This window comes from Amaranthus tricolor, chromosome 6 (assembly GCF_026212465.1).
Source record: "Amaranthus tricolor cultivar Red isolate AtriRed21 chromosome 6, ASM2621246v1, whole genome shotgun sequence".
NCBI lineage: Eukaryota > Viridiplantae > Streptophyta > Magnoliopsida > Caryophyllales > Amaranthaceae > Amaranthus > Amaranthus tricolor.
The window spans coordinates 22582430-22654518 of NC_080052.1; the positions used below are offsets into that span (position 1 = coordinate 22582430).

At 32.3% G+C, this 72089-nt stretch overlaps 6 protein-coding genes and 1 pseudogene across 6 annotated transcripts in view; 3 read left to right on the plus strand and 4 right to left on the minus strand.

Annotated features, from left to right (window-relative positions):
* Window positions 1-2428: 2428 nt before the first annotated feature.
* On the minus strand, window positions 2429-11063 carry LOC130815329 (heptahelical transmembrane protein 3-like). Its single transcript, XM_057681764.1, has 4 exons — window positions 10570-11063; window positions 10410-10502; window positions 4790-4865; window positions 2429-3268 (listed from the first exon to the last, which is right to left on the minus strand). The coding sequence occupies exons 1-4, from the start codon at window positions 10806-10808 to the stop codon at window positions 2594-2596; spliced, it is 1083 nt and encodes a 360-aa protein (XP_057537747.1). The 5' UTR covers window positions 10809-11063; the 3' UTR covers window positions 2429-2593.
* Window positions 11064-15221: 4158 nt separating this feature from the next.
* LOC130816166 (autophagy-related protein 18b) lies at window positions 15222-24951 on the plus strand. Its single transcript, XM_057682826.1, has 11 exons — window positions 15222-15503; window positions 15610-15683; window positions 17250-17323; window positions 17429-17538; window positions 17794-17885; window positions 18851-18963; window positions 20187-20306; window positions 21349-21494; window positions 22092-22196; window positions 23724-23789; window positions 24290-24951. The coding sequence occupies exons 1-11, from the start codon at window positions 15445-15447 to the stop codon at window positions 24429-24431; spliced, it is 1101 nt and encodes a 366-aa protein (XP_057538809.1). The 5' UTR covers window positions 15222-15444; the 3' UTR covers window positions 24432-24951.
* A 151-nt stretch (window positions 24952-25102) lies between these two features.
* LOC130816167 (uncharacterized) lies at window positions 25103-30375 on the minus strand. Its single transcript, XM_057682827.1, has 4 exons — window positions 28906-30375; window positions 28108-28234; window positions 27755-27868; window positions 25103-25919 (listed from the first exon to the last, which is right to left on the minus strand). The coding sequence occupies exons 1-4, from the start codon at window positions 28969-28971 to the stop codon at window positions 25804-25806; spliced, it is 423 nt and encodes a 140-aa protein (XP_057538810.1). The 5' UTR covers window positions 28972-30375; the 3' UTR covers window positions 25103-25803.
* A 1896-nt stretch (window positions 30376-32271) lies between these two features.
* On the minus strand, window positions 32272-45520 carry LOC130816165 (uncharacterized). Its single transcript, XM_057682825.1, has 13 exons — window positions 45255-45520; window positions 45005-45172; window positions 44214-44350; window positions 43970-44119; window positions 43176-43277; window positions 42143-42307; window positions 41338-41448; window positions 39423-39520; window positions 37192-37315; window positions 36899-36988; window positions 35098-35142; window positions 33863-34183; window positions 32272-32560 (listed from the first exon to the last, which is right to left on the minus strand). The coding sequence occupies exons 1-13, from the start codon at window positions 45340-45342 to the stop codon at window positions 32534-32536; spliced, it is 1626 nt and encodes a 541-aa protein (XP_057538808.1). The 5' UTR covers window positions 45343-45520; the 3' UTR covers window positions 32272-32533.
* A 1448-nt stretch (window positions 45521-46968) lies between these two features.
* On the minus strand, window positions 46969-51349 carry LOC130815684 (probable peroxygenase 4). The gene is made up of 6 exons (XM_057682171.1): window positions 51122-51349; window positions 50906-50998; window positions 49592-49677; window positions 47932-48026; window positions 47334-47459; window positions 46969-47122 (listed from the first exon to the last, which is right to left on the minus strand). Exons 1-6 carry the CDS (start codon window positions 51321-51323, stop codon window positions 46969-46971), a joined length of 756 nt encoding a protein of 251 aa, XP_057538154.1. The 5' UTR covers window positions 51324-51349.
* A 16518-nt stretch (window positions 51350-67867) lies between these two features.
* On the plus strand, window positions 67868-69329 carry LOC130815129 (S-adenosylmethionine decarboxylase proenzyme-like; annotated as a pseudogene).
* Window positions 69330-70878: 1549 nt separating this feature from the next.
* The window catches only part of LOC130815130 (isocitrate lyase), a 6403-nt gene continuing 5192 nt past the window's right edge, over window positions 70879-72089 (plus strand). Inside the window, exon 1 of the mRNA XM_057681490.1 lies at window positions 70879-71038. Coding sequence (XP_057537473.1) covers window positions 71003-71038 — 36 coding nt within the window. The 5' untranslated portion in view covers window positions 70879-71002. The remainder of the gene's footprint in view (window positions 71039-72089) is intronic.

Genomic DNA, 72089 nt, shown 5'->3' on the forward strand with positions numbered 1-72089 from the left:
ATAAGTCGTTGTTACTAACAGCGACTTAGGGAGTTGACTGCTCAACTCCTTAAGTCCCTGTTAGTAACAGCGACTTTAAGGTTAACTGGTCAACTCCTTAATATCGTAGGTTGGAATGAAGAAGTAACTGAGAACTAAAAACTTAAAACGCATTAAGTCCCTAATACTAACAGCAACTTAAAACAAAAAAAAAATTTCTTTTTTAAGTCGCTGTTAGTAACAGCGACTTACTCCAAGACTAGGTTTGATGTACGGACGCTTATTTTGGGAATTAAGTTTTCACGAAACTTATTTTTGGAATTAAGTTGTTAAAACATCTTATTTTATTCAAATTTTCCATAATCCGCCTGATAGATATGGTCTCATTTGCTTTTACACGTTATTTAATAAATTAATGTAATTTTAAATATTTTAATTATATTATAAAAAGTTTATATTAATAAAATTATATTGAAACAAATCTAACAATATATCACTTGACTATGATTGAAAAATAACTCACATGTGATCTCATATAAAAGAATTAGAGAGATGTTGACTAATATATATGTTTATTCTACTAATTCTATTACCAATGATTTTAGGTGCAATCAATTTTAGTGATTCATAAATTCGGTTAAAGTGTAAATTTGTCTTTGGTATTTTAATTTAGCAACATGAGTATTATCATTTAGTGTTTTGTATTTCTTTGACATTCTTAGATGTGGCGTTGTAACGGATGCAATAAAGGGAAGGCTCGTGGTTGCTAAAAGTTAAGTGGGAGTTTTGATTATACAAGATTGGATAAGTCTTTTATTTTTAGGAAGAATGTGTTTGGCCTTTTAAAGAATAAGAACCAAAAATGCATAAAGTTCAAATAAGTGTTAATAATTTGTTTCAACGGTTTAAGCACAAATTTCAAGAAATAAATTTAAATATCAATGTGAATAACACGAGATGTCATTATGCTGTCAAATTTGACATTAAGTGACATAAGGATTTGTGGTTATACACTTTTCTAGGACAAGTGGGAGATTGAAGCAATTGATATCCTTTGATCAAGCATAAACACAAAGTATAAATAGGATAATTATGGAGATAAAAAAAAATTTGATTATTTTAACCATTTTACAAGAAATCAACTTTGATATGTATACTAATAAGATTAGTAACTACTAATTTAATTGGGTCAAATAACAGAAGATATTTATTAGAGTTATTGTAGTACTATACTGCAAAGTAAAATATATGGACAAATAAAATAACAAGAACTAACGTATATTATTTACGATCATATAATCATTTGAAGTAATGTATGGTACATTGTTTCATTGCAAAACTGTATTCTCTACGAACATCTTTTTACACCCTAATAGCCCGTTTGGTTAATAGTACTAAATTGTGATAATGGGAATGATTTATAGTGTAAAATTTCATCAAAAGTTTCATATCATTCTCATGGTAATGAAACTTTGATCACAAAAAATTTTTTTGTTTACAAATTTTCATTTCCACCTAATACCACATTTTCCAATGGTAATGCGTTGGAATGAATTTTATGAAGAAAATGAGATGATTGGAGTTGGACAAGCAAATCAAGGTAGCCAAGAGATTTTTCAACTAAAATTACATTAGTTTTTCATTCCTATTACCACCGTTTATTACTACCTACCAAACGAGCCGTAAAAGTAAAAAGAAAGTGATTTCTCATTTTGTTCTAGTATACCTATTATCTGGTGATCCGATCAATACTTGTGGACCAACAATAGAGGAGCTATATTTAACGTTCTAATAACTCTGTTTTGGTGTAATTCGTACTCGATTATGAAATTCATGCATTAAAAGTATGATATACTATGAAATTCAAGCAATATAATTATCGCCCTTGAAAATCACGTGAGTGATAAGATTTCCGGGTTGATCGCCGGCACCGAGGTAGTAAGGAGATGAAGGATCAATCTTTGTTTCATCACCCATGAGTAATAGAATGAATTGTAAGTAATAGAAGAGTAGAAGGCGAGCACAAAAATGGTAGAAAAGCAAAGCAGTAGAACAAGAATGGAAGAAGCAGTGCAGTACAGCAATGGAAGAAGGAGAAAAGAAAAAAAATCAGTTTTTAGGATTTGAAGGCTCTGATACCATGTTAGGGATTAATTTTTCTCACTTGTGTTTCTTTTATTCAATAGCATAAGTTTATATACCACTTATTATAACCTATACAAAAGCCCAAACATAAACATTCAATAATATACAAGGCCTAACAATATTGTACATGAATCTTATTTAAATGTCAAGAAATAGTATTTACAAACAATTCCACTTTACCCATCTAAATTCGTACACTATTTGCATTAAACTTTGTACGATACATCATGCATACACCGACACCACAAAAGGAAGTACGACTACTCTGGAAACTTAATAGACTAGTGATGTTATTGGTACAATATACAACAATGTATTGGTATGACATGCAATCAGTCATCCCAAATTTCATATATGTCACTCTTAATACATGAGATTCATATCTTTACAAAATAAATATGAATTGGGATATAATTTATGAATTTTGGGGTAAATAATAAATAATGTATATCTCTATGCTGTTTAGCAACTAAAAACAAGAAGGCGTGCTCCGTCGCCAATGCAAAACAATCTGAATAGCTGCACTATGAATGAGAGCTCCAACCACTACAAACACATGAAAAATCTGATGACTGTGGCCTGCAAGATCAAAGGCGCCGGGTTTCCAACGTTCGGGAACCCTACTAACATAAAACCAAACTCCGATAGCGTATGAGATGCCCATGAGTACCTCGTATCCAAGGGCTATTAACACCTCTGGGTGACCCCAATTGAGGACTGCTGCATGAACAGCCGGGATCAAACCAGATAAGCCCATGCTTAGAAAGAGGAAGGCCCTGAATGTGCGGAAGCGAGGGGAGGACAGGGCGGGAGCAAGTAGGGTAATGATGGCTAGAACACCGAGAATGGTGATGGATGTGAGGTAGAGGAGGCTAACGATAGGTCGACAATAGAAGGCGTAGTAAATTGGGGCAAAGAAAGAAGAGACTATCATAACAGAGATGCCTGCGTAGTCTAAACGCCAAAAGAAGAGGTTTAGATGCTTTGAATGACAGGCTAGGAGGTGCGAAACCGAACTGAAAACCAAGCAACACATTGCACCTGCTAGGAAGACAAACCATGGCCACATTGGTATGAGTTGTGTAGCTTCTAATTTGCTGATATCCAACAGTGAGGACTCTTTAAAGTGTCTAAGATGTGGACCCTGCACGAGAAAATAAGCATTGACATGAATTCAATTCAGTACTTACCAAATATGGATGCTGATCAGGGGTGGTTTTACACCCATTCAAGATCCCGACCACCAAGGGCCTTAGAACAGGGACCATATATTAACAAACTCCTTATTTTGCATTAGTCAAGCATAGCTAAGATTTAGGGGTCAAAACCTACCAAAGCTAAATTTTTACAGAAATTTTAATCTATTTTACCATATAAGGACCTCAATTTACTAGACTTCAAAAAGTAAATAGGGTCCTATATTCTTTAGTCCTCCTCTGGTATGCTTCCATCAACGTTTTCGGTTGACATATGCTTACTTAGGTTTAACATAAACTTATTATGCTCATGACTTACATTCCTTGATTGACTCAAGGGTAATCAGACTCTTTAAATTACAAAATTTTTGAAGTCCAAGGAATGAAAACATAGGTGTGCGTTAACACTTAACAGTCTAAAATTGAATCGAAACCGGTATAACTCGACACGATTCAATATAAACCGTATAAAAAATTAAATCAAATTGTCGAGATATTTAAATACACATACGAACCGAAACTTATCCAACCTAAGATATTATACCCGAAACCAACTCAAACACCCGAATATACCATATGTCAACATCATCATTTTAGTCTAGATTACCAAAAAGATAACTATCATTTGTCAAATGTTAAATTAAGCATTTGATTTCAAATTCAACAGAAAAGTTCTCCCGTCACAATCTTGAAAGTTGAAAGAAGGATCAGTTATCTTTTTCGTTTCTATGTTGAGTCATCATCTTCCAACCTAATTATATATGACTGAGTAATATTTAAATTCTCCTTTCCATAGTATAACCAACGGTTATGATTCAAAAGTATGTTAAAATAATGTGTCTAATTTCTACACTATAATGCCATCCCATGAAATGAAAATAGATCTAGCTTGTAATAAAAACAAAGTTACAAACAGGTTGTCCAAAAAAGTCATCTAAATTCTAAACAATTTAAAATCTTTGTTATCTTACTGACATATATAATTCAGTTTATTATTACCTGCTATTCAAGCTATTAATCTCATTTGACTTTTGACACTATTTATCAATCACAGTTAATTTGTATTTTATTCTTAAAGTGAAATTTTGTTTAATTCGTTTCAATGCAATGATCATTAATATCAACTTTTTACAATTTTTATCTATATGATAAAATTATTACATTATCAAATCTGACCAGTTATTAGGGTGATCACAAAACATTACAAAAGATGCCAAAATTGTTAGACTATTTTGTATTACCTGTTGATTCATCTGTAGGTCAAGACACCAGCTCACATGGTGAGTGAGACAGACTACAATCTATACTACATAGGGATAGGATGATAGGAGAGCCTCTCTCTCTATATATATATATATAAGGGTGGTAAGAGTATTGACTTTTTTTGATGTATAAGGAAGCATAGTATCAATCTCATTTGTAAACCTAATTATTTATACCATCTGTTAAAACTCAAAAGAGAAACTTACTGGACTAGCATTCCGTGAGCCATTGTTGGAATCCATGGCTAACATTGTCATCCATGGTGCCGAGACAATTGTGGTCCTGTGCAATACAAAAAAACGAGTACAATCGTGTGTAATTAGTGACTTCAATTTTTCAGGGTAGACATTAATCTTCTCTGTTTTATTTATTGTTCTTATAAGAGATTTTTTTATTTATATCACAAATTAATATGAATTATAATAAGTGTATAATAATGATAAAATTACTTCTCTAAGTCACACCTTAGTTAGTTAGATAGGTGTCACTTATTGATATTGAGACAATGCAATGTTGGTGAACAAAATATATACTAAATAAATAAAGTAATTGAAATAAAATTAAGGAAAATTTAATTAAAAAAATCTCACCTTTTTCTGGTTGTCTTTTAAAAATCCCACATTTTGATTATTTTTTAAAAATTCGACTTTTATACTGCGTTTTCATTTTAAAATCCGACCTTTTGGTCCTTAATTTGTAACTGCTGAATTTAACAAGTAACTTAATGAGGTAAGTACTTTAAAAAAAACGCAATATAAACGTCGAATTTTTAAAAAATAATCGAAAGGTGGGATTTTTAAAAAACAACGAGCAAAAGGTGGGATTTTTTAAATTAAATTTTTCTTAATTTTATTTTAATTACTTTATTTATTTAGTATATAATTTATTGACCAACATTTCATTGTCTCAATATCAATAAGTGACACCCATCTAGCTAACTAAGGTGTAACTTAGAGACGTAATTTTATCATTATTATACACTTATTATAATTCATTTTAATTATAAAATAATATTGTTATTATTTCAATCTTATGGTCTTAATGGACATATTATTAAATATTTTCTCCATTTTTTTAGTTGCTCTAAATTGCCTTTTAGAATGGCATTCAACTTGGTTTTCACAAATTGATAAGTTGTACTCTTCAATTAATTTTGACATGGTAGCTATTCATTTAGCTTTTTGTTGTTAGATTTTAGAACTTTTATATTCCCTCCTATTCACTTTAGGTGTCCCATTTACTTTTAAGACACTATTCATTTATCACTTTTAAATTGCATTTTATTATTAATCTATAAGTTAAAATATAGTCATTTAGGATCTTATTTGATTCATTTTGATGTAAAGATTATTAATATCAACTTTTTATAATTTTTAATTATACATAATTAGATATATAAAGAATTTGATAAGTATATTGGATAGAGTGTATAAAGTAAATGGAACACTTAAGATAAATAAGAGGGAGTATTATTTAGTCAAAAATTAAGAGAATATGATATGAACTAATTTTATTCTTTTATTGACCTTACTTTTTCGAAGTTCCAACTAGTGAAAACTAACTGATTAACAATGACACCCAAATCGGACGACTCATAACCGTCCATGTGCACTATAGAAGAGTCCCAAATTATTTTCATTTCCAATGATTTTTAGCATTATCTCAAACTTAACTCTCTGTTTGTCAGAGAACTGTCCCCAAAATATGCCTTACAAGTTATCTACAACTGAAGATGCCGTTGATTTCAATTTTTAGCCTAATTTTTTTCATTCCGTCTTTACAATCAATCTACGTCACTTCTTAAACTTTACACTTACTAAATGTTCAATGAAGTATTTTACACAAAATTAATGGTTGTTTATAATGACTTTTTTGACCGGTTAATTTTATGATCTGATTTGAGCAACTTGTAGGAATGTAATATATTTTCAGAATATTAGTTATTTCTTTTCCTTAATTTTTATATAGGATTATAATATTACTCTTTTTTCCTTTTTTAGCTTCCTAGAATTCTTGTATAAATTAAGAGTTGTATTATTCATAATAATTAATACAAACAATATTTCAAAACCTAAATTCCGCTTGTTCAATTCTTTATGGTATCAGAGCCGAACGGTTCAGATCCGAGAAAGTTCTGATGAACCGTTTTAACTCACCATTTACCTCTTACCTACACTGGCTGAATCAGCTAATGAAACAATACCAACTGTTCTCTATTGAGCAAATGGAATAGATGTTTCAAATGTTTCAGAAATTTAATAAACCAACCAATCCAACTGAAAACCTATCCACAATCCAACTTTCAGAAAAATTAAACTACCACAATTACACCAAATGGTGTAGATTAATGCACATAGCCATCAACAGTCGAGAAAGGCTCAAACACATCACTGTCGAACCTCCCTCATCCACAGATTCTGAATACCCAAAATGGGCTCAACGGGATTCCATGGTAATTTCATGGATTATTGACAATATTGATGCAGACATCGTAAACCAGTTTATAGACTACACTACTGCCGGAGATTTATGGCAAGGGATCAAAAATCTCTTGAGCAGTGGTCAAGACGAACTCCAGATCTATGATCTAAGTTTTAAAGCTGCCACTTGGAAACAAGGGAATGACACTATAGAGAGTAGGGGTGTTCAAAATATCCGGTTTGAAAAATCCGATCCGGAAAACCCGGTATTCGATTTTTTAAACCGGGTAAATTACCCGGTTTACCAAATTCGGATAATTCGGGTCGGGTACCTGGTTTTAAAACCGGGTATTCGGGTCGAATACGGATCGCGAATTTTGGAAAACCGGGTACCCGGTATCCGGTTTGTAATTTTTTTTATTTTTTATTTTTTTTTTTTTAAAAATTGTTCTAAAAAGTAAAAACGCTAAATCTACCTTGTGCCTATCTCGTCATTCTTGCTGGCTGCTGCTTCAGTTCTTGTTCTTCATTTTTCTTCACGCCGTCATCTTCTTCAATTTCAGTTCTTCACGCCATCATCTTGCTTCTTCTTCACCATTCACGTTGAGACGTCATCTTTTTCTTCTTCAGTTCTTTAATTGGGTAAGTTTATTTGCCATTTTCGCATTTTCTGATATTTGTCGCAGATTTAATTTTTTAAAAGGGTAAAATACAAATTAGAAAACTTGAAGAAATAATGTTAATTTTTTCTTCTGGGTTTCAAAGCAAAGTTCTTAGGAATAACGGACAATTTTTAAATCTTGCAAAACCCATTTAGTTTTCCGGATTTTATTGCTGCAAAACAAGGATTTCCAAGTCTTAAAGGTGAGATTTTTGTTTGTACTTCTAAATCCTCGAAAACCCATCATAATTTTGGTTGATTTTTTGCAGTTGGGTTGTTGAATTTTTCATGTTTATCTTTTTTATGAGGGTTTTGTTGAAAGTTTGGTTTGTACTTTTGGGAATTCGGAATATAGTTGGTCCGATCTAAGACAATGCAGATTTTGGGTGTGAAATTTGTGAAGAATAGTAGGAACTTTTGTGGAAGATCCGTCGTTTTACAAAACTGGTTATCCGGTACCGGAACAGAATTTTTAGTATCCGGAAAACCGGGTATCCGGTTTTTCGGAACCGGGTCGACCGATATCCGATTTTAAACATCCCTAATAGAGACATACTATGGTAAAATGAGTATGGAAGGAAATCGACAGACGTATGCCCAATCCCATGACATGCTCAAATGATATCACAGCTTTCAATACCTTCATACAGAGAGAATGTTTGTACCAATTCCTCACTGGAATAAATGATAACTTAGACAAGGAGAGAATAGACCTACTGAACATGGAACCCTTGCCGACAGTGGAGGTGGCCTACGCCACTATCCTCACCGGGAAATATCACGCCGAAAAATTATGACCAGCATTTCATCATCGGGATCGAATCCCTCAGAGATTGGATCGGGTCAAGCAATGCAAAACAAACTTCCCCCTTGTAATTGTGAGGATGATGACCGGCGCAAACTCCGGTGTAGCCACTGCGGTGGCTCACGACATACCAAGGAGGGCTACTTTAAGCTAGTTGGGTACCCAATTGGTGGGATGACCTACAGAAGAGGAAGGTCGCCACAAGGCACCGGCACACCGAACCGGCGGCAAGGCCAACCTGGCCACTACAGATCACCCCGGTGAGATCCCATCATCTTATGAACAATCAGGTATGGCACTGGGAAAAGGGGAGACCACCATTGATGAACTAGGAAAAAGAGAAAGAGAAGAGGAGAGAGAAGCCGCCGTATGCAAAGGGGAAAGGGAAAATGAAAACTATGCTTATTATCCCTTTTATACTACCCCACCCTTAAACCTAAACCTAAATAAACCAAAAACCCACCCTCACCCGTGTCCTAACCCGGATACCCCAACCTTAAGCCCAACACAAATAACTCTCAAACCCATTTCAAAATTTAGCCTCTTAAGCCACACCACATTTTTAATGGATATTTGACTGTAGGGCCACTGATATTATAACCTTTGACCCACACGATTTATCCACTATACATCCCACAACTCGCACCCATGTCCAAATAGACAATGGAGAATACATATCAGTTAATCAAGCCGAGCCTGTTGATATTCCTCATCTCTTCACATTAAAAATTGCTTGTTAATTCTCATTCTTTCTCATAAATTGTTGTCTGTTAGTCAGTTAACCAAAGAGCTTAATTGTATGGTTCTTTTGACTTCTAATGGTTGTATTGTGCAGGATGCTGGGACAGAGACAATTCTTGGGCGTGGTACTGAACGGGGTGGACTGTACTATGTGAATGCAATGCTTGCTCGAGGATCTCCCGCACATCAAGAAATCAACATCTTGATCTTGTAGCTTATACCGATGCAGATTGGGCCGATGATCGAGATGATAGAAAGTCGATATCAAGGTACTTTACTCTAGTAGGTGGTAACTTGGTCACTTGGAAGAGAAAGAAACAGAAAGTGGTCGCCTTGTCTAGTGTTGAAGCAAAGTTCAGAGGAATAGCAAAAGGGATCACAGAACTCCTCTGGATTAGGAAATTGTTGGATGAATTGAACTATCAGCAGGAAGAGGCATGTAAATTATACTGTGATAATAAAGTAGCTATCAGCAAATCTGAAAATCCAGTCCAACATGATCGGACGAAGCATGTCGAGATAGATAAACACTTCATCAAAGAGAAACTAGAGAAGAAGATCATCAGCCTACCATTCATCAAATCAAAAGATCAACTAGCAGACATTCTCACAAAAGTTGTGTCATCAGAAGCCTTCAACATCGTTTTAAGCAAGTTAGGTGTCTGTGACCCTACAACCTAATTTGAGGGGGAGTGTAGGAATGTAATATATTTTCAAAATATTAGTTATTTTCCTTCCTTAATTTTTGTATAGAATTACAATATTATTCTTTTTTCCTTTTTAGCTTCCTAGAATTCTTGTATAAATTAAGGGTTGTATTATTCATAATAATTAATACAAACAATTTTCCTAAACCTAAATTCTGCATTGTTCAATTCTTCACAACTGATTTAAAATTTGTTGCTATAAGCAACTTGTTTAAAAAATAATTTATTACTAATTTATCACTCAAGTCTCTATTTGTATTTAATTGACCATTAAACTATGTAACCAAACATCTCAAATATTTTTTAAAATATCATTCTATACTAAAACAAATTCATTTCCAAATTAATTTTAGCTAAAAAATAAAATAAAAACGAAGATAATTAATGAATGAAATAAGAGACTTTGGAAGTTTCTTTATTTTATAGTCACACTTCTTCATTCATAACTTAAAATAGAAAAAAGCAAAACAAAATGGAAAATGAAAAAGAAACCTGAAAAAACTGGAAACAGGTCCATCACCCTTTGTATTCTCCGTCAAACTCCCCACCGCCATTGCTGCAAATATCAAAAATCCTCCTAAATGCCTGCATTTTAAAATCAATTCAAATCAATTATTCAAAAAATTCATTGAAATGAAAAATTATTACTTACGTCCAAATGTTAAGCGTTTCATTATGCCAACAAAAAATGCTAAGAAACGTATCTTTCAACGACCATTCACAACGGTAATAATCTAAAATGAACTCATTATCTTTCAAATATTCCGGCAACTCTTCGTACTTCACCAATCTTTTCTCCATCTTATATCCTTTATTCTCGATCACCGCAGCTTCATCTTCATTTAATTTAACTTTCGCTCTAGTCTTGTAACTTATACCTTTTCGATTCATTTTAAAATATGATCGGATTTTTATAAATTATCGCCGGAAAAGTACTGATTTCCGGCAATAATTCAACAAATCTTCTCTGGGCGACTTTAGTGTGCTGGAGAATGTTAGAGAGACTAAATTTTGGGGTTGGGGTTTATTTATAGCAAGTAGAAGTGAGAGAGATTAGAGAAGGGGAGGAATCTCGGAGAATTAATGAGTGGTGATGACTGGTATATTATTCAAATAGACACCTGTTAATACGTGATTGAGTTTGAGAGAATACGTTTAGACTCTAGAGAATAGAGAATGCGTAGAGTATTATTTTATTGAATAATAAATTTAGTGATGGAGAAGTGAAAATTATAAATAATATTAAAATATTAAAAAAGATAAGTGGAAAAAATATAGGAACAATAACTAATAAAAAAATACTTTTATAAAATTCTTGAGAAACATGTGAAAACCATAAAGAATATAAAAATATTAAATGAAGTTAGTGGAACATTTATGGAGACCACAAGTATTTTTAAAATATTAAAATGAGGTTGAATAAAGTTATTTTTGTCCAAAAAATTGTGATAAAACTAGTTAAATTGTTTGTGTGAACAACAGATGAAATACTTAAAAATGGCAAATGAGAGCTTTTTTAAGGAAGGGAGGGAGTTTCTCATCCACTTTACTCGTTACATTTAATTTTTTAAGCAATTTAATGTACTAGTATGATCACTTATATATTGAATTATGTACATCTAAAATTTATAAAAAATTAATATTATAAAATTATGTGATTTAAGTTAATATTTTTTTTCTTATACATTAGCCGTAATATATAAAATGACCTTGAACGATTAATATTGCTAATAATCGTAATATAACAATTATTTCAGAATGGAGGAAGTATTTAATTAAATTTACATATTATTTAAACGGAGAAAAAAGGAAGTAGGCCCCGATAATATACCTAATGAGGTGTGGAGTTGTTTGAGAGACGACGGGATCCTTTAGTTGACTGATCTCTTTGATGTTATTCTTAAGACATCAAAGATGTCGAACGAATGGAGGAGTAGGACATTTTTCCCAATTTTTAAAAATAAAGGTGATGTCCAAATATCCGGGAACTATAGAGGAATCATACTACTCCGCTACACAATAAAATTGTAGGAGAGAGTAATCGAGAGTAGAATTAGACAAGTGTTGACAATAAGAGAGAACCAATTCGGGTTAATGCCAAGGAGATCTACTATCGAAGCAATTCATGTCTTGTGGAGGTCAATTGAGAAGTACATGGATAAAAAGACAAATATGCATATGGTGTTTATTGATTTAAAAAAAAAGCTTATGATATCGTCCCACACGACATTATTTGGGATATGCTTGGAGCAAAAGGAATCCAATTGATGTATATTAAGGGGATCCAAGATATGTATGAGGGAGCCATGATTAACATCTGGACACCGATGGGGCTAACCAAACCTTTTTCTGTTCAAGTGGGTCTACACCAGGGTTCTGCTCTAAGCCTTTTCTTATTTGTTGCTATCCTTGATAAACTTTCTAAGGACATAAGGGATACCGTACCTTGATACATGTTGTTTGCTGACAACATTGTACTCATAGTAAAATCTAGAGAAGAAATCAATGCGAAATTAGAGGAGTGGAAAGTAGCCCTTTGAAAAGGGTTGCGCATAAGTCATCAAAACATGATACCTAAGATGTTAGTGGGGAGGAATAAGTGAGTGACACACGGGTGATCGTGGGAGGAAATGAGGTTGTTGGTTTGACCAAGTTCAAATATTTAGGCTTTATTATCCAAAGGGATTGGGAGATTGATGAAGATGTCACGTATTGAGCACAAGCCGATTGGCTCAAATAGAGAGCAACTATTAGGGTGTTGTGCAATAAGAAGTTTCCGCCTAAATTAAAAGGTAAATTCTACTGGGTAGTAGTAAGGCATACCTTGCTATATTGGAAGCAATATTGGCCCATTAAGAAAACCCGAGAGAGAAAAGTGGAAGTTGTAGAGATGCATATGCTGAGATGGATGTGCGACTTCACCAGGATGGAACGATTATGAATGAGGTTATTAGAGCAAGGCTAAGGATTGCTCTGATTTCTGGAAAGTTGCATGAAGGTAGATTGAGTTGGTTTTATCATGTGCGAAGAAAACCTAGAGATGCACCAGTGAGAAGATTAGAAAACATCATAATCGATAGTAAAAGAGGTTGAGGAAGGCCTAAGAAAACGTAGGAGAAACAAATTAGGAATGATTTGGTTGAGTTGCACCTTTCGGAGGACTTGACTTAAGATAGGAGGAGTTAGAGACAATGGATATGTGTAAGGGAGTCTAAATAGTTTTTAAGAGAGAGGGCGATCAACACTGTCAAGCCCCTAGCAAGTGGTCGTGCCCAACACTATCGGACCCATCAAAATAAAGTGGTAGTCAACACTACCAGGATCTCAAGCACCAGGATTCAACGGAGAGGATGATAGAAACACTATTACAACCAATGGCTTTGATACATGTGTAGTTTGTAAAAAATGGTTGTTTTGGTGTATATATGTTGTGTTATTTGAATGGACCAAATTTGTACAAGAATATGGATGTTAATTATGTGGGTGGAAAGCAATTACGTGTGAAATTATTTATTATAGTTTTGAAATGGTTAGACTTAAAAAATGAAAATAAGTGTAAAATTAAGTGTTTAGTTATAAATGGCTTTTTAAACCACTAACTTGCAATTGGATTGTCGCATTACAAGCGTAAAGAAGCTCGAGATGTTAAAGGGCCCCGTCTAAGGTTTTGTTGTATATCTCATAATGATACTTATATTTAGACGCTTGTTTTCTATAAACAAAGATGCATCAAATTTGAGATGACACTCAAATATGATGAATAAAGGTCATTTGCTCATGTCTAGTTGATTCTCACGAATAGAAGACTATTTATAGGCTGCACAAGACATTTGGGAGGAGTGAAGATTATAATTTGATTTGAGGTTCTAAAGAAACCACATCATAAAGACCATCCTTGTTTTTGAATTTTTTTAAAAATACTACTACTGATGATGATGATAATAATAATAATAATAATAATAATAATAATTATTATTATTATTATTATTATTATATACTTTCATAATAATTACGACAGTGCATCATATTTATCGATATCAACCAATCACAACAGCCCCATCGTCACTGAATAATAATTATGGAGCGAACAACTATCAACATATATTATATTTAATAATAAACAAGTATTCAATGTAATTTACATACTTTAATTGAATTCTATTGATGGTGAGTTCTATTTCATCGCGAATGGTTTATGATCATGCTCGATTATCTAAATTTCGGATTTTAATCGATTTTATTTTTATAGTTTGATTGGCTTGATTCACATTTGGTTTGAGCCAACTTCGAATACATTTTACCTTCAACGAAAACACATGGGTCCATTTATATAAAATTTTGTTCGAACCTGAGTGATTCAAAACTTTTGATTTATTTTCTCAAATCATATTCAAGTAAAAATGAGTTTGACTTTCATAAACTTATGTTCCATTTAAGTATCATTCGAAATCAATTCAATTTGGACAAATTTGTCTAATAGGTCATGTTTGAACACATCTATTCTCTTGGTGCACAAAAAGAGAACATTTTTTCGAGTCTTAGTTAGAGTATGTATTGCATTTTTCAATTAAGGTTATAAATTCAATTCTCACTTAACCCCTCTCCTCCTCTCTGCTTACACTGTAATTATAAAAAATCATTTTTCCATAATTGGAATTTCTACTTAGAAGTTAGATCTCCTGTGTGACGGTGGTATGTATGCGACCTCCTCCAGCCCAACCCACTAATAAAAAAAAAATTTAACTAAAAAAATTAATTGTTTGAAAAATAAGTTTTTAGAGTTGCCATTACAAAACTTAATATGTGTATATTAGATTTCTAAATAAGTTTTAGAATTCAAAACTTCATAGCTTTAAAGTAAACATTTTAAGCGTTGAAGTACTGAATTTTACCCTTAGTGAAAGAAGATGACTTCGGGTAAAGACTTTCCTTTTGAGTATGGATTTATGGACATTTTAATAATAATAATAATAATAATAATAATAATAATACCCCTATTCATCTTAAGAATCCCATTTGACTTTTCACGAATTTTAAGGAAAGTTAAAAGTAGAACCCTAAGGGTAAGAAAGAGAATGGTATTATGAGTTTTTAATATAAGGGAGGCAAATTAGTATGGGTAATGGAGGGCATAATTGAAAATATGATAAAGCTACTAAAGGCAAAAAAGTCAAAATTCATACTAAAAATAGAAATGGAATAACGGTGATTTAACCATAAAAGAAAATAAAACATAAAGTGTGAAAGTACATTGTTTTATTAATGTTTTTTGTACTAATAAACTGCTTCTGCGTATATCAGTCCTGAGCCCGTGTCGTAGCAAGACGTTTCGGTAAACCGAGTGTTTTAAAACTCCATAGGGTGTCGTTGTTTGACGGCAACATGATTCCAACGAAAAGCAGGCAACTAACTATCTCCAAAGCTCTTCCCTTTTGTTTCCTCTAATTCAATCTTCCATCTCTTAGAATTCACCTGTAAACATTCATATCCATTAATTTGTTTTTATGAGTGTTGACAATTTCTAACCATGGCCAACCAACTCTCATCATACCCAATATTTTGTGCTTCTTTCAATCAAGACTACAGGTTCATTCATCATCTATTTTCAGTTATGTATTTCAAATTGTAATTTATAAATTATAGAAATAAATTGATGGGTTTTCTTGTTTTCACTCCTTTGGTGTTTATGAAGTTACTTTGCAGTAGGGACGAAACTTGGGTTCAAAATATTTGATGCAAATACTCTCAGATTGTGTTATGAAAAAGGCAAGATATTTTTTCAAAAGTTCTAATTTTTTTTTATTGTTTCAAAAATTATTGACAACATTATTTGGGTTTTGTGTGTTATAATTGATACAAAATTGAGCAATTTTGTTTGTTCACATTATAGAAATTGGAATTTGCATGATCAAGTTTCTATTTTTAGGGTAATTTTGTTGTTAACAGTACAAATATTATATCAAAAGTCGTTGGAATTTTAATTTTAATTCATTAATAAATAGCAAACAAATTGATTGAATACGTACTGTAGTATGTGAATATGATAGTTTAACGCTTTGTTTGGATAAGAATTTAAGAGGGAAGGAAAGGAGAGGAATCAAAAGGGATGAGAGGGGAGTGAAAGGAAGGGGAGGGAGTAATTGGGAAATCTGCATTGTTTGTTTAGGAGGGAAAGGAAAGGAGAGTAAGATAAATATTATTTTCCTTCTAAATCTTTCCATGTTTACACTATGTTTGGATAATATTTTGGATGTAAAGGAAGGGAAGGGAAGGGAAGGGAAGGGAAGGGTAAGAGAGATTTGTGTATTTTCCTTCTAAGTCTCCAATGCCAAAATTATTTTTTTTGTTTAAAATGTGAAGGCGTTCTTCCTTTCAATTCCCTTTCCTAATTGGTATCCTAATGAGAAAAATGCAATCCCTTCTAAATCTCTCCATTATTGATTGATTTGTTTTGTTTAAAATGTGAATGAGTTCTTCCTTTCAATTCCTTTCCCTTATTGGCATCCAAATGAGGGAAATGCAATCCTTCCATTTTCCTATATTTCCTCATATCCAAACACAGTGTTAAAAGATTTGGTTTTTGTTTAGAATAAAAGATTTAATCCCTTCCTTCAAAGTGGTATCATACAGAGAAAATTATAATCCTCCAAAATCACTTCCTTTCCTTTCCCTCCAATTTACTCAATTCAAACAAGATGTAAATATGCAATGAAAGTTATGCAAGGAATATACGGGTGGAGGATGTTTGCTAGTGAGGTAAACTGATAAAATAACTATTTATCTTAGTTCAACATTTTCTTCTTGGAGCTTAAGATGAGAGTATTATTGCAATTTTTATTTGTTTGCTTGAAGATATGCTTCTTAATTTAGAATGCATATAATATCTTAAGTTATGGGTAGTATGATCTTTGAAACTGAAAGCTAGAGAATTTGCAAACTACAAAAGCTTATAGGTTTAGTTTTGTTACACAAAACTACAGAAGTGTACAAAATGTACAAGGAATAAGCCTCTCTTTTAGATGGGTCTACTCATATTCCTTTCTAATACAGATATCATTACCCTCTAACTAATTGTTAAGTCTATCATTAAGTAAAGAAGGAATAAATAAGGAATAAGTAAGGAACTTCACGCGTTTAAACTTGAAAATTACCGAGTATAAGTTAGGAAAGGCCTTACAAATCATGCAGTTTTTGTACTTTAAGATAGGCATTTATGCAAGGAGTCGTTAGTACCGTGTAATTCTATATAGAAAGAAGATCTATTTGAGCCATTATCATCTAGTGTAGCACTGTAGTAACTCATAGAGTTCTGAATTTTTGTCTCTTTGCCAGATATTGGTGCTTTCAGTATAATTGAAATGCGTTTCAGCTCTAGTCTTCTTGCTATTGTTGGAGCTGGTGAACAGGTTTTTTTTCTATATTTTTCGCTTTGTTATCATAATAATCCATGCAACAGATAATATGCGTATTTGTTTGTAATGAGCTGTTTTTTTTGCTCTTGATGCACTCAGCCAGCTTTATCTCCACGTCGCCTTTGTTTGTTTAATACTACAACGGGAGCTTCTCTTCAAGAATTAAACTTCTTGACTTCCGTTCTTGCAGTTCGTTTGAATAAGTCGAGGTGAGTGATTTAGCTCTTTGCTGCTTCACACACCAGTTTTATTTCATGCATTGATCCCGTTATTGTCCGAATTCTCCCTTGTTTGTGTTTTTGATGGAAGTTTCGTACCTTGACGGATCTGAATGTATTATTACTTCAGGTCAACTAACTCAATACATGTATTCATTGCCTAACTAATGCATGTTTAATACCAATGACTATTCAGACATATGAATGCCACTCTAATGATCTGTACTCGTCTATCTCCTGTTGCAGATTGATTGTTCTGTTGCAAGACAAGACATTCATATACGACATAGACAGTCTTGCAATTTTAAGCACAATTGATACTGTGCCGAATCCAAAAGGTGTGTTCCTGAGTAGAATTTGTGTAACTATCAAAAGCAAATTCTAGTTTTTTTTTTTTTTTTTTTTTTTTTTTTTTTTTTTTTAATAAAAAAAAAAATCTGCAAGTAGTGAACATGATATTATGAATGTATGATATGACTATAGAGATATTTTTCTCCTAGGATTTGGCAGCTTGTTTGTTTTCTTTTTGATAAAGGCATAATGGTATTTAGTAGGACTCTTAGAAATAAAATAAACAAAGCAATTAAAGTCATGGTTGATCCGGGCATTATCTTCAAATGTGGAGACTGCCATTCATTATGACCTAATTCCCTCTTCCCAAAATTGATTAGATTATTATGTATACTTACACTGACCCAAAATGCTTATCTACTTTGGAATTTGTGGCTCACAAGTCACAATATTGTTAGGCATGTATTTCACAGTAGCAAAACTTTAGGAGTGGTACTTAATATAATTACTGAGTACGTAAATTTTGAACTAAGAGAAGTGACTACCCTACAACATTAAATTTTCGGCGGGAAATTTGAATTGTAAATAGTTTCCTTTTCCTTTTATTGTACTAATTTCAAACCTCCCCGTTGGGTTGTCATCCTTATTATATTCGTGTTTGGTATATTGCAATTTCCCTAGGGGCGAAGATTGGCTATTTTGAGCAATTCTCTTTCAAAATGGTTCATTAATGGTTTATGCCCAGAACAAAGGTCTTTTACTGGTTATCAAGATGGGTTGCTTTTATATAATAAGTGCTGTGAGAGCTTAGTAGTGACTAAAATCCTGGGTTGTAACATATAGGCAATGTATTTAGGTGTCTTGTGTCGTTTTTTGAGTCAAAGGGTTGTATTGTATGGATAATTATTTAACACTTCTAAGGTTTGGTATTCCGTTTGGGAACGAAATGTGTACTTGCGTATGTTACTGTGGAACATCTTAGAGAATTCTAATCTTTGAGCTGCTATTTTAGGCCTTTGCGCATTCTCCCATAGCTTGGATGCTTGCTTCTTGGCCCTTCCAGCAAGTACAACTAAAGGATCAATGTTAATTTATAATATTATGGAGCTTCAGTCCCACTGCGAGGTTGGTATAATCTCTCTTTTATTAGTAGTTTAGTACTATTGTATCTAACTAAGAAATTGAATATTGTAGTCTTCCGTAATTGAACTAAACTATTGTGATGATTGCAATGCAACTTCTAGATGATAACCCTTATATATGTATTTTCCACTTGAATGATGATGATTATACTACACTTGTGCTGAAAAAGTTTAGTTGGTTGTTAAGCTTTGGGGTCTACTTAACTTGGATGGGTCTTATTATTTTGAACTGGCCTAATGGAGTACAATGGGAACAATGGCGAAGCCAGAATTTTAAACTAGGGGGGCCAAATAGTCGATATACTAGAAAATTATTTATATAAAAACCAGTTAACTATGAAAATTTTAAAACTAAGTATAATGAAATGATTTGTAATGCAACTTCTACCTGATGCTTCGCTAAGCACAATAACAGAGCAGGAGCCATACATTAAAACAATTTGATATTTTTTTTTTGGTAAAAAAGAAACTATTCACTTTTGGATTTTTCCTCCTCGACCTTCCTCCTGAAATCAACAATGAAAGATCGAAAGAGAGAAATTAGAGACTTGCATCACTACCTCCATCAATATACAGGAGTCCTTCATGCTTCATTTTCCTTGTTTGAGTTCTGTACTCTTTTAAAGAAGCCCATGTAATGCCAAATAGTAAACATAATATGGATTGTAATTTTAAGTCTAGCGTTGCAAATACTTGTCTGAATTTATAAAAAGGTATTATAGTTCATAGAGTCAATTGGTCTCATTCGGACAAAACACTTTTTATGCAATCATCATTTTCAGAAGCTAGCAATTGAATATTCTCTGTACAGAGACTTTACTTTATATGTTAAGATATTTCTTTGCATTCATTTATGATTATTTTTAAGAGTAGAGTTCCTTTCAGGCTGTTTGTATCTCAAGTATAGGATCACCTTGCAGCCATTGACCAGATTCAACGATGTAGTGAAACTACAACTGTTTTCCATTTATAATTGGAAATTGGCATATTTTTAGATCTTGTTGACCTTTCTAGTGTCACTTCCCCGTCATTAACTCATCCTTGATATGAATTTTATGCTTTTCTTTGATGAATAAACTTTTGAGAGATGCCCAGAAATGTATAACAGGAAAAAATGAGATATTGTCTTTGAAATGAGAGTAGACAAAAACATAAAGAACTATTATCCATTTATAATGGTGTAATTATGATGTTGTTTTGATACAGATAGATGCTCACCGATCACCCCTGGCTGCAATGGTCTTTTCCTCTGAGGGAACATATCTGGCAACGGCATCAGAACAAGGAACCATGGTTAGAGTCCATGCAATACCTGAAGGCACTAAGGTAACTGTAATTTGATAGCTGTTATGGTAAATGCCAAAGATCTCTACCTTCATTGGTTCATGTATTCATGAAGTTATTTATAGCTAGAATATGATATACAAGAATCTATTATACTTCGATATTTCAGTAAATGAAATCTAAAACACCCTTAAATGCAACTATTTGATAGTCTTGTGATTAATGGCTCTATTTTATAAATAGGACATTCTCCGTGCACCTTCTTTATTTGGCACCATCTATGATGGCAAAACACATGGGCTAAGGCTCTTAAGCTCATAGCCTTTGGAGTTTTTGGCTTGTTTGGGATGACATCTATACGCAGCATTGTAAAGCAATGAGTCTTTGAGAGTTAAATTTATTGCATGCTCAATACCTCGCATTAGAGGCAATTTTCTAGGCAAATGTTTTGGAAATACATATGCTAATTCTTTTAATAGGTCTTTTAGTTAAGGTGAGTTTGTATTTTTAGTTTCTTCATGAGAAATAGGCTTTGCTAATGATATAAACTCTCCACCTTCTAAGGGAAACATTTCCTCACAATTTTCTAGGCAAATGTTTTGGAAATACATATGCTAATTCTTTTAATAGGTCTTTTAGTTAAGGTGAGTTTGTATTTTTAGTTTCTTCATGAGAAATAGGCTTTGCTAATGATATAAACTCTCCACCTTCTAAGGGAAACATTTCCTCACACTTACTTTCGAATGGAAGGAAATTTTGGTATCTTCATTTTCTTTAGTGTGGGAATCTGGTATTAAATGTAAAGAGATATTGAATTGTGTGGATGATATTAAAAAAATTGAAATGTGTGAATAAGATTAAAGAAAGTGGTAAGGTCTTTCTATAAATAAGAAAATGAGGTAAAACAGTAAGACAACCCAAAAAAATGAGGCAAATTGGGAGGAATGGAGGGAATATCTTTGTGCTTGTAAATTATTATGGTGCATAACTAATTGATGGAATATCAAGCAGAGCATTGTTAAAGGCCAATTTTTGCACTTCTAATATATTTCCGTTATCTAATCCAGTTATTTTTTTTTGCCAGTGTTTCAGTTTTCGTAGGGGTGCCTATCCATCCGTAATATTCTCCTTGTCCTTTGGTCCATCTATGCATTTTCCTGGTTTCCTTGTGGCCACAAGCTCTTCGGGCTCTCTTCATTTGTTTGTACTTGGGTCTGGCTCAAATAAAAGGTTAGATTATATTGACTATCATCTTTTGTTGCTTATAGCTACTGCACAACATAAATGTTTACAAGTGAATGATGCCTTTCTAGACACCCAAGTGTTCCTTTCGCTTGAATATTGGACCGTTGGCATGAGGTAGTATAATTTAGTCATATCTTGTGTGTGCTTTAACTTCTTCCAAATGCCCTTTTTCGTATTCACTTCTCTCTTATAGTGAATATCTAGATATAGTTGAGAGCATTCAAAAAGTTATGACGATATCTTCATTTATTGGACAATGCTTTCTAGAGAGTTTAAATTTCGTTCATAAATTGAAACATGTTCTCGTTCCACACATGCTATGCCCCGTCCACTATCCTTCTGGTTCCATATGTATATGCATGAGCTAGTGTGTGTATAAGCCACACGTTCGTTTATTCAAAAGTGGATGGGTGTCTTTCAATGGTTTCAAGTTTATTAATGGCACAGTATTTTTTTTCGACAGCACTTTGTTTGTATTTTTTTCCTTTTTCTATTTTGAAGTTAGATGTTTGTGTCATTACTGTTTGTGCCATTTGTAACTATTTTTAATCTTAATTTTTCTTTGTCATACACTCTTTTCAGTGGCAAAAAATCAAGTAGTTTTATCGGTGCAATGGTTCCTGGCGCAATTTTGGATTCTGCACATCATCATATTTTACACAATGCAGTTGCGGAAGGAGTTAAAAGGTGTACATTTAGTATGACTTTTGAGAACTTAAATTATATTCTTTAATTAATTATTGTTTATTGATTCGTTCTAGGAATCTTTTTGATGAAAAGGTAGGAAAAGGTATCAACACTGGTTTTATTAAGAACATTAGATGTGGTGCTAAATTTAGAGATTGATAATGTATCCACCTCTTATTTTCTCAACCACTAATTTCCTCACTCACTTAATCTCGAAAATTGTATGTCCACACACTTTTGCAAACAAAAAATGTACTTTTGATTATTATGTTGTCGGTTTCAAAATCGATGTAGTTAGTATTACTAAATGTTAATTTGTCCCACTTATAAAGTTCATCACTAAAAATTGTAAAATGGCAGCGTTACAAGTAGCAAAGTGTTTGAATGTTTGGCAATGGGTGGGTTGGGCACTCTGGCTCTTTGATAAGAATTCCTTGGCCATGGAATAGGAAAGCATCCATGACATATTACCATATCTAAGCCTCAACTATTTTGACCTAAACAAAGAGTTATAGTATATTTTATATTCTTTGCCATAGATTTTAGAAATTAATATCAATAGAGTTTTGCGACATCCAAGAAACTCTAGACTAAGAAATGGGATGATTTCTACTCCTGGATTTTAAAATGGGCCATGAGTGGAATGGAATTTCTAAAGGTCAAGGGGATCCTTAAGGTTGGATGGGAAAAAATTAACTTCTTGAATTTCGAGGAGTCTGGCCAAAACACGATTCTAGTTTTATTTTTATTTTGGGAATTTCCACGTGGTAGACACATTTTTTTCGGCCCACGTGGTGAATGTAAGCTTTCAACTTTTCCGCATGGTAGACAAAAGGAAAGTGTTTTTGTTAACTTTACGCTATTTTTCCCGAACGTAATGACCATTTTTTCAAAAATAGACGTCACGATCACCCGAATTGGCCACATATTTCATAATCCAGTCGAAATGAGTACATTTAACCAAAAATTTAACATTTTGTCAACTACATGGAAAAGTTGGAAGTTAGGGTCACCACGTGGATTTATTGTCTACCACGTGAAAAGCTAAAAACTTAGAGTAACCACATGGAATATCCCTTTTATTTTTTATATTTATTTATATCATAGGGTAAAGTAGACCAAGGGAAGGGGAGGGCTAGTTAATAATCGAACCCAATATCTTACCTGGAATAATGGTACTTGCTCTCCAACTGAGACAAGAACCAAATTTTAGTTTTAATGCTTAGGATACAAGAATATAGCTTTCATGTTGAACCCTTGAAAATTTATTGCTTTATCGAGAATCATTCTAGTGTTTGAGGACTTTCTCTTTTATCCTTGTGACAAGAGTTTGATTCTCACTACCTATATGAAGTATTTATTCCCTCTTCCTCCTTACCTGTAAGGATTCTCTAGCCTAACCCGAACAAAAAAAATGTTGCATTATTATATTAATCTCTAATATCTCTCTGTTCATGTATGTTTCACTTCGTTACAGAATGATCTCATGTCCTGTATAATCTCTTCTCACTTAAGTGTATTCTGCAGTTATGCAGTGATACGCAAAGTACAGAAGATTAACGATGCCTCTATGTCAGAAGCGTTTTGTTTCAGGTAAGCTATGCGAATCAAATATTTTAAGATCACTTTTCTGTCTCTCTTTGTGTCCTTACCTTTTGTATCAATTAATTTATGTATTGATGATTTGATTCTGTAATGGTTGAATTTATAGTGCATGAAATGTATTTCAATATGTGACATGTTTTTTCGAATTTTTTAAGAGGATGAAAGTCGGTATTTTTATTATTACTTACAATGATAAGACTGCGTACATCCTACCCCGAATCCCACTTACGTGGAGCCCAGTTAATACTGTTTGTGTTTGTGTTTGTCTCAGTAGAGGATCAAAATAACAGCGATAAACAAAGATTATCAGTCGAGCATAAAATGTCGATTTATCATTAGTATTAGTGTCATTTCATATTTGTACCGGCTACCGATCGTTCCTCTTTTCCTATGTCGACCATACTGTGTATATCATGCTGTCTAGTCATCTCTGTATTGCTCTAAGTCTACCATATTTGACGACTACCAATTCATTTTTCATTCGGCAGGGCCTCTATATCTATTGTTGCGTATGATGGGTACTTCCGAGAATATATATTCAGCATCAACCATAAGAACGAGACTTCATGGACTTTAGAACGCGAGTACAACCTATTGACAGCGATTAGTGATATTTCGACCAGTTCCTGAAGTAATTTTGATGCATCCTCGGATTATATTATGACCTCTTAGCCGATATATTGCTGCATAAGTGCTGACATACTATCATGCCTGTTGTCACATGATTCACTAATTTTTTCGCAAATTGCAAATCGAAAAAAGCAATTAATTATCGGTTTATTTGGATATTCTTGGGCCATTTTGTGAATTCATAAAGCGAATTAGCTGACAAATTGTGTTACATTGGTCATGGCGAAGTAAGTGATTTTCTTGGGTGAAGGTGGCTAATACGCGGATGAAGCTTCACTTGCAAAGATTTATAGTGGTTGATTAATAAGAATTTTTTAAAATTTCTGCTACAATGTAAAGTTTAGTGTCGTCACTGTACAGTTAGTAACTAAACATTATACGTTTGTTTAGTGTTACATTAGTTCATCAAAAGAAGGTAATAAAAGAATGGTAAATGTTACCCTAATTTTATATACTATAGGCATAATTTTGTAGTGGTTTCTTCATTTTACCCTTCTCCCTTAAAACATTATATTGTGTTTAGTAATTAGTTTTTTTATTGATTTTTTTGGTTTGCTTTAGAATTTTGACTTTTTGGCTGGTCAAACGGCCAAAAAAACATTTAGTAAATGACTATTGACTTAAGCTAGCTGAAAAGCTAGCTTTTTTAAGTCAAAATTAGTGACTTTTTTCATTAGCTTTTGGTTTTTGGCTTACTTTACTCTAATAAACAGCCAATAACCAATAACTAATTTTTTAGCAGCTGACTTAAACAACTAGTTTAAATAAATGGCTTATCAACTAATACGTTCAACTGGTTAAAATATGCTTATAACTCCAACTAACATCTATTTGACAAATAGACCTACTATAGTATGTTCAATGACTACTTTGAGGTAGATTAAGTACTAAAGTTTTCAAGACATAGGAAGAAGACCACATTCTTTACTCGAGCATTATCAATCTATATAATTCAATAGCTCTTCTAATATTCAATGTCGAGTAAAGACAAAAATATACTCCATAAAGCTCAATAAACGAATCAAAGATCTTGTATTCTGCAATGATTCTTGTTAAATGACAAGTAAAACAACATTGCAGTCAGTAAAACATAAGTTACAAGCAACTTCCAGCCATCATAATGCAATTTGCATAAAATAAGTTTGAGACAACCACTAATCTTGTAATGCAATCAGTTTCTGAAGAAAGAGGTTGCTAATACAACTACCAACCAGCAGGCTAACTCGAACAAATTGAGTGGCAGGTTTAGTCCCTTTCGTTTAGTCGTCGAGCATCAGTAGAAGCTGTCCAAAAAAACGAGCCAAACAAAGTTTCAACCCGGAGTTCCAAAGCTGCTTCTGTTTTCGTGCATTGCAGATATGCATCAAGTATACTAGCGTTGAAACGAAATAGAGTAAGAACCAGTGTTAGGATCCTTCACGGCTTTGAAGTTGTCAATACTCATTCCAAATCGACCAAGTATGTTGTTTCCCATCTCCTCGAGCTTTCCTGTACACAATGCAAGATAACATGCTGAGCTTTATATTTATAACCCAACTAGTATATACTATTGTAGTTGATGGTATAAAATAGCAAAACTACAGTTAAAAAGAGCAAACCATAAACTATACGCCTTCCATCCTGCTAGTTTGCTTGCCACTTTGACCGACAAAGGCTCTCGCATTTTTTTGGTCAAAGGGAATGGGGAAGCGGGAGTACATATAAACATTTTCTGGGAGGAACGCAACAAAATGCAACCAAACTATTCCAATATAGTGCATAATTTTATTTCTCATAGCAAATTTGAAAAAATGTCTTCCTGCACTAGTAACAGTTACTACCTCCATCAGTCCATCCCCATGCGTTTGGTCCCATATTTCTTTTTGGGGTCTTCCCATCAAATTAACCCATTCCTATTACAAATTGGTAAATTGGGAGCAATATTCCATGTGTAACTCCCTTAGCTCACCACCCTCAATAAAAAGGTACTATAGCCATTAGAAAATGTGGTAAACTTGCAGAATGGAGAGATTATTAGAAAGTTGGTCGTACCAGAATACTCCTATTAGGGTATTCAGTATCTACGAACAATACAACCTTTTTAGTTGCATAACAGATTCATAATACCAGCTCCAATATTTACAGTACTTGCATAAATAAATGATGGGGTTGTATATTAGCAATGAGCATCATAGTTTCAATGTTGAAGCAACTGCAATCAGTACTGGTCTATTTAGCAAGTCTTGGTACCAAAATCTTAAGAAGTAGAAATTATTCAAATCTTGTCAGTGCTCATAATGAACTAATAGAGGATGATTATCTGAAAACTTAGCTACTGAGTCTCCAGCAGAGAAATCAAGTTTATTCCCCAGATCTCCCTCGAGTCACTTACAAAGGAAAAGTAAACCATATCATAGAACTTCGAATGAATCATGGCTGAGTTAAGGCATCTAATTTCACTAAAGAAGCCAAATTCTCTTTTGCTAAAAGTTTCCGAACAGAGGCTTCCAAGCCTGCAAGGCAATTACTCTAGTCAGGAAACAGCCCAAGCCTGACTCCAACTCTTGAAATGGGCTCTATGTGATGATACGAGACAACAAATAAAACAAGCAATTTGCAAAGTTTGATGATCTTGATTGTCGAATCCATTTTTTCTCTTGCTAAATCACTCTTTTATATATACTTCCAAGATATCATGTGAGCATTGCCCGTAATTAAGCTATCTCTTGCAGGAAAGCATTGACTGTCTTACTCAACAATCTCTTTTTTATTCAGTTTTGGTTTTCACTTCTTTGTACCTCGTGGTGAGATTAATAAATTTAGAGATTTTCGCACCATAACCAAGTAAAATAAATTTATGTTGATCACAACCTTGAAGTACTTTTTATCAACGCCTACGTGGTATTCAAGGGTAATAAAAACAAATTTTATATTTACAAGAGTAAGGTCTTGCACATTCGACCCTCGAAACTATGCCTAGGCGGCATAGATTTGGCATTGAGGTGATGGCATGTTGTTATTATGTTAATTTGTTGTATTCAACTAGCTAATGAAGGTTGCAGCGAACATCAATATAGGGAAGAAATACAGCAGAGCCACAGAATAACAACTTTGTTGTTGTTGAACATATACCTAATCTGAGAACATGTAGAGAGAAGACTATCTATAGCATCAAATGTCGATAAGCAATGAAATCCCTTACAATTTTATATTTTAACATTGGAAGATACCATGAAAAATAGTACTTAATAAATAGACAAAATTATGCAGTAAGAAATCATCACAAAGGAAGCCAATGTAAATAAATGAGTGCAGCAGTGAAAGCATAACAAAGAAATCATTACCCATCATTTCTTCCTTCATTTTTTCCATCTTTTCTCGGGCTAATGGCTCCAATTGGACAATGTTTCTCCTGGCCTGGTCATTTGAAGGTTCCTGCTCCAAAATCTTTTTCATATCTGCAAGAAGAAAAGAAAATCCACCAAAAATGGGACAAATGCAGGACTTGATCAGAATAGTAAAAATAATTGGTGAGAAAGAGAAAGAAGGTGAAGGTTAAAACATTAAAAAGAACCGATCCATTTAGCAGCAAAAGTAATAGGCAAAAAATCTCAACATACAGAAATTCAAATTCCTTTTTCAGATGAAACAGCAAAAAGAAAAACAGAAAACATGTCATAGCTAAATGGCAGCTCACCAGAGATCACTTCATCATATCGTTCAAGTTTTTCATAAGCTTCTGATCTCCTAAAACGAGCTTTAACATATGCTGGATTTAGTTCTAAAGCTTTTGAACATTCCTTAACAGTCTCTTCATACTTACCCTGAATGAACGAAATATACAAGGAATGTAGTTAGGGTGTTAGACAGCTAAAAAGAACATATACAGGAGACTGGAAACTTCTCTGGTAGAACCACCACACGGTTCTTAAAGGCAGCTAAGTGGCTAACATAAAGAAACACATGATGCTTGTCTTCGAGTGCAATCTAAGGCCCTGGCCATTTAATCTAAAGCCTTGGCTGTGTAATATCCCATGCATGATGCTTGTCTTGTTTCCAGAGAAGTTTCCATCTTAAAGAAACACAAGAAACTTAAAATGCTGAGTGAAAAAGATCGAACCGCCTAAGAATGAAAGAACAACTAGAGCATTAACAAAGAACTAACAGAAAACATGGAAACATCTCTTAGTCATTGACGCAAACTTTTGAACTTGAAACACATGCTAAATGCTTTTTTCAACCAAGTTGATCACCTCAAGATCTTTGGAGATGTTTGATGGAACTGGTTCACTATTAGACCCCATAACTATTCTCTCCCCTCCCATCCACCTCCCCCTTTCCTAATTTATCAATGAAACAGTTAATTTGCTGGCAGCCACATTAAACACAAGCCTTCATGTTTACCCATTCTCTCTAGTCCTCATAAAACTAACCAACTTTCTCAAGCTAACATATCAGTCTATAAGTCTATAGTTAGTAACAAGCAACAAAATACCAGTTTTGAGTGACATGTTGCACGGTTTGAATGGCATATGGAACATAGCTCAACTGATTCTGGCATATCAGGTGCTATTTGTAAAGCAAATTCATACTTCGACCATGCATCCTCATACTTCCCATCTTTAAACAATACATTCCCTTCTACTTTTGCATCATTAGCTTGTGCTAGTGCCCTCTGTTAACCACCAAAACAATTCACTCTTAGTTGAAATCCATAAACATATCCACAACACTCTTAACAATAGGAGCAAATTATACAACAACATTCCACTACCCTAATGTCATCAAGTAGTTCCCACCTAAGATAGGGTTTGGAGGGTCGGATGTAAGTAACCTAACAAAGAGGTTGTTTTGATCGACCCTTGGTAGCAAACGTCACATGCAACTTCACATAAATAAGAATACACATGATTTTGTAGGAGCAAACTATATTATATAATATAAAAACTGAGATCACTTAAGATACGAGCTCCATAATACTCTTACACTTTCCATTATAGATGTCCTATATCATCTCTACACTTCTATTGTACTCCCCTTTTGGTATGGTATTTCACCCACTATCTCTTTTACTGTTAGAGTATATAACACATCCTTGGGCCTCAATAATAAACTTACGTTTTTGGTTGAGTTGGTTCCTTTACATGGTATCAAAAGCCAACGTGACAAAATGTCACGAGTTCGAATCTCAACCATCTTGGAACATTTCGCACCAGGTACGCCCAAAGGGCTCTCGTGTCATGGGGCGTGTTAGAATATATAACATATCTTGGGGCCTCAACCATCAGCTTAAGCTTTTGGATGAGTTGGTTCCTTGACATTTACTTTATGTGTTTCCTCACGTTCACTTTCTTACCCTTCCTTGTCCTCACACTCCCAAAGCTACCTTCAATAAGAACAATACGGAATGGAAAGAATAAAGAAAATACAGCATTGAAGATGTGGGAAAAGCTCAGGAGCACACGACTTACAAAAGCGTTTCTCAAAAATAAATGGGAACATCTTATAATCAACAATTCTTTCTGATGACAATCGTACCAGAAGACCACATTGACCAAGGTAATACAGAATAGCACAGTGACGAGATATGAGCATCGTAGTGTGCCTCAGATTTCAAAATTTCACAGATTTCAGACAATTAATTATTACGTTTCATTACAATGATAAACAACAAAAAGTATGAGCAATACAAAATTCAGGAGAATCAAACAGTATAAATCCATCAACAAATAATCTCATACTACTAGTAAGGGAAAAAGTCAATCTTTAGCAGAAACAATCAACTCAAACAATAAAAAGTATTTTTGAAAATTGAATACACTGTTCAATTAATATAAAATTAAAACGAAATCAACCGGAATTTGTTAATCACTTAAAATAATTCTAAAACCTAACCTGTTTCAATTGATTATTATGGGAAATGATGTTTATATTATGCAGTTATTATGCAGTTACATTGCAGTTACAGCAGTTACATTGCAGTTACAGCGGTTACATTGCAGTTACAACAGTTACATTTTGTTAGTTACTATAATTGAATGGTGCTGTATTCATGTATATATAGAATATAATACTTTGTAATAAACAAGAAAAAAACAGATCTGTACTTTGATAAACCAGAAATTCAATTATTGTCAATTCTTCATGGTATCAGAGTCATAGGGTTTGGATCCGGAAAAGGCATCATCATCTACCGTTTCTTACCTTGCAAATGGTCGATTTATCAGATTTATCAGAAGAGCAAACACAGCAAACCCTAATGTCAATGGAACAGATGGAACAAATGTTTCAGATGTTCCAGAAACTCAACAAAGCAAATAATCAGACTGAAAATCCAACATCACTCAAAATTTCAGAGAAACTTACATACCACAATTATACAAAATGATGCAAGTTAATGCACGTCGCAATTGGAGGTCGGGGGCGGCTCAGCCACATCACTGCCGGACCCCCTCCACCGTCAGACCCAAATTATATCCAATGGGAACAAAGAGATGCCATGGTCATAGCATGGATAATTGAAAACACAGATGCAGATTGGGCTGGTGATCGGGACGACAGGAAGTCTACCTCGGGGTACTTTACTCTTGTAGAGGGTAATCTAGTCACTTGGAAGAGTAAGAAACAGAAGGTAGTTGCTCTGTCTAGTGCTGAAGCAGAATTCAGAGGGATAGCGAAAGGAGTTACAGAAATTCTGTGGATCAGGAAACTTCTAGGAGAGCTAGGCTTTCACCAGACACAGGCAAGTCTTCTATATTGTGATAACAAAGCAGCAATAAGCATCTCCGAAAATCCAGTCCAACATGATCGAACGAAACATGTAGAGATCGATCGACACTTTATCAAGGAGAAACTAGAAAGCAAGGTCATCCGTCTCCCTTTTATTAGATCTAAAGACCAACTAGCCGACATTCTCACAAAAGCAGTTTCATCAGAGGTCTTCAATAGCACTTTATGCAAGTTAGGCATCGGTAATCCCATGACCTAACTTGAGGTGGAGTATGGGAAAGGATGTTTATATTATGCAGTTATTATGCAGTTACAGCAGTTACATTGCAGTTACAGCGGTTACATTGCAGTTACAGCAATTACATTTTGTCGGTTACTATAATTGAATGGTGTTGTATTCATGTATATATAGAATATAATACTTTGTAATAAACAAGAAAAAAACAGAAACTGTACTTTGATAAACCAGAAATTCAATTATTGTCAATTCTTCAATTATCATCAAAAGCGTCTTCATAAGAATCGTCTTTAGCAGCCATCAATGGCGCAGACTGTTCTCCTTCATCACATCGGTGTTGCTGTTGTCAATCTTCTTCATATTCATCATCTCCTCCATTTTCGGTGCCTCTATCGGAGAAATGATCGCCTTCGCTAGCAGTTTCGAAACCCTCGGATACTTCTTTGTTGATTAAGAAACTCATTTGGAGTTCATTATCGCTGGAATGGTGGTTCTGATGGTTTATCACTGGTTCTTCTGCAGGTGTTGGTTCAATTACCACCATTTTTATGAGGTTTACAGAAGAGAAGATATCCAGTAGTAAAAGCAGGACAAGGAAGACGGTAGACGCCAGGAACAAGAGTTTTCTTGGGCTAACGAATTAAACTACCAAATAACTCTCTTTAAAATTGGTTCCCCACAAAGTAAATATATATGCATTCTTCCAAATAACTCTCTTTCCTTTCCCTCCAACAAACTCAATACAAACACAATATTATGCTTAAGTCATTATCTATTTCGACAATTTCATCATATTAAAAAAAACTTAATAAGCTAGTTTTTACTTTTATTATTACATTTTAACAAGGCAAAGCCAAAAAAAAAATCAATAATTAAAGAAATAAGCCAGGTAAAAAGAATAAAAAAAAATTTAAGAACTCATATTATATTCATAAATTTTCCAAAATGACATTTAGACATCTGAGGCAAAATTAATTGTTATCATTTAGTAGGAATAGAAAAAAAGTACATGCCCAAAATTGAATTGGGATATTGAAAATTACAACTTCCATCCAAAAAGGAAAACCAATTTGGGGTGAGCTAGTAGACTTCAGAAGAACAAAATTTGAGGTCAGCTAAAAAGACCGGTCCTAAATCTGAAAGGAACGCCTCCAACCTACGTCTTGAAGAAGCTAGAAGGTACCTGAACAAAATCCATGTGTAGTGGAGAAGTTATTGTATATTTGACATGTACCAAAAATATCAATCAAATGATCAGGAAAAAACTACAATTACTTCATTCATGATGGAAGTAATTGAATATTTCAGCTTTTACATAGGGTTACTAATGATCAGATTGATCACTATATATTCATAGCTTAGTAGTTAGTACAATCTCAATTGTCAACTGAAAAATGTGTCGGGTCCGTTTCAGAATAACGTCAATAACATAAAAGTTTCGTATCTAAGGTGATATTTGGCTCAGAAGCCCCAAATGGGAGAGTGTTGGTTCATCGATTTTACTCTCTCATAAGTTTGCTCCGTCTCCCTCCCTCACGTGAGAGCTTTTTAATATTGGTAACTCAGGGATGAATAAGAATCAAGATATTATGGCCATGCTGACCACGAGTAATCAGTTTTTAATCAATAAATGTTACTGATAATTAGTCCTTGCAAGCAGGAATACTAAAGAAAAAAACAACAGTAAAAATCAGTTTTACTAAATAAAGTTTCTATCCTCTGAAAATCAGACTTCTCATTATCCCCTCCTTTCAAGTTTCGATTTGATCTTTCTTACGATCGCCTTCCCAATAGAAGTTTCTAGAAGTACACTAATTGCATCTAGGCTAAAAAGTGTTATCAGTCTAATCTTGTTTAACATCAAAAAACAAAATTAAGATGGAAATGAGCCATAGAAAGCACTTCATGGAGAATTTATGTGAAAGAAAGGAGAAAAGATAGCCAGAAAATGTCCCAAGCAATATGCCTATAGTTCAAATATCCTCAGATGTCATAAGAGTAAATCATACGGAAGTCTAGTCTTGAAGAGAGATGTCCTCCTCCCCAACAAAGTATGTTTTGGCAAAAGGTAAGGCTTCTAGGCGAAAAATGGTATGTTATAAAACAAATACTTTCTCCGTTTCTTTTTAAATGTCCTATTTGCTTTTGGGTTACTATTCATCAATCACTCTTAATTTGTATTTTATTCTTAATCTATGCATTAAAAATAGTCAAGAGATCTTGTTTGATTCGTTTTAACATAAGGTTTATTAATATCTGTTTTTATAATTTTAATAAATACAATTATCGCTATTAAGTATTAAATTAGTGCATTGACAAACGTGCAAAAAGCAAATTAGACATTTGAAATGAAACAAAGGGAGTAGTTGACATAAAATTTCTATCAATTTTCTCAGTAATCACTACCCACAGATCAAACTCTAAGTTAAGGAAATGCCACCAAATTTAAGAGATTACTAAAGGTCTCAAGAGAAATCTAACATACCTTCACGTGATGTGGCATGATTTTAACATCAAAGGGTACGTGAAGCCAGGCTTCAGGTGGATAGAACAAGAAATTTTCTGGCTTACTGGTGTAAACATCTGCGTACTGATGGATGTGATAGGCAAACGAGGATTCTTGACCAGTGTCAGTGAGAAAAGTTGCTCCGAAAGCTTTGTTAAACATATTTTTCATCGTGCAGCGTGACTTTTGCCTCTCTTCATTGAGTTCGTCCATAAGAGACTTGTAGGCTTCACTTTTGTGAGAATCAATAACAGTTGCATGCAACCTACCAAGAAGTTCTTGGATAATGTGAAATTTTGCCTGTGCCATGGGACAAATATTTCTTCAGATAAACACAGCAATTAGACACAGCATAAAGATAAACTGGAAAGTCCCAAAACAAAATCAAACATATGAATAACAGCCATAGTGCAAAAACAAGGTTTTGTTGTATCGTATCGGCCACATCATAATGGTTTTTAATTTGCCGAACCAATAAGCCGCATCGTAGTAAAAAAACTGCATTTTTTAGGACGGCTCAGGGATATCTAATGATTTTGACTGATGTTTGGTGATACGAAAATCGCATTACCCGATACCGTTTTATAGTATCTAGTACCGCAATTGTGACCGTTACCGTATTTTTACACTATGCTAACATTACAACTGGTTTAGTAGGTATTTGGGAGTACAAACCAAATAAGTGATAAACAAAGCAAAAGCTTTAAGGGATGATGCACACAATGTTTCTGTTCTTGCACAAATAAGTAAACATAACAAAATAAGAAGCAATAATCAACCTCTTCCAAACAAATAGTGCTACAGAAGGTTTTAACTAAACTGGATTCAGACTTGGGGGTGGCCAAAGGTGGTCACCTAATACGGGAGAGGCTAACTGCGCTTCCAAGTTAGGCTCTAGAAAAATGGTTGTTCTTAGCGTGGGATAAGGTGCATGCTTTTGTGCGCTTTTTTGCGCCTTACGCTTTCTGCACTTTTTTTATAGAGGAAGCATTTTTTGATAATCAAAATAGAAAAATTTCTAAAAGAATTTTTAAATACAAAATCACTAACAATAGTGCATACATCATTAGTGCATACATCAATGTAAAATGCCCTATTATTCATGCAAAATGATTTCTATAAGAATTCTTAAATCAAAAAGTCAGATGAGATGTGAGATTGCATCAGTCTACAATGACTAAAATCAGGAATGATAAAAAAATTCCAGGAGGTACCTGCTCAAAACGGTAATCATCTTCATTCTGAATTCGTATTTCATTCTGCACCAATCAAATCAAACTTTTTGATACAGTTCGGAAACTGAAATAAGTACATAAGCAACAAACAGTGAGCATTATTTTACAGTCCAATGAAATTCTTTTGACGTAATAGATGATTTGGCCGGAAAATAAGAGTATTATTCAGTACATGATAACATCTCCGCAAGAACAAGATAAAAACTTCTATAGACAAGAAAAGTGAATAAAGCCAGCAGTTGTAAGTAAAATAAAGGCGGCAAATAAGATTCTTCAAATAAAATCATCCTTCTATTCGAGAATGATGAAGCTACATCACAACAAGACATGGATAGTCGATTAAAGTATTAAGGATACACACACACCAAATCCAATTTTTCCAAGTAGCATTCCGAACATATAAATTATTACTAAATATAGATGAAACTTCCAGATTATTCTTATCTTTAAATCCAAACCACATAATAAACCAAAACTTAACCAAGTACAAGCATTTGTTACATAACTTCTTAAAAGCACATCATTAATGCTGCGATTCCTACTAATGCGGACTGGGTACACTATCACCTACTTTCAAAGTTTGCCTTTTGGCTAGAGTCTAGAGCATAATTCATACTCCCTCATATTCTAATCAAATATCCCATTTGGTTTTGCACATTCGTCGATGCATTGTTTCAATTCTAAATATCTCTAGTTATGCTTAGTTAAAATTTATAAAAAGTTGATATTTATAGAATTTACATTGAAACGAATCAAATAAGATCGCACTTGACTATGTTTTAATTTATAGATTGAGAACAAAATACAAACTAAGAGTGATTGGTGAATAGTGTCAAAAAATAAATGGAATATTTGATCAAAATAGGAGGTAGTATTTACTAATGAAATCCAAACTAGATGTACGCTTCCACTTGTATGGTAAAGTTTCAGGGAATATTTAATCTTGAGATGATAACAAAATATTGCTAATGTCATATAATATTTTTGTAGTTTGTAAACTCGCTCATCAGGGAATAAAAGAGAGAAGGATAAAGGCTAGAAATCAAAAATTAGCAGAGCCCATGAAATGAAGGCTTCACATCATCCCTCGTCAAATATAACTAAAATTATAACTCCTTTCAAAAGACAAAGAGGACATAAAAAACTCGTAATTTCCCGCAATAAAATATTTATCAGAATGTTAAGTAAACACTTGCATGGATGACATGCAATTGATATTCAACACAAGCATCAACTAGTTACAAGTTTGTCAACCATTCAACCCTTGGCAATTCTAGAAATATGACAGGTGTTCTAGTAGGTTCTATCTATTGAGACATGGGCAGGCAATGAGTTGGGCGTTTTGACAAGACTAAGAGAGACAAATCTTTAAGAAAAGCACTTTGAAACGCATTTGAGACTCTTTTTGTCTTAGCCTTAAAAGAAGCTCATTTGGTACGGGAACCCAACATGTATGTAATCTATGCAATTCTCTTCTTTATTGCTATTCTAGGTTTTATTTGGTTTGTTAATTAAATTTTTTTTTTCTGGTGATTAGAGCCTAGACTCCTGGAATCCTTAGTGCCTTAGGGTGCCTTGTGCCTTTTAAAAACTAAGGTCTAAATAGCTAGAAGAAAATATTTGATCCATTAAACATAAAACCATTATCAATTTCAACATGACATAGATAAGAAGAGGTAATAATGAAACAATTATTAAGAAATTTGCATGTATTCAAAAATTAATAGATAGTATATGAATAAGGCATAGGAATTGGTGTAGTAATTAACCCAAAACTTACTTCCAGTTCATAAATGATAGCAGCAGTACGCCACCCTGCCTTTGAAGGCCCTCTAAGATCACTAAACAGATGGTCACCAAAATATATGACCTATAAAAATTCAAAACAAAAAGACTTAAAGAAAAAAAATAGTTAAAACAACTGAAGAGAAAATGTACTAAAAATATGTATTTCAAACAAAGAAAAGTTGACCTATTTCTTCATCAGTAAAGATTTCAACAAGCATAATCAATATAATAAACCTATATATTCCAATGGAAAAAAAAATGAGTGGGCTAAAAATTTTCACATACCTCTGGACCATGCCACTTTGTAATTTGAAGGAAGGATTTGAGGCACCCATGGTAATATACTTTTTTGGGAAGGAACGTATCCACCTTGGAGAATGCTAGTGTGTCCTTGCTTGTATCATAACATCTATACCATACAACAGAACATTGAAGGCATTATTGCTAATTGCTAAAAATATAATAAATAAAATCAAAATAACACAAATGCCAAAGCTTTAATACCAACAATTGGGAATACATGAACCCTAACTTATCAACATGAGACATCGTCAATAACAAAGATTCGCCACTATTTAATACTAATTACAATTAAAGAAATCAATTTCAATGATCATCCACAAACATTCATTTTCTTAGCCTAATCATACATGTTGTCATATATTCAAGCAATCCTAGGTCTTCATGTCATTCTTTGCACACATTATCCAAATCTTCTTCAGCCTATCTTTTCCAATTCTAAGTTCATTTAATTTTTAACATTCCATTTTTCTAAAATAGACTTCTTTGCACATGGCCAAATCATCATCAACGGCTTTATCTCATTTTGTCTAAAATATATGTCTCAAAGATACTTTTATATCTTTAATTTTAAATGCTCTCTTTTGTCTTATGTCCACTATCCAGCTTAATATTCTCAACTACCTCATCTACTACAATGACCTGTTAAGAAAACCCAACATTCTAAACCATATAAGTGGTGTGTCATGGTAGTCTACTAGAATTTTTCCATTCAGCTTAATGCCAAACCTCAGTCAAATAATATTATTGTAGCACTCTCTATTTGAGTCAAACACACTAAAACATATGCTTACGCCTTGATCATAAACGCCATTCTTCTAAACACTAAGCCAAAATACTTAAAAGACTCACTTGGAAGGAGCTACTTCGTATCTCACTTAGCTTTTGAAACTGATCCTTTATGTATACTTCACCTTAATAAAAATTCTTTTGACTCTAAAGCTAGCCTTCACAACTCTGACATTGACACCGTAGCTTCATTAAATAATACGATGTCATCGACAAACAATATGCACCATAGAATTTCTTCCAATAGAGATCTTGTAATATAATTTAGGATCAGCACAAGCAAAAAAAGGCGCAAAGCAAAACAATGATGTAAACCAATCGTAATTATAAATCTTAATTCACTCCTTCATGTACTTAGATGGGTTTATGCTTCCTCATACATATCTTGAAGTATATTGATATACTTATGTGGCATAGTTTTCTTTGTTAGAACATACGAAAGTACTTCCTTTAGTGTTTTGTCATATGTCATTTGCAAATTAATCAAAATCTTGTGCAAATATTTCTTCTTTATTCTATAGTACTCATTTGTTAGCACATCAGATAGATAGCTTCCAAGGTATTGGAAATGCTTAAACATCATCTCACTTCCACCATTCATTCTCATAGCTTCATGGTGCGCATAAATTTAATTCCTTGATAGCTAGGATAGTTTTATGCATCCCCTTTATTTTTTAGATATGTCCAATAAAACATATCCTTCGGACATTAAACATCTTGTTTGTTTTCCTATCTTGTGCGACCAATTCAATACCATAAGTCCTAAGCATTTCCAAACTTCAATATGAATATCGTCAAGATTCATTGCTTTCTTTTACTTCATTCTCTTCAAAAAATTTACCACTACTACTTTTTCTATCATAGTAATTTAAGTTTTCAAGAGCACACATTGCTGTAACGATATGTAGAACACATGCTTCTTATTTCGACAGATTTGAAGATTCATAGTTTTTTGGTTTCAGATTATAATTGACTATAGCAAAATGACTCATTAAATCATGGGAATCGCTTGATGACATTAGGAAAATGAAATGGGACAAATACAAAATTAAAGCTTAAAATAGATCTTTTAAAACCTAATACAGATTAAAAAAAAAGATTATAATGGCTAATGTATTTGAATCACAGCTTATGTAACTGGATTTCAAGAAAAGATGAGCATAAAACCCATAATAAAATGCTATGAACATCTTTATTTTTATTCCACGATATACTAAGAGGACTAGTATAATCCAAAAGAAGCAAATAAAATTCCTTAGGGGCTAGTTTCACCTAAATGTAAAAATTATATTTTCCCATCCATTCCTTATACAAGAACAAGACCTATTTCAGTAAATAATTGTGGATAGATACTAGTAAATAAGTATAGAAACAATGATCTTGATTTATAATAAAAAGACAATAATTAAAAGAGCATATGAAATAACCGGAATGGTCGCTCTGAAGTATAAAAGTCTGGCTTGTTAGCTTTGGCAATGACTACATCAAAAAGTTCTTTCCAAGAGTCACCAAAACCCAAAGAATCCTGACCAACACACCAAAGGCAAAAAAAACTTTTTAAACATAATTAACCTTCACAATAAAGCTACAAAAAGCTACAAAATGCCTTAAGCAAGCTATTAAAAGTTTGGAATCGGACATAACAAAACAATTACTTTCTTCATTACACCTTGATCTTTCAAACGTTCTTTCCTCATAGAGTTTTTAACATTTATATCACATTTGTTACGAAAAATTAACCTTGGTCATCTTCAATTTAATATTTTTAATGCTTATGGTCCCTTCATACATCCTACCAACTTTATTATAATACAGTTCTTATACTTATGGTCCCACTTGTTTCCCATAAATTTATTTTAACATTGTTTTATGGTTGCCCAATTTTTCCACTAACTTTGTTAGTTATCTCCTTATTGTTCTCATACAAAAGATTCTCATTTCCTTAATTTCTTCAAAGAATCAATATAGGAACATCAACCCAAAATAGATGGAGTAAGACAATTCTAAAAATATGACATCATGCAATTTGGAAAGATTGTTAGATAGGAGCTAAAATCTATCTTTCTAAAACTATCAATAAATGGTGGAAAAATAAGAGTAACTATGTCAAAAACTAAAATTTATGATTAAAAATAAAACTAGTTTTTCAATTTTTGCTTTTTTACTTGTTTGAAAGTAGAAAGGGGTAACATTATTAAATTTCGAAAATATTGTTGGATAGGAGCTTAACCTCTAAAATCTCTCTTTTCAAGATTATTTTATCTCTCCTTTAAACATAAAAATTTGAGTTTTACTCTTGGAGAGTGTGTTTTTTTAGTCACATCCAATTATCATGAACCAAAAATACAAATGGTCTGAGTACAGATTCAAATGAGCAAGGAAACATAGGAGGTTAAAATCTAAGGGTAATGGTTAAGAATGAGATCTTCGATTATTAATAGCTTGACTAATAAATTTTTAAAGCTAGTAGATATCATCAAAATAAAGAAAATTAACATTTTATGTCTATAAGAGACAAAATGGGTTACAAATAGACCAAAACAATAGTAGGTGAAATGCAGGAATATAAATTGTGTTGTTCACAACAATATAGAATTCGAAATGAAGTTGGTGTTATTATGGATAAACAAATATCTACGGATCTAGTAATTCTCGGAGGATCTCAATGATATGGTGCAAAATAAATCAACAAATGAGAAGCTCCATATCGAAAGTGTTTTAATAGGCACGTAGGAGTGTGTCGCAGTGACTACGAAAACGTTAATGGAAGTTATGGCTATGGAACTAGGAATACAAAAGAAGAGTCCCTTTAGAATTTTGCACTCATACGAGTTGTTGGTTGCTAACATATTGTTTAACAAGAGAGATAGTCACCTAGTGACTTGACTTGACCTCTAAAACAGATTAAATACAACCCAAATTGACTGCTTTTTGACAAGGATGATAAATAGAGATAGTTGCCTAAACTGTAAGGTTATCCCTAGAGAGTGTGTAGCAACCCAACACAAACTCTTTATCTTATAAAAATAATAAAAATTTCTTCGAGGGGTTGAAGTAGCATTACAATTTCGCATTGATGTTGTGTATTTTCTTTGTTTTCCTCTATCATTATTTAAGGTAGGCCCATGGATGAAAATTGGTATACACTCGTGAATTGGCAATTGCAAAAAAGTAATTTTTTAGCTTTCATTTATTATTACAATGAATCAAAGCATCCAGAAATGTTTTCACATCAAAAGCAGTTTTCTGTTATTCTTTTTCCTCTCCATATATCAATGTATCTACTGCTAAACCATAAACCAATATACACAAGAAAAGAAGAATTCAGAGAGTAAGAAATACCTCCAATAGAAAGCGCATCCCACCATCGACAAAATAATAAGGTGAATTGGTTAGCAAGAATAGTTTCTTTCCTTTCTCCCTTAGCATCTTTAGAAAGTAATACATCTGGCCCTAAAATATTTATCAATGCAATGCATGTAAACAATATTATTGAGTTGTAAAGATGAAAACTACACAGAAAATATCAGATCAATGGCATAACAATTCAGATCAATATGACAACAATTTCTTCAATATGTCAACTAGCAGTTCAAGTAAACAACAATGCCAAAGTTTTAATCTCGACAATATGAGATCGACTACATGAACCAGAACAAATCAATTTAAAACAATAAAGTAAAATTTTCAAGGTACGCTACACATGTATTTATTTATTTATTTTAATCTTTTTAGCCTTTTCGAATCCAAATTCCTACATCATATGTAACGTTACTGAATACAAGTAAATATACCAAGTAAAAGCTTTTACAAATCCAGATTATGTAACGTTACTGAATACAAGTAAATATACCAAGTTACTTATCTTTCACTATTATGTACAAGCCTGATCATTACTAAACAAAAAACTGAAGTACTTATCTAATTCTGTCCAAAAGAATAGGATACATTTTACCCTATTCAGAAAACATTATATGAACTTAATGATTCATTTTTCCTTTAATTACTACCATTGACCACACACAAACAATCCTAACAAATGTATGATGAAAACGGGTAAATTTCAACCTACACCATCTTTTTGGCATAAAGGGAATATCATGAGAAAACTACACTTGTTAGAGAAAAAATAAATATTGTTACTCACATTTTTAACAAGATATCTCTGAGGATCAGAAAGGATTGCCTTATGAGCGGCTCCACTTCTATGAACATGCTGAATTGCATGGTTGACATCATGATATACATAAGAAGCATCAAATTCCAACTTTTCATCAACAAAATGTTGCACAATGTCTGCGATCAAGCAGGCCTTCAAGGTAGCAAGCAGACAGAGTTTCAGAATACAAAATGGAAAGCAAAAAAAAATAAGACTATAACAACAGCAGCTGATAAGTTGACAGCTAACAAGTTGCGATCAAGCATGTCTTTTCGTTAATCTTTCATTTTTCTCATTTAAGATCGAAAGTAGACGTGTTGTCCTTGCTTTATAACCCCTTGCTAAGGTTCTATGTGAGCTTGGAACCCTTGGACATTTATTTCATGGTAAATCTATATCGGGATTAAATCTAAAAAGCTATTCTAAGCTTTCATTTCTTTAACTATCTTACCTTAAACATCAAAGGGAAAAACACTAAAAACATAACCCCCCCAAAAGTCGTCCATCAAAGCCATTCCATGCCAATAATTCAAAACATTCATCCAAGCCTCAAAACACCCAATTCATCCATCTAACCTTTTGAACTTATCCATTGAACATTTATCTAAAAATCTAAGTGTGTATCACCCGACTTGTAAGTTCAGTACTACATTAAATGCCACTCATAAACCACTTAGATTCTTATGACGGGTGAAAAATTTGAACATCAGCACCCCAAAACAAGGATTTAAGGGTATTCATCATTTGATACTTATAGAACTATAAGATCATAATGTAAAAGAGATGCTAAATGACAGTGAAATTTACAAAAATAAAAGTCAGTATTGTCGTGTAGTAGCTTTAGACCGCAAACACTGCAAATTACCAATGGAAACAAGAAAGAAAAAGAAAGCTTGTAAAAATAGACTAAGAGAATGATTTAAGAAATTTACCAATGGAAACAAGAAAGGCAAAGAAAGCTCGTAAAAATTACCAATGGAAACTAAGAGAATGATTTAAGAAAAACATTAGGGAAAATAACCTCACTAAAGCAGAAGAAATCCATCAAACTAACAAGTCCTCGTGCTTGGTGACGACCAATATGTCTTGTTCCATATATCTCAATTATCTCCTCCCTCCTAAGCTGTACATAGAAATGGAAAACATGAACAGAAATCAGATTTCTCTCGATCATAGACCACTTAAATGGAAAAAAATAAGAATCTGCATTATGGAATCAGCACTTAAAGGCACCATTCAGTGTAACTCTAAGCTAACTCTTGAAACAACACATTCTCAAGGATCAATATTCCATTATTGTATTAACAACACAAGTTTTAGATCAATTTCAGCAGCAGACTGCAGCCCCAAGATGTTGCAATTATGTACGTGTAAGAAGCATTTTCTACTGAAACTGCATTAACATTGTCTTCTCGGCACCCACTCTTCCTTATTTCTTATCTTTAGAGAATTTGCAGGTTGCAATGAACTAGGGACAGAAGAGATACATATAGGAGAGAGGAAGGAGAGGAATCAAACGACAAGAAGAATAACAAGGGAGCATGTGTCAAATGCACACCATGAGAGCCTTACGGCATCCATAAACTTCTTCAACTTACCATGCACATATACATTCTTCTGATAAAAATAATATATACAGCTGAATTTTCCCATTTACTAAGTAACAAACTTAAACAACCTCACAATTCTACAAAAGCATTACAATATACCATTCAGTGTACATAAGAAGCCAAATATATTACTGACAAAAAAAAATCTTCAAATAAACATAAACAAAGGGAAAAAAGTAAAATACTCAAAAGTGTAGCAGCACACCTTACGACGTCCAAAGTAGCATCCATCTGGCTCAATTGACCCGAAAAAATCCAATTTTAATAGACACCCTTTTAGCTTGTCATAATATAAGCCTCTAATAGGGAAGCTATGGTCATACTTGAACTTCAAGCAGCTATCTGGATACCTAAGCTAAAATAGTAAGTTTAAACTGAGTATGATTTACCAAAAACATAGACATAAGCAAATGGCTACATCACACAATTTGCAAAAATGTCAAACAAACCTCATTGACTAAATGTTCCTTGGCAAGGTCATAAATCAAAGTCTGTAAATTAGCTGAGTAATGTGCTAGTGTATAATCATAGTCAAACCCATAGACTTGAATGTTGTCCAATCGTAAATTCTTGTTCACATAAATCCCTGGAAGAATAAAATCAATATTTTATCAATATAAATACATAATTACACAAAACAAGATGCATATAAAATCATCAAACAAAGTTATATCCTCCATTTTATATTCACACAAATTATATAATTGGTCGTTATTCAATTAGATTTCAAACATGACAAACAATATTGCATTATAACTTTCCATAATGTGACTAATAGAGAATATAATTATCATCCATGTATAAACATTTTGTGAGTATCAATTGTTTTTATTATTAATTATAATTGTTTTGCTAATAAAATTAGGATTCTGGTTATATATGTACATTATTGTTATTATATAACAAAAACCTTGACTGATAAAGTTATGATTTGCAAAAACAAAACACATGAACAATAAATTAAATTAAGGAAATGTGATCTTTTACTGAAACCAAAGCTTCATTTCTTGTTACGAATCAACACCTATTATCAACCTAAAGTTTGAAAACGGATTGATGACATGGAAGTACACAATTCAACAGAGACAACTGATAATACATTGACTTTTCAACTTCGATAAAACAAACTCACGCAATGCAACAAGGACCACTAATGAAGTTCGATAATAGAGAAATTAAAAACTTAGTCAGTGAATAGAGTGATTAAAAAATGGAGGAAGAATTGAATCCCTATATATACCTTCAGGATTCATCTTAGGCATAAAATTGAGAGTCTGAGGAATTTTGAGGAAACTATGCTTAGCAGCATCAAATTCACGCCGAATTTTCTCAACATCATCATCGATCATGACATCTTCGATTTTCAGTACTTTCTGATCACCCAAATACCGTAAACTTTCTAGAAATCCTAAACAAGGACACAATTACATTAACAACGACCAAAATACTCAAAACACAAACCAAAAAGAATGTCAAAATTGAATGAATACCTTTAATAGGAGAGGAAGGCGAAGTAATGGAATTGCGATGGTAAAAATGGAATGTGCGAGAAGGAAGTAGCTTGCGAAGGGCAGCCATGGAAGAAAGGAGAAATTGGTGAAGTGTTACATTGATGATGGAGATTTGTGCTGCATTGAGACTGGAGAGGCGGAAATGGAAGTAAAGAAGAAAAAGGGAGAGTTGAATACTACGGAGACTTTCGACGGTTCGATGTGGACCGGGCCAATTGAAAGTCCGTGAAAGGCTTGGCTGCCCTGTTTACAACGCGCCTTGCTTTTTATTTTTAAAAAATAGGGTTAGCTTATTTATGGACGTCGCTAAAATGATCAATTGAATTGATTATGAGTCGAATTACTTTTTATTCACAAATTGTCATGAGAGGCGCTTTGATAGATGGGCTTATTATATATTTTTAAAAGTATTGTAAGTAGACATTAAAAATAATGTAAATAGACATTTAAAATATTAAAAGTAAACATTAAGGATACAGTAAGTAAGCATTAAAGATACTGTAAGTAGACATTAAGAATACGGTAAGTAGATATTAATCTTTAATGAGCTGGGCTTGAAATACGTCTCTCAAAGTTTCCTTTGTTTGGATTAGATTGATTTCAATTTGAGTCAATTGAATATGTAATAAATCTATACTAAATTTTGGGAAAAATATGAGATTATGGAGGGAGAATGAGTATAGTCATTATCTTTGTCAAGAGTTCCTATGCAAAGTACATTAATTTTCTATTATTATTCTCACTTTTTAGTATCAATTATCAAATAAATCGTAAAAATCATAAATAATATTATCATGTGAAACACAAATAGGAATATAGTATAGAAGTATCATGAAACCTAAATAAGTTAGATATCAAATCTCAGTTAGATTACGAGTTGATGCATTATTATTTAAACATGTCATATTAGAAGGTAATGGAAAATTGTGAACAAAATTCTTTTTTGTGATCAAACTTGCATTACCAAAGAAATGATATAATACATATCACGAAAATTAACATTATAAATCATTCTCATTAGCACTAGTTAGTATCGTTAATCATTCAAACAGGTCGTTAGTTGTTTCATTGTGTTAGATTAATTATTTTCATATTTGTGCCTGATTCATCATTTGTTCATCATTCTTGTCCCTCATTCAACTACGTATATAAATCTACCAAAGATTAATATTCAAACAAAAAATTATGAGATTAAAATTTGTACCCTTAATCTGTAGTTCAAAATTAATATTTTTAACATTTAAGTCACACCTTTTTCAGATTATAGTTATATAAATATTTTGCTTTTATAATGATAATCAAAATATTTTCAAGGGACCAAGCTTATTTTATCTTGAAGATCTGCCATCGGCTTGGATTCTAGCTTAAGAGAAGAGAAATCGTCCTAACTCCTAAAACTTTTAACCCAAATAAATATTATATATATTGACTGTTCTACATTTAAAATCGCCTATGTCATTTTAAAATTGCTATTAATAATAATATTTTTGTTCATAATATGTAACTCTAAGAAGCAAACTCAAAAAGACGAAACAAATATTATAGCATTACATAAATTTCAAAGAACCCAAACGTCACACCATAATTAAAAGTTACAAAGTAGTAGAACCATAAGTTGAAATTCAAAATAGAAACAAGAGTTCTAAAGATATTACATCATCCAAATGAAAATAATCATTAATAAAATTTAAAATTATTCTTGATTGTGTTTCTTAGATTGTGTTTCTCTTTCGAGCCTCTCAAATAAGCTTCCATCATATAGTGCTCGAATTGTATCTCTTTGCAACAACCCATTCTTGTCTTTGCAAAGTTCAAAAAAGATCTTCCATTCCATGTAGGCAGAATACCTCATAAGAAAAAGAAATTTAACCATTTAACATACTATCTATGTGATATGTCCAATAAATAAATAAATGATAGGCCATGACAATTCGTCACATAATCTCATCGTGGTACGTGGGCTCGGGCCCACAAACCCTGATGTCGAATTCGAATTCGGTTACAAGGTCGGATAAACGACAATAAATCATTAAATAAAAAAAAAATTAATGTGCTAACCATCCATTATAGTCCTTTGGTTCTCTATTTTCCTTCAGCATTTCGTCAACTTCTTCGGCGGTAAGAGCATTTGCATGTGTGTGCGCATGCTTTATAAATATATTTTCAAACTTTGATGGTACAAACCTACATTTAAATTCAAAAGAGATCATAGTTACTATACGATTATAAGTTCCCTCAGGGCTGTTCCTAAGATGCAAATTGAGTTAATCCTTAAAAATTAAAAATTGGTATTTATATAAATATTTTTACCACGAATTAAACTTACAGCATTAGGTTTTTCAGTTAAGCGCATGACTACTAAACTACATAGTAGAAAAAAAAATAACTGAAACTTTACTTATATAAGCGCCTTTTATTTAATTTTTCGTGTAAGGCACAAAAATTTTCAAAAACGACATTGAGTGCCTTTACAATGCACGATTTACACAAATTGTTATGAGAGACGGTCTCTTCGAGAGACGCATTAAATATATAGGCTAAATAGACAATTAATACAAATTAAAGAAAAAATAAAAATGTGAACTTTTTATTTGAAGGTCGTCTTTTTGAGAGACGATTTCTCACTGCAACATTTATATTAGTTTTGTAAAAGTACCTTCCTTGTGTATCATAAACACCAGTATCACTCCCATGTTTAGCTTTCGCTATGTTCTTTATTTCTATGGGGATTAACAATGAAGGAAACTTTCCCTGTAATACACATCAAAAAATACTAGAATCAATTACCCGACAACAATACAATACATATTCAAATGACAATTAGAAAATTTTACCAAATATTCCCTTGTCAAGATTTGATTTTTATATCACTTAAAAAATGGTTTTCTTAAATTATTGACATAATGACAGCTAATAAGTTGAGGCCTTTTTGCCATATACTCCCTTTGTTTCCCATTACATCTAAAAAGTTTTGGGTGAAATTGAATGAAACAATACCTAGTTCTCACAAAAGGTAATCAATATATAAGTATAGAAAAATTACTCAAAATAATCTAATATTTTATTAATATTACTATAATAATTTCAACTTTTGATTAAACATGAATAATCCAACATTTTACTAATATTCCTATATAATCTCAACTTTTGATTAAACATGAATAATCCAACTATAAGGGGTGCTTTCTAAGAATGCACCACGGTAACCTCTTACCTATATAACAAATTATTTTGCACAAAATAAAAAAATAAATACAAAATTAAATTATCAAGAATTAAAAAAAAAAGAAAAAAGAAATCAAGTAAGCTTATTTTTATTTTAACTTTTAATTTTTAAATTTTTTTTATATTTGTTTCCTTTTTTAGCAATTAACCTGCAAAAACTGATTACATTTTCGACAACAATATTCTTGTATATATAAGTGACTTTAAAATTGAAATTATTCATGATTAATTATAAATTGATATTATTATAGGAAAATCAATAAAAAAAACTAAATTATCTTAGATAATTTTTCTTAAAAGTAATTAGTAATTATCAATTATGATTTCCTATAAACTATTAATCCACATGGGGCACACATAAAGTTTGGTTTGCGAAAGAGTTTGGTAAATAATTTCCAAATATCTATATAAAGAATTTATATGTACTTCTTTGCTTGATTGAGAAAATATTCTGAAATAAAAAAAATACAATCTCAATGAATCAAAAGAGTAATATATCACCCTTAATTTATAATAGTATGATCAATGTATAACATTTTTTATTTATACTAACATGTATATTTGACCATCCAATTGTATGTGAACTCTCAAAAATGATATAAATATTGTATAAAAATAGAGATCATTTATTTATGCTAGCATGCAAGCTGCAATTATTTATCGGTCGCTGTTGTATTAGGAAAACGTCTTATCGTGAGACATATTTACATAAATGCTTTTCAAGTAAAAAATTTAAAAAATGAAAATTGAACAACCAGAAAGTGGTTTTTCATTTAAAAAAGAAATAAACGTAACTATTTTTTAAAATTAAATATTTTGGGTTAACCTAATTAAAATCGTTTTAGGGCGAGATGGTCTCAATAGAGAATTAGTGATTATTGAATACAACAGCCCGCTTTATATGAGACAGTTTCACGGTGAAACGACCTTAAAATAAGAAGTCCATATAATAAAATTTTCTATTATTAGACAATTTTATTAAAGTATGAGGCATGTCTTACGGTCAAATATGGAGCATGTCTTTTGATAAGACTTCCTCATACGAAAATTTGTCTAAATACACAAATATATTTGGCGAGAGAGAAGAATACCGGACGAGTTTCACGAGTGAGGGCCATGTTGGTGACTAAGCCGGCGACGGTAGATTTCATAATGTCGCATCCAATTGCACGAAATCCTACAATAATCACAAACCCCAACAATACTTTTTCATTAACAAACACTGCCCTAACTATTAAAGATCCCAAAACATCCGAATCAGCTGTATAAACCAATAAATTAATGAATAGAATGAAGTAATACATCAATTTTTATGATCCTCTACCTGCAAGGCAGAGCAAAAATTAATAAATTTTTTAAAGATTTTGTGTAACTTTATTAATTATGATATTTTTTTAACAACTTTGGATCTGTTTTTCAAATCATCTTTGATTTTCCTTACTTTTTTTGAAGTCCCACAAGTTCTAACTTCATATCAAAAATAACTTACTTTTTTCTTTTCATATTACTTGCACCAAACCAATTTTTGCACTATTCGTCATGTGATGGATATTATACTGAAAAAAACTTAGTCATGTGTGATCTTGTTTTATTCATCTCGTCACATATTTTCATAACATCAAATTTTTATAACTTTTAGTTATGTATAACTTTAAATATAAATAATTCGACAAACAAATTGAATTGTGCAAAAATTTATTTGGTGCAAGTATTATGGAATGAGAGGGAGTATTTAAATGTTTTTTGTTTCAAAATAATCACCCATTAATATGTTTTTCTTTTTTTGAAAAAAATACCCATCAATGGTTTTCCTTCTAAAAAACACCCACTAATATCTAATTAAACAAAAAAAACCAACTCAAAAGCCTCTAATTTGTAATTCGACTGACTTATTGAAAGTCTATATATAATTTAAAATATATATAATTGGAATATTAATAATTAGTTATTATAAATAGAGGAATATTAAAGAACAAACATTGAAATACGGAAATAAACTTATTTTCTATGTCTATCAGAATCTGGATCAATTAGCTTAAGCAAATAATTGGATTTATAAAATTCAGCTGAGATCGTCTCACTATGAGACGTCCATATATTAGCCTAATTTATTAATTGATCATTACTTTAAAATCGTAAGTGATCATTTTAAGGTTATAAGTAATAACTCTAAAACTATAAATAAATTAATTATTTTAAAATTATAAGTGAACACTTTAATGTTATAAGTGATCACTTTAAGACAAAAAGTCTGTATTGGGTCGACCTAACAGAATTAATCTCATCGTGAAACCGTCTCATTTAAGAATCAGTATATAAAATTAGTTTAATCTATAGCATTATATTAAACCCTTGAACCCAAGAAAAAACTTTATCACCAAAAATGTTAGAATTAGTAATAGAACCTTGGAAGGTCTCCCATGGATAAATAACACCATCCTTGTTCCTATCAAAGAAAGAAACATGCTTAATGAGCACATTTTCTCCAATTCCTTCATCTGCATAATCCCACAACAATTAATACCAAAATTTAATTCAAATTAATTAATGAAAAATGGATCAATAACTAATTAAAAACACATTAGTTAGTCGTATTAAATGATAAAAAAATAATTAAATACCTTCATTTTCATTAAAAGGACTTGGTGATGGTGTTATAATACTGCCCGTATTATTCAAGTAATCCAATTTTTTCTCTTGTGTTATTTCTTCTTTGTTGATTGATGGTGCACAAAATATGGTGTTTGTTTTATAAATAAGAGGAATCAATAATATTATCTCAAATGCTAGCAATGGCCTAAGCTTATAATAATATAAAGTCATGTTTTTGGAATATCAAATAGGAGGAAAAAGATAACTCCAAAAAAATGTTTTTGGCGAAAGTAGGAGAAATGCATTAATGTATATATATATATATATATATATATATATATATATATATATATATATATATATATATATATATATATATATATATATATATATATATATATATATATATATATATATATATATATATATATATATATATATATATATATATATATATATATATATATATATATATATATATATATATATATATATATATATATATATAAATTAAGTGTGTGAATAAATGTATCTGTTATTGCTAAAATAGAAATATAACACAACTCATGGAATGTACTAAAAAAAGTATACTAAAACCTGTAATGCCCTGTTCCTTTGAATTAACATTATTAAAGATAAATGACGTGTGTTTAATTAGGTAAAATTTGAATATTCGATAATAAATAAAAATAAATAAATTATGTGGATGAAAGTAAAAAAAAATAAAAATATAGATAAGAATAAAAAAATGATGAGTTGTTGTCCCAAAAGAAAAATGATATAATAAATGATACTTCATCTGTTCCATTAAACTTGCTATATTTGACTTTTTACGAAATCCGATATGTTATTTTATTCGTTTATATATTGAATCATACACATTTAAAAAATATAAAAAACTAATATTATGAAAGTATACGATTAGACTATTCAAAGCACATTAATTAGCCACAATATATAAAATAAGCTTAAACGATGAATAATGATTATAATCGAAATGTAGCGAGTATTTCATAACCGAAATATGTGATTTTTATACGTTGTGTGCAGTACATTATTTAATGTATCCAACAATAACTACCCTCTCCATCTCTTTCTTTACACTATTTTTTAAATGCAAGTGAGAATCTTTGTACTAAATATATAAATAATAAAAAAAGTATGTAAATTAATAAAGAAAGCGGGTTTAAACTTTAAATAGAGTTTTATATTAATAAATATTGATAATAATTTAAATAATACAAATTAAAATTATGTCAATAATAAAGCTTTGTCCATAATTTTATTTAAAAAATAGAAAATTGAAGGAATCAAAGAAAAACATAATATATTAGGATTTGTATTATTAACATAGACTGAGGAAAAAAAAGAGTTACATATAAGTTAAATATAAGATTATTTCTAAAAAATGATATTTACTCTGCAAGTAAAATGAAATTCAATTCTTAACACTATGTTTGGATAATAATATTGGAGGAAAAAGAAAGAAAAAGACGAAAATAAGATGTAAGGAAGAGAAATAAAAGGGAGGTAACTCATGTTTGTTTAGGAGGGAAGAGAAGGTGAGGGAAGAGAGATGAAAGTTTTCTCTTTTAATCTTTTCAACTTTAAAAAAATTGGTAGCTTAATAAAAATCATCCATTCATTTCCTTCAAATTCCTTCACTCTCATTTTGTTATTATCTAAATAAAGGATTTATATTTCCTCCAAATCCGTCTTATTCCTTTTTCTTAATTTCCTTCCATCCAAACATACCGCAAGAAATACTTCTATAACATTATTAATTAAATTGATTGTAAGTATGGTTTTCATGCTTTTAGGGGTTGTTTGGTATTTGCCATGAAATGGAAAAGAAGCGATAACGAATAAGATATGAAAATAGAAATAGTTATCATTATATTAATAAGTTGTTTGTTTTAAGTTTAAGTAATAGAAACAAGTTACTCCTGTAAGCTTTGCCCACAATAAGTTGGATGAGTATAGTCATCTTTACTTTTCTTCAATTAAGAAAGATAAAATATTTTTATTTTCACTTGTTAACGAGTAGTAACAATGTAATGGATTTAAATACCCTATGATAATCGACCATACCTCACGATGAGAACGGTCCATACAATAATTTATACTGAATTTTTACTTTTAAATTGTTAAATAGCAGATGGAGAAATTATCTTTCCACTGAAAATTAAATTATTTAAATAACTCCGAATTGAAGTTAAACACTCCTTTTAGAAACACTCAAGGAATTTTATGTATTTTAGCGAAAAATATTTGTTTGAGGTACTTGAATAAAAGAAAATAGTGTAAAACTCTATATGAACCTATAAATAACTACAATAGGTATTGGGTGGCAACAAGCCAACAAGTATTGTATAGGAACATTTCATTTTGAGATAGATTAATATAATAATCCCCATACAATCTCTTCAATACTCCATTATTTAAGTTGAGGCCCCATCATGAATTTTGGGGGCCATACAAAATAATATTGTGATAGTTTTTATAATCAAATAGAACATAAAAAACATAGGATAAAAAGTTCATTAAAATACATTATTTTAAGAATTAGATTTTATTTTAATTCGAGTAAATACTATGCATTTTTTTCAATTTATCCTACAATATAAAAAAACTTCATCTCAATTGAAAATATCTTTTAACTAAAAACTACCGCTCAATTAGAATACTTTATATTTTTATACTATTTCAAATTCTATCATTATCGATCACTTTATGTTGCATATGCCTTGAGTCTTCCAAATTAAGGCTTGTGCGTGCATAAGCATTGTTGGACGTGGAATTGGGATCCTCTCAATTACTTAAAATGTAATGAAAGATTTATTATTCAATTTAATAACTATTATTGCTTGATGGAATTTTAATAGAGGAAATTTTGATATTTTATTTTTTATTTTAAAATAGATGTCAAAAATCCTAAAATGGGTAAGAAAGAAAAATAATGGAGAGAATCCTAATACATATGTATGAGGCTCAACTTTGTAAGCTAAGAAGTCAATTGTGCAAAAGAGGTGAAAGTGGCTTGTTTGAGTAAAATAAAGAGAAGTCGAGTCAACTTTTCTTAGAGGGAGCCAAAAACCCAAATTGATTTTAAAAACATTCATAACATTAAGGTTTAGAAGCTAAAGTTGACTTAATTTTTTTGACTGCCCACCAAAAAGCCGACTTGGCTAACTTTTATACTACATGGTTTTGGCTCGATTCTTTGTAAGTATTAGTGGGTATGTATTAAAAATACCCCATAATACATTTATTTGGTAATTAAATAATTGTGTGGATGAAATTAAAATATATCAATATATATTATATTATTAATCAAAATTATATCAATTGATATTTTTTTTATTATTCTCGTATTAAAAATATCTGATATACAAATAATTCTATGTGCTGTAAACACCTAATAATAATAAAGCCGGTCTTCTGAGAGACCATATCTCTGAGAGACATCTTCAGGCCCAACCCATTAAAGGTTAATATCTACAATCTGTATCCTTAATGCCTGCTTATATCATCCTTAATACATACTTACCATATCCTTAATGCCTATTTACAATATCCTTAAATGCCTACTTATAATAGTCTTAATACATATTTAGATCATTCTTAAAATACCTACTTATCGAATTCTCAATACCTACTTACTGTATGCTTGATGCGTACTTACAATATACTTAAATGCCTAATTACAGTATTCTTAATGCTTACTTACATAATCCCTAAATGTCTACTTATGTATCCTTAATGCCTACTTATAATATCTTAAATTGCCTATTGAGGTATCCTAAAACCGCACCGAGTAAGCGTGCAGTACTTTTTATACATATTCTTTTTGAAAAAAAATTAGAGGGTGATTGATAATTGGTTGTTGGCTGTTGGCTTGTTTGACCAGCTGAAAATGTTTGCTGTTTTTGTTGACTTTTAAGCTAGCTAAAAAAACCAACTGTTTTTGGATACGTTTAGTATATTTAGGTATTAACTGTTGGTTGTTTATTAGAGAAAAAGTGGGCAACAAGCCAAAAGCTAACCAAAAAACCTAACTTTTTTATTTTGGCTCAAAAGTCATTTACCAAACATTTTTTTTTATTGTTTAATAAACCATAAACCAAACACACCTATAATAAACTGACCCAATTAGAAATGGTCTCTTATTGTCTCTCGGCGAAATTTGTGTTAATATAAATAAAGCAAGGGGAGCTTTGTGTGCTCCCTCCCATTTACAACACCAAACTTTAGCTTTTAATTCCAAGAAAAGATAAGTCAAAATGAGAAAAGAGCCCTTTACCAAAACACAAAAACCATGCTCATATTGTCACATCTATAAAATCTCTTCAAATTCATTGGTCTTTTATGAACAAATAATCAAAGGAAATATGTATGACAAATAAGAAAGATTACTTAAAATAAGAAAGAGTTTTCTAATTACATACTACTTCTATATATAAAGAAAAATTTATTGTTTTATAAATCAAACATATTTTTAGAATTTAAAATTTTTATAACATAGTTACATTTATAACTTAAGCTTTTTTTATAATTTTATATTGATCTTTGATTTTTTTTTTACATGTGTATATAAAACGGTTTTTATCTTGAACACTCTTCTTATTGGAAGCAGAGTGTATGCTACCTTCTTCAAACATTTGAGCATCGAAGTTAAAATCTGGAACTCTATAATTAAACTCATATTGATCTGGGCTTAACTGCTCACTCGAGCTAATTCGCAGTATTTTCGATTGAAAAAGATGTGCTTTTTTGACAGCCAGCATTGATAGTTTCAGGAGTCAAGCTCTTAATGTATTCTTGTAAGAGGGCGGTTTGGTTAGTAGGGTGGTTTAATCTGCATTTTCTGTGTGAAAGTTGCTTTCTTTTGGTGGCATTCCAATGGTTTTTTTTAGAGTACTCTGTTCTTCCTGGGAGTTTTTTTTGCAGTTTCAGCCCATTTGTTTCCTATTTCTTCATGGGCTTTGATGAGAATCATGTCTTCTGCTTCACTCCACACATCTTTCTGTTCACAAAACAGGAAAAACTAAAAAAATAATAATAATAATTGAAATCAAAACATGGATATATATATATATATATATATATATATATATATATATATATATATATATATATATATATATATATATATATATATATTAGTTTTGGTAAAATCTTTTGGGTTGAAGAGCGTAATAGAGCATAATAATTAACATATTTTATTATTAAAATGTTTATAACTAGAGGAATGATAAGGATTAAAGGACATAAATAAATACACTTACAGTTGGATGTAAGATTTAATCTGTTATAAATTAAAGATGGAGTAACAATATAATGTTTACTACTCCATATTTCTTATGTTTAAAACTAAATTGTTTAGAATAAGTCTAGCTAGTGTTCTCTAAATTTATTGTGCATCACTCTACAATTGCATATTTAAGTGAACTATACTTTTCATACTTTTTAATTAATTCATACTCTCTAATTGGTGAATATATAATATTTTAGTATACAATTAGTCCATATAAGATCTACTTCTCTATTTTGGATATCGGGATGAGATTCAAAATAACCTAAATTCTTATTAATAAAACCAAAACCCCATTGATTGACAAATACAAATTCAAATGGCATTCTCAAAATAATTACCCACTAAAGATGAACATAAGTCCTTGTCATATGAACTGGTAGACCTAGATCAAAACTAACATAATTTGGATGATCCTACAATTTGGACCTTACCAGTTCGAGTTAAATCATCATCAAACTCAGTGTATCTCGCTCATAGAAACTATAGTTAGGTTCTAGGAAGGTAAGAAAGACGGCAGCTGTAACACCCTCAGAATAGGTCGAACTTTTGAAAACACCTTTAATGAAAAACATAAGCCAAAACCTACTCATGGGAGTGTTACCGCCACATCTATTTCTAATAAAATAAATGTAAGGCTTAACAACTAAGAAATAACTTAATAATTTTAAATCCAATAAAGGATCTTACAACATAAGAAAAGACTGAAACGTAATTTGTGTCCATATAAAATTTAAACAACCTAAGGTAAAATTAAAACTGAAATACGACTCTAGTAAAAGCTATATTTCTAAGTGATCCTCACTCCGCGATTCCCATGCAATCAATAACCTGTAACACAAGAATGCAAGAAAAACAAGGGAAAAACTCCCAGAATCAGAAAAATTGAGTAATTCCAACTCCATCCCGTAAGACGATTAAGTTTGAAAAAAATGATTTAAGAAAATACAATATAATCAAATTGGAAATAATTTTAGAAAATAACATATAGCTGAGTTTAATAGAAAACAATTTGAGAAAATAATATATATAATATCATATAAACCAATTTATTAATTTGATAATTAATAATGACAAACACATAATCAATTTTAAATTTGAGGGAACGAGAACGCCAGTAGGCCGAGGCTTTACCCTATACCTACTTCAACAAGAGGTCGTCACCCCAAATAATTCAAGGCCAGCAGAGTAGTCTCAGGGAACCCTAGTGTGCACACCCCTTCTACTTGGATCACAACAAATAGAAGGAAGACCAAACATCATATCAAGTATCAGAAATAATAATACCTGTAGGCAGCTATACTAACCAAACAGGGCAACCTGTTCATCACCCTTATACTTGGATCACAACAAATATAAGAGCTTCATTTCCCTCGTGTTACATTTTAAGGCAATAGAAATTAATATCATAAATATTTCTCTTCCAATTTAAATCGTATCCAATTTCGTTATCAAAATAATAATATAAATTTTATCGAAATAAAAATTATAAATTCAAGTTTGACAAAAATAATAGTAAATATAATTTGAGAATATATTAAGCATAACATCATATAAAATAATGTCATATCAAATCATGCACCCATTTAAACACATTAATTATCACTTAGCACATAATACTAACGGGATAGTCCTAATTAGATCCACATTGAAAATTACCTTGTCACGCGATCCTAGACAACGTACGCTTCTAATAATCTATGTCTACGAATCCGCTGTCTACACGAGAAAATAATATATCTCAATTTAATACCCCGATCAACCCATTCAAAAAAAAATAATTTAAAAGACTTCTTTTTATTTTATATACTTTATATTTTTTTTAAAAAAAAAAAATAAATAAATTTAAACATGTAATTTAAAATTGTAAGAGTAGTATGTTAAAATAACATAGCTAACTCGATTTAAAATTGTAAGGGTTAAAAATAATAATAATAATAATAATAATAATAATAATAATAATAATCATAATTATTGTTTATATAAAAAAAAAGAAAAGAGGAGTGGTGAGTTCCAGGACCCACGAAAAGAAAGAAAAAAGGGAAGGAGGAGAGAGAAGGAGAAAGGGAGAAGGAAGAGGGAAAAGGTGTCGGCCGGCGGTGGCTCCGGTGGCCGCCGTCGCACGCCGGTGGTGTCCCGGTGACCGTCGTATCGCCGGAAAAGCTAAGGTCAGAATTATATTTTTTTTCTTTTTTTTCAAATGCAAAATGTGTAATTTGGATTGAAATTGGTAGAACAATATTATAAAGAGATGAAATTTCATACCTTAAATATCAAAATCTTGCGTTTACTTGACTGAATTTTAAGCAAATGGGAGATGGAGGAAATAATTTGTAAGAGAAGAAGGAAGTGTGAGTAATAATGTGAATGAAATTAAGGATAATTGATTTGATTTATAAGAGGTAAGTGAGGTTAGTTATGAGGTTTAGTGGGAAGAGTGGGAAGAAGAGTGGGAAGTTATTGTTAATGGGGAGTTATGTTTTCTTTTTTTTTTTTTTCTGAAATTTATTTATTATTATTATTATTATTTAAAAAAAACGGTTATTACATACACTCCCCCTTAAAACAAAAGTTCGTCCTCGAACTTAAAGTTAACTACTGAAGTTTTAAAAGAATATAGAACAGTTTGATAGACTCGCATCACCCCCCCCTATTTAAAAAGTTTCGTCCTCGAAACTCAACGTACCTGTTCGAAAAGTTCGGGGTATCGCTTTCTCATGTCAACTTCGGTTTCCCATGTAGCTTCTTCGGTTTGCTGGTTCGTCCATAATATCTTGACCAACTTAATTTCCTTGTTCCGGGTACATCTTGTTTTGGTATCAAGGATTTTTATTGGTTTTTCTTCAAAGGTAAGGGTTTCATCAAGTTCAATGGTTTCAGGTTGTATGATAGATATGTGAAGGGTCATGGACATATTTTCGGAGTTGGGATACATGGAAAACATTGTGGACTTTAGCTAGGTTCATAGGTAGGGCTAATCTATAGGCTACTTCCCCAATTCGTTCCAATATTTTATAAGGACCTATAAAACGAGGACTCAATTTACCCTTCTTACCAAATCTCATGACACCCTTGGTTGGTGACACTTTGAGCAAAACTTGTTCACCTACTTCAAACTCTAATGCCCTCCTCTTTTTGTCTGCATACGACTTCTGCCGATCTTGCGCTTCCCTCATGCGTTCTTGGATCATTCTTACTTTCTTTGTAGTCTCCTCAATCATTTCTGGTCCTAATCCCAACGACTCATTAACATCATTCCAACATATAGGACTCCTACACTTTCTCCCATATAGGGCTTCGTAAGGTGCCATTCCTATGCTAGAATGAAACTATTATTGTAAGAAAACTCTACATACATCAAATTATCCTCCCAAGATCCACCAAATTCCATAACACATGCTCTTAACAAATCCTCAAGAGTCTGGATCGTTCTCTCTGTTTGACCATCTGTTGCTGGATGAAATGCAGTACTGAACTTTAGTATCGTGCCCACTGCTTCTTGTAGCATCTTCCAAAATTTGGACAGAAACTCGAATCTCTATCCGACACAATGTCCTTAGGCACACCATGCAATCTCACTACCTCTTGAAAATACGCGTCTGGCATTTGTTGCATTGTCCAAGTATGTTTCATAGCTATAAACCTTGCTGTTTTTGTTAATCGATCCACTATCACCCATATGGCATTCTTCCCTGTTTTTGACTTTGGCAATCCTACTACAAAGTCCATTGAAATCGACTCCCATTTCCATCCAGGTACTTCTAATGGTTGCAATTTCCCCCCCGGCTTCATATGTTGAATTTTCACCTTCTGACATGTTAGACACTTCGCCACAAAGCCTGCAACTTCACGCTTCATGTTGGGCCACCAAAAGTTCTTCTTAAGATCCTTGTACATCTTATCACCACCAGGATGTATTGAGTATGGCGAATTATGGGCTTCAGTCATAATCTTAGTCTTAAGTTCCTCATCATGCGGTATGCACCATCTTCCTTTATACTTCATTACGCCATTTTCATCACTTTCGAACTCAGGTGCTTGACCATCCTCCTTCAACTTCTTCAATTTAGTTAACCAGTTATCCGTAACTTGCTTCACTCTAATTTCCTCAAAAATATCGGATTCAATCGTCATTCCATTCAATTGAGTATCCACATATCCATATTCTACCACTTCTAAGTTCATCCTACGAATCCCTTCACACAACTCATCTGCTAAAATTAATGCATTCATTGTATGACTTGACTTCCTACTCAGAGCATCAGCTACTTTGTTTGCCTTTCCTTCACAATACTTCAAATCCAGATCATAATCCTTAATGAGTTCTAACTATCGTCTTTGTCTCATATTCAACTCCTTTTGAGTGTACAAGAACCTCAAACTCTTGTGATCAGTATAAATCTTGCACTTTACTCCAAATAAATAATGTCTCCAAATTTTCAATGCAAAGACTACAGCTCCTAATTCTAAGTCATGTGTGGGGTAATTCTTCTCATGCGGCTTAAGTTGTCGTGAAGCATATGCTACTACTTTCCCATCTTGCATCAACACACAACCTAGTCCATTCTTAGATGCGTCTGTATAAACCTCATATTCTCCACTTTCATTTGGTAAGGTCAGCACAGGTGCAGAGGTAAGCCTTGATTTCAACTCTTGGAATGCCGCTTCACACTTCTCATCCTATTGAAACTTAGTGGTCTTTTTCATCAAATTAGTAATAGGTTGAGTGATTCTCGAGAAATTTTTCACGAATCTCCTATAATATCCGGCTAGGCCTAAGAAACTTCTCACTTCTGTCACATTAGTGGGTGTAGGCCAGTTCATTACTGCTTGAACCTTTGAGGGATCCACCATCACTCCATCTTTTGTAATTACATGCCCCAAAAATGCTACCTCTTCTAACCAGAATTCACATTTTGAAAACTTGGCATACAACTTATTCTCTCTTAAGATCTCTAAAACTTTCCTCAAATGAGCCTCTTGCTCTTCTCGATTCATAGAGTATACTAAAATATCATCAATAAAAACAACTACAAACTTATCCAAACAAGGCTGAAAAGTCCTATTCATAAGGTCCATAAAGACAGCAGGCGCATTAGTGAGTCCAAAGGGCATGACTGTGAACTCATAATGGCCATACCTCGTTCGAAAAGCTGTTTTGGCTATATCCTCTTCCGCAATTCGTAATTGATGATAACCTGATCTCAAATCAATCTTTGAAAATACTCCTGCACCCCGAAGTTGATCAAATAGATCCTCAATTCTAGGAAGTGGATACTTATTCTTCACCGTCACACTATTTAAATCCCTATAATCAATACATAGTCTCAATGTTCCGTCTTTCTTCCTAACAAATAATACTGGGGCTCCCCAAGGGGATACACTTGGTCTTATATATCCTTTATCCAACAAGTCCTCAAGTTGTACCTTCGACTCCTGCAACTCGGCAGGTGCCATCCTATAAGGTGCCTTTGAAATGGGTCTCGTTCTCGGAACTAAGTCAATCTTGAAGTCTAACTCTCTCACAGGTGGCATCTCTGGAATCTCATCTGGGAATACATCAACAAACTCCTTAACTACAGGTATCTCTCCTAACTCGTCCTCTTTCATGCTCGTGTCCTTTACATGGCACAAATATACGGGGTAGCCTTTCCTAAGATGGGTCTGGAGATTTAAGGCGGAGATAAGCTTGGTCTTTGGTGGCTCGGAAGTAGTTTCTTGGTAGGTTAGTTTATTTCCCTTAGGGCCCCTAAAGGTAATTCTCTGTTTAGCACAATTGATTTTTGCCTGATACTTCCTTAACCAATCCATTCCCAAAACCAAATCGAAGTCTTTTAAATTAAACTCGATAAGGTCCACGGGTAGTTCGGTTTCAGAGATGACAATAGGCATACCTAAGTAAAGGTTCTTACTGAGAAAGGTTTCACCTGAGGGTGTGGTTACCTTAGCTTGACATGAGGAAGATGGTTTAAGGGAATGTTTTTCGATAAAAGATTTAGATAAAAAGGAATGTGAAGCTCCAGAATCAAAGAGTACAAAAGCAGGTTTAGAGTTTACAAGGAAAGTACCCGTCACAATGTTGGCGTCCGACTCAGCTTCACTCTTGCTCATAACGTGGAGTCTCCCATTGAAAGTACGTTCTCCATTTCCATTGTTTCCATTGTTGTTCAGATTGTTGTTGGCGTTGTACTTGTCATTTGCTGAACCATTTCCTGCTTGAGTATTGTTCGGGCGGTTGTTGTTGAAGTTATGGTTCCTAGATCCTCCTCCATTGTTGTTATAGCCCTTGTTGTGTCCATTCTGCCCTGATTGGTTTCCTTCTTGCCTCTTGGGACAATAATTAGCCTTATGTCCCGCTTCGCCACAAGCATAACATTTAATTGGTTCGCCTTGACACGTATAGCCCGAATGACTCTTCTCACATTTCTTGCAAACCCAAGCCCTCTGGTTGCCATTCCTTTGCTGGTTTTCATTCTGCCTAGGGTTTCGGTAATTCCTATCGTTATGTCCTCCTCCGTGGTGATTGTTCCTACCATTACCCCCATTGTTACCAAAACGAGGTCTTTTATCATTACTTTGACTATCAGCATTGCTTTGGTCTTTCCTCTTGTTCTTTCCCAACACATCTTCTTCTCTTTGTAAGATCCTCTCCATGTTACAAGCCTTAGAATAAGCCTCTGCTAGGGTAGATGAGGTACTTCCTCCTAACCTAGTTTGTATCCTGAAAGCTAAACCATCCTCAAATTTTTGTGCCTTAGAAACTTCATCAGGGACCATGTTAGGGCAAAACTTAGCATACTCATTAAACTTTTGGGCATATTCCTTGACACTCATAAACTTCCCTTGGTTCAACCTATTGAATTCACTGCATTTTTGTCTCCTAATATGCTCAGGGAAGAATCGACCTCTAATAGCAACCTTAAAAGAATCCCAGTCAAAGTTTGGTTGGTTACTAATGGTTTGTCCCTCAGTTTCCCACCATGTGTCAGCATCCTCACGTAGGTAAAACGTAGCTTGATTAACCTTTTGGGCCTCAGGTGTTCCATTTGCAGTAAAGATTTTCTCCATGTCACGTAACCAATTCTCTAATAACATAGGGTCCTCTTTTCCAACAAAGGTAGGGGGTTTTAAAGTGGCAATCTTCTTAGCCATGACAGCTTGGGGGTCATCATGTCCATTGTTCATATTGTTAGCTTGGTTTTGCACTAATAGTCCTATGTTTTGCGACAACAGCTCAAGTACCCTCACTCTAGCTGCTAATTGTTCAGGTGTTTCGGCCATGTTATTTGCTTGTTGACGCCTGCGAGATCGAGTGTAAACGTTCGAGTATTGCATAGGCTTCCTATATAAGAAACTAAGCGTTTACTACTCACGTTTTCATCATGTTCATATACACTTATTCTCAATATTCAAGATTAAAAGAAAGGACAAGGAAACAATTTGCACACACAACATAAAAAGACTCATGAAAATATTCATTAATATAAATTTTTTAAATAATAAACCAATGACAATGAATAAAATTAACATCGTTCAAAAATAAAGGCAACTAGCGAAATAATCTAAAGCTAACAAATTCCATCCTATCCTATTTTTCTAGTTAACAAGTAATCATCAAAGTCACTTTCGAACTGGCTCTTCCTCAAAATCCTCCTCGGGTTCCTCCTCAGGATCTTCTACATAGTCTTCCTTAGGTTCATAGTTTCCTTCATCTTCAGATTGAATAAGTATAGGTATGGTATCGGTGTTATCATCTTCCCCGTCACTCTCATTCTCGTAGTCATAGGAGCTCCCAGATACATTATAAATCCACTTCGCCTTAGCATCGATCATCCTCTTTTCTAAATATTCTAAAGTAAGGAACCATTTCTCATTTTCATCTGCATACCTTTCCCAATTGGGTCTCCCCTTTTTAATTATGTCGTTGTATTCTTTCTTAAGTTCGGCATAAGGGCCTACATCACTCAAGGTTCGAATAAGGACATCTGCTTGCTTAGTTGGTGTGTTATAATCAGAGTTGCCATGATACTTATTTAGGTGGCAGTTCTCCATGCTTACACGGAGACGATGGATATATGAGGAAATGGGTTCTCCTGCTTTCATAGAAAGATGGTACGGCGCATCACGAAAATTTCTAACACTTTTCCTAACAGTGCAACGGAATCGAGGCATCTAACAAAAACGAAAAACAACGAAAATATAATCAAAAGATAACACACTACTACTAAGTACTTAAAAGTACTTCAAAACAATAAATCCATTCGTCCCCAATCTCATAATTTATTTTATTTTATTTTAATTAATTAATTATTATTATTATTATTTTTTTTTTCTTTTAACTTACTTAAATTATTTAAAATAATTTTACTTGTATCATTTAGCCTATTTTAAATTTAAGCATTTACAAAATTTAACTCCTAAACGACCCTAAGATTTGACCAAAACAAACCTAAGCTACTGATACCACTTTGTAACATCCTCAGAATAGGTCGAACTTTTGAAAACACCTTTAATGAAAAACATAAGCCAAAACCTACTCATGGGAGTGTTACCGCCACATCTATTTCTAATAAAATAAATGTAAGGCTTAACAACTAAGAAATAACTTAATAATTTTAAATCCAATAAAGGATCTTACAACATAAGAAAAGACTGAAACGTAATTTGTGTCCATATAAAATTTAAACAACCTAAGGTAAAATTAAAACTGAAATACGACTCTAGTAAAAGCTATATTTCTAAGTGATCCTCACTCCGCGATTCCCATGCAATCAATAACCTGTAACACAAGAATGCAAGAAAAACAAGGGAAAAACTCCCAGAATCAGAAAAATTGAGTAATTCCAACTCCATCCCGTAAGACGATTAAGTTTGAAAAAAATGATTTAAGAAAATACAATATAATCAAATTGGAAATAATTTTAGAAAATAACATATAGCTGAGTTTAATAGAAAACAATTTGAGAAAATAATATATATAATATCATATAAACCAATTTATTAATTTGATAATTAATAATGACAAACACATAATCAATTTTAAATTTGAGGGAACGAGAACGCCAGTAGGCCGAGGCTTTACCCTATACCTACTTCAACAAGAGGTCGTCACCCCAAATAATTCAAGGCCAGCAGAGTAGTCTCAGGGAACCCTAGTGTGCACACCCCTTCTACTTGGATCACAACAAATAGAAGGAAGACCAAACATCATATCAAGTATCAGAAATAATAATACCTGTAGGCAGCTATACTAACCAAACAGGGCAACCTGTTCATCACCCTTATACTTGGATCACAACAAATATAAGAGCTTCATTTCCCTCGTGTTACACTTTACGTGATTTAATATATTTTAATAATTAGTTGCGAGCACACAAACTTAAAATCAAACATGCATTATACATTTTATTTTATGATCATAAATTTTTCCCAATAAATATATATCTCAGGAATATCCAACTGAAATCTCATTTTCCAAATCACCATTCTAACATCAATTGGTGGCAATAGAAATTAATATCATAAATATTTCTCTTCCAATTTAAATCGTATCCAATTTCGTTATCAAAATAATAATATAAATTTTATCGAAATAAAAATTATAAATTCAAGTTTGACAAAAATAATAGTAAATATAATTTGAGAATATATTAAGCATAACATCATATAAAATAATGTCATATCAAATCATGCACCCATTTAAACACATTAATTATCACTTAGCACATAATACTAACGGGATAGTCCTAATTAGATCCACATTGAGAATTACCTTGTCACGCGATCCTAGACAACGTACGCTTCTAATAATCTATGTCTACGAATCCGCTGTCTACACGAGAAAATAATATATCTCAATTTAATACCCCGATCAACCCATTCAAAAAAAAATAATTTAAAAGACTTCTTTTTATTTTATATACTTTATATTTTTTTTTTTAAAAAAAAATAAATAAATTTAAACATGTAATTTAAAATTGTAAGAGTAGTATGTTAAAATAACATAACTAACTCATTTATTATAAGATTTAAAATTGTAAGGGTTAAAAATAATAATAATAATAATAATAATAATAATAATAATAATAATAATAATAATAATCATAATTATTGTATATATAAAAAAAAAAGAAAAGAGAAGTGGTGAGTTCCAGGACCCACGAAAAGAAAGAAAAAAGGGAAGGAGGAGAGAGAAGGAGAAAGGGAGAAGAAAGAGGGAAAAGGTGTCGGCCGGCGGTGGCTCCGGTGGTCGCCGTCGCACGCCGGTGGTGTCCCGGTGACCGTCGTATTGCCGGAAAAGCTAAGGTCAGAATTATATTTTTTTTCTTTTTTTTCAAATGCAAAATGTGTAATTTGGATTGAAATTGGTAGAACAATATTATAAAGAGATGAAATTTCATACCTTAAATATCAAAATCTTGCGTTTACTTGACTGAATTTTAAGCAAATGGGAGATGGAGGAAATAATTTGTAAGAGAAGAAGGAAGTGTGAGTAATAATGTGAATGAAATTAAGGATAATTGATTTGATTTATAAGAGGTAAGTGAGGTTAGTTATGAGGTTTAGTGGGAAGAGTGGGAAGTTATTGTTAATGGGGAGTTATGTTTTCTTTTTTTTTTTTCTGAAATTTATTTATTATTATTATTATTATTTTAAAAAAACGGTTATTACAGCAGCTCATACCCATAAAGAAGAGTGCGGTCAAAGAGTCTCTCGACTCAAGAAAGGTCTTCAAAGAGAGACAAACCTGCAACTTACAAATAGAATAACATACAAATAACTAAAAATAAAGATAAAAGTAAAAAAAGGAGGTAAAGAGCGATAATTAAAGGCAATGAATAATAACAACCAATAGGTAAAAGGGACGGGTTTAGTAATCTAAGACGTGGATAACACGCCGCCAACTGCCTCTATCCCTGGTCAGGTCCTTGGAGAGGTAAATTAAAGTTCATGCATGTCACTTTTAATCTGTTTCTCCCACGTTTTCCTAGGTCTTCCTCGACTTTTCTTGCCCTACACTATGATGCATTCGATTCTTTTTACTGGGGCGCCATGTGTTTTTCTCTGTACATGTCCAAACTATCTCAATATGATTAAAATTATTTGTTATCGCACTTTTGATCTATTTTTTAACTTCACTTTTTATTCTTTAAATATTAGGAAAAATATAGTTAAATGTAATTTTTTCAATACGTCTTATTACATATTATAATAATATTGACTTTTATAATTTTAAATAATGTGAAACTGAAAATACTAACTATAAAGGGGGTGTTTAGTACTTGGCTAATGCATTAGTTTTTTGGTTGACTTTTGGCTTTTGACTTTTTAGTTGATCAAGCAACCAAAAAAACTGTTTGATAATTGACTTTTAAGTTAGCTAAAAAGTCGGCTTTTAAGCCAAAATATAAAGCTACTCCACTTAGCTTTTTTTGTTGGCTTTTAGTAGTTGACCCACTTTTTCTCACAGCCAACAACCAATATTTAAAGATACCAAACATCTCCATAAACAGTTGAGTCTTTTATCTAGCTTAAAAGCTAACAAAAACAATAAACATTTTCAACTAATCAAACAAATCAACTAAAAAACCAACCAACAGCCAATTGTCAGAACACCCAATAATAGTTCATTTGATAGCATGAATAAAGAATAATAATACAACAAGTTTGCAATGCAAGTAGAATAATTAATTAGCTAAGAAGAGATATTGAGCGTTATGGCCTTATACATTGATTCCCTCTCATGATCTACTTGTTTGGCACGCTCGTAAGGTAAAGACATGAAACATTCTACATCATTTTTGTTTATTCACATCATTGCTCCTCTTCAAGCATGCATCCCTTTTTACCCCTCATATATTCTATCGCATTACCTTCTAATACTTCCCATTATTCTTCCTTCTCTCTTCCCACCAAATTACTTCTTTCTATTAACCCCATTCTCAAACTCGCTAACTCAGTGGGGGACTTTTAACTTTCCAACTGCCCAGGTTCCTCCTCATTGAAGCTTCTGTGAGGAAGTTAGTTATTTAAATAGATATTTTGGTAATTTGAAATCTGGGCCCCACGCTTATATTTTTGGAGATCCAACGGTTCCAAATCGTAGTTGGCACGTCTACTCAGCATCTTTGACTACTGACATGGACAAATCAACGGCTGTGGTTACTCTAGAAATGTGCATGACGGGACTAAACAAGGATAAAGCCGCGTCATTTTACAAAAAGGATGGACATTGGCACATGAAATGACCCACTTTCAAAAATTAATGAGATTATTTCAACTCATATAATATGTGGCGTGGGTTTTGACCCTTGCGGGTATTCAATGAATGGGATAAGTAGTGTGGCCTACTCGACTATATGTACACATCACCTCTTAAGAGGAAGTGATGGATCTGGATTCGAGTTTGGTTCGATATGAACTATTGATCTTGAGAATATTACGGTGTTTCGAGCCAAAAGAGTTTAGTGTTGCTATCACATGCTTGGGAGGCGGTGTGGCACGTGATTGGACGAATGGGAAGGTTGCTGATGCGGAGGGGTTTACATGTAGGAGTGTAGTAAAGCAAGGGCTTCCAAGTGGTGGGTTTGTAGTGTACGACACACATGTGAGTTATGCGTGCCAAAGTGTATGATGGTGTTGCCTCGGTGGAAAGCAAATGAGAGTGAAATGAGGAGTACAAATTTGATTTATAGCCATGAAATAAAATTAATTAAAATTCTTTTTTTTTTTTCTATTTTTTGGGATTTAGATTTACACTTTGTAATTGTTGTTAATTCATATAAAAAAAATAATGGATTAAAAATTCTTTCAAATTTATATTAATGGATTATATAAGAATGGTTAGTCAAGAATCGGATTTTATCTTGGTTGGAGCATATACCACCTTTCTTATATAGAATTCTAAATTTAATTTTTCTTATTCTCACTTCTCGAACTTTCTCTTTTCATCAACGTACTCTGTACTAAAAAATTATATAGAAGAATATTTTTATCAATTAAAATCCTAATAAAGAAAATGACCTAGTATATTAGCAAACGCAAAATGATTAGATAAAGCCAATTACATGTCAGTCTACAACAAGTTTCATCCTCACGGCACTAGTTACATCACTTACATGCTTTGACTTATCCTTACACGTAATATCATACTAGTAGAATATCCTATTTTTATATTTTAGTAAAATGGGAAAACTAATAAAAATAAAACTTTAGAAATATAAAGAACTAAATAAATTGTATCCTACACCATAAATAGGGTTTCACATTTTTGTACTGGATAAGAGAACCTTATGGGATCCAATTCCAAACGACTATAATGGGCTTCTTGCTAAAATGATTACTTCTTGACGTGTATCTTAGTTGGGATTGCATAATTGGATATAAACTATTTTCGGCTAGTCTCTTTAGAGATCGTTTTTTAAAAGACGTATCTCAAGCCCAATCCAATAAATAGTAATACTTCCTTATCGTATTCTTAATGTCTATTTACATTATCCTTAATGCTTACTTACGGTATCCTTAATGCCTACTTTCAATATCTTAAATGTCTACTTACATCGTTCTTAATGCCTACTTACAATATTCTAAAAAATATATTATGGGTTGCCTCAATTAGAGATGGTCTCTCAAAGAGACCGCCTCTTACAAGAATTTGTATATTTTTTTATCGAAATTAAAGTATCATGTTTTAAATATATCTCAAAGATAATTTAAAATAAAATAAATTTTGAATTGCATCATCATCATAGCCCGTGTATCCCACTAATAGGAATATTATTGTTAGGGTCTGGGGAGTGAAGGAATGTGGCAACCCATATATACTTATAAAAGAGAATGCGGTCGAAGAGTCCCCCAGCTCGAGATTATTCTCCTAATGATACTTATAAATTTTGAATTACAACTTTAATTAAAGTTTAAGTTTTTTGTGAATTAATGGTTTTTTTTTTCTGCGATTACACTCATCAAAGTATCAATGTCTACAACGTTTAGATCAATTCACTAGAATTCGACCACTTAAGTGGTCTACATTTTAAGGCATGACCACTGTAGACATTAATACTTTGATGACTATAATTTGAAATGACCTAAATTTTAATGTTGTATGCAAATTATTTTTTAAACATACATATATATATATATATATATATATATATAGAGATGGAGACATTATGTCGCCGAGCTTGACTACGGAATGGAGACGGAAGAGTTCCGTCGCCAAGGTTGGCTACGGGTATTTTCAGTCTCCATCCGGTAGTCATTCTGTTATTAAAGTTGGCTACGGCTACGGGCATGTCCCGTCTTCATCCTGTAAGTTCCGTAGTAATTAGTAATTAGTAATTATGAAAATATTTATCCGTAAGTTCCGTAGTAAGTTTATTGAGGAATTGTTAGTTTTTGTAGTTATATGAAAGGTGGAAGGTATTTGTTAGGCATGTTGTCATATGGATTATGGAGTGTGAAATACGTGTGACCATACTTCTTCTATAAATCAGACACTCGGAAAATAGTTTTCCATCAACAACATTCATTTATCCCAAAACTCTTTACCTTCTTTTTTTTCATTCATCTTTATTTATTCACTTTCATTTGGTTCATGGCGATCGCTGCATCTTTCACCCAGTCTTCAATGGTAATTAATTACATGCATACATTATTATCCAGTAACTTTAAGCTTTCATTATATGATCTATTTTATTTAAGCTTTAATTTGACATCCACATTTTCATTTGATAATCGGTAAAAATGGTGTGAGTGGAAATGGTTTTTAGTGTGAATTTTCATGATATGTATCATGTTATTGTCATAGTAATAAAAGTTTAATCGCCATAAAGTTTGATGGTAATACATTGAAATAAATTTTGTTAAAAAAATGAGATTTTTAAAAAAGTTTACATATGAGCATTAATTTAAAAAAATATAATCCCTAGTTGGATCGAAACATGTACCTTTTTCTTAAAATATTTAACTAGAAACAATGAGAACTGAATAGAATTTGATTTTATAACCATTTTGTCTTGTTGAATTTAGATATCATGTCAAACATAATTCAATTAAAATCTTAAATTGTTGATGGAAGTCTTAATCTTAAATTGTACACTCTATCAAAACCTCGATATCTCTTTTCCACCTTAGTCTTTTCTTAACCTACTCTTCACTATAAAAATACTACTTATCTGTTCTCTTTAATTTGCATCAAAAATAGTAAAAAATAATATTCTCTTTAATTTGCATCAAAAATAGTAAAAAATAATAGAGAAAAAAATAAATTATATGAATGAAATGAAAAGAAATTTAAAATGTATAGATGAGATTAAAAACAATGATAAGTTATTATTTATAAATAGAAATAATGAAAATTAAGTGGGACGTAGTAAAATGAAAAATGTTGTAAATTCAATGGAACAGAACAAGTACAACTATTCGGAATAGAGAAAAACTACAAGGTAACTAATTTTACAAACTATAACATATAAAAATATAATGAAAAATAATAGGAGTATTTTACAAGGATATTATTAAATTGTAGTAGTAAAATCTAAAAATTATGATCAAATATTGTTGCTATCTATAAAAAGATAACTATTAAATTGCAACAGTTTTATTTCTAAGTATTAGAGAGCCTTTGTTATTTTAAATCTCGTATATATATATTTTTTCTCTCACTAAAATTGTTATTCATA

Bases quoted from the DNA above. Each gene is read 5' to 3' on its own strand.
- LOC130816165 (XM_057682825.1), bottom strand. From the start codon at position 45,342: ATGGCTGCCCTTCGCAAGCTACTTCCTTCTCGCACATTCCATTTTTAC. The intron at 41,449-42,142 runs GTGAGTAACAAT...TAAATATTTTAG, and splicing joins AGAGATATCTTGTTAAAAAT to GGCCAGATGTATTACTTTCT. The intron at 39,521-41,337 runs GTATTTCTTACT...TGTGTTGGTCAG, and splicing joins GGATGCGCTTTCTATTGGAG to GATTCTTTGGGTTTTGGTGA.
- LOC130815329 (XM_057681764.1), bottom strand. From the start codon at position 10,808: ATGAATCGAAAAGGTATAAGTTACAAGACTAGAGCGAAAGTTAAATTA. The intron at 4,866-10,409 runs GTTTCTTTTTCA...TGTATTGCACAG, and splicing joins CCTGTTTCCAGTTTTTTCAG to GACCACAATTGTCTCGGCAC. The intron at 3,269-4,789 runs GTAAGTTTCTCT...TTTCTCGTGCAG, and splicing joins GCTCACGGAATGCTAGTCCA to GGTCCACATCTTAGACACTT.
- LOC130816166 (XM_057682826.1), top strand. From the start codon at position 15,445: ATGGCCAACCAACTCTCATCATACCCAATATTTTGTGCTTCTTTCAAT. The intron at 17,886-18,850 runs GTGTGTTCCTGA...CTGCTATTTTAG, and splicing joins TACTGTGCCGAATCCAAAAG to GCCTTTGCGCATTCTCCCAT. The intron at 23,790-24,289 runs GTAAGCTATGCG...TTCATTCGGCAG, and splicing joins TCAGAAGCGTTTTGTTTCAG to GGCCTCTATATCTATTGTTG.
- LOC130815684 (XM_057682171.1), bottom strand. From the start codon at position 51,323: ATGACTTTATATTATTATAAGCTTAGGCCATTGCTAGCATTTGAGATA. The intron at 50,999-51,121 runs GTATTTAATTAT...GGGATTATGCAG, and splicing joins TCCTTTTAATGAAAATGAAG to ATGAAGGAATTGGAGAAAAT. The intron at 48,027-49,591 runs GTATTCTTCTCT...TGTGTATTACAG, and splicing joins TCACTCGTGAAACTCGTCCG to GGAAAGTTTCCTTCATTGTT.
- LOC130816167 (XM_057682827.1), bottom strand. From the start codon at position 28,971: ATGCCAGAATCAGTTGAGCTATGTTCCATATGCCATTCAAACCGTGCA. The intron at 28,235-28,905 runs GTATTTTGTTGC...TCGTTCATTCAG, and splicing joins CAACATGTCACTCAAAACTG to GGTAAGTATGAAGAGACTGT. The intron at 25,920-27,754 runs GTAATGATTTCT...CATTGTGTACAG, and splicing joins AATGAAGGAAGAAATGATGG to GAAAGCTCGAGGAGATGGGA.